The 72,089-nt window shown below is 38.9% G+C and overlaps 4 protein-coding genes and 2 pseudogenes across 5 annotated transcripts in view; 4 read left to right on the top strand and 2 right to left on the bottom strand.

The window, feature by feature from the left end:
• The window catches only part of LOC143625008 (uncharacterized), a 3,459-nt gene extending 1,076 nt beyond the window's left edge, over positions 1-2,383 (bottom strand). The window contains exon 1 of the mRNA XM_077095482.1: positions 1-2,383. This exon is cut by the window's left edge and continues 552 nt beyond it. Coding sequence (XP_076951597.1) covers positions 1-2,383 — 2,383 coding nt within the window.
• Positions 2,384-11,837: 9,454 nt separating this feature from the next.
• LOC143625007 (UDP-glycosyltransferase 71E1 pseudogene) lies at positions 11,838-18,746 on the top strand (annotated as a pseudogene).
• A 3,062-nt stretch (positions 18,747-21,808) lies between these two features.
• On the top strand, positions 21,809-23,421 carry LOC143625076 (UDP-glycosyltransferase 71E1 pseudogene; annotated as a pseudogene).
• A 1,333-nt stretch (positions 23,422-24,754) lies between these two features.
• On the bottom strand, positions 24,755-29,413 carry LOC143625162 (putative pectate lyase 8). Its single transcript, XM_077095594.1, has 7 exons — positions 29,307-29,413; positions 28,968-29,027; positions 28,428-28,499; positions 26,055-26,697; positions 25,474-25,577; positions 25,248-25,386; positions 24,755-25,188 (listed from the first exon to the last, which is right to left on the bottom strand). Exons 1-7 carry the CDS (start codon positions 29,411-29,413, stop codon positions 24,967-24,969), a joined length of 1,347 nt encoding a protein of 448 aa, XP_076951709.1. The 3' UTR covers positions 24,755-24,966.
• A 20,221-nt stretch (positions 29,414-49,634) lies between these two features.
• Positions 49,635-54,054, top strand: LOC143625075 (purple acid phosphatase 23-like). 2 transcript variants are annotated; one of them, XM_077095531.1, is made up of 7 exons: positions 49,635-49,913; positions 49,987-50,178; positions 51,106-51,442; positions 52,133-52,350; positions 53,040-53,230; positions 53,315-53,596; positions 53,718-54,054. In XM_077095531.1, exons 1-7 carry the CDS (start codon positions 49,655-49,657, stop codon positions 53,853-53,855), a joined length of 1,617 nt encoding a protein of 538 aa, XP_076951646.1. In that variant the 5' UTR covers positions 49,635-49,654; the 3' UTR covers positions 53,856-54,054. The 2 variants fall into 2 exon arrangements, with proteins under 2 accessions (XP_076951646.1, XP_076951645.1); XM_077095530.1 differs by having other exon boundaries at positions 53,040-53,596.
• Positions 54,055-56,294: 2,240 nt separating this feature from the next.
• LOC143625074 (putative voltage-gated potassium channel subunit beta) lies at positions 56,295-59,037 on the top strand. The gene is made up of 4 exons (XM_077095529.1): positions 56,295-56,819; positions 58,202-58,342; positions 58,440-58,604; positions 58,839-59,037. The coding sequence occupies exons 1-4, from the start codon at positions 56,442-56,444 to the stop codon at positions 58,950-58,952; spliced, it is 798 nt and encodes a 265-aa protein (XP_076951644.1). The 5' UTR covers positions 56,295-56,441; the 3' UTR covers positions 58,953-59,037.
• The last annotated feature ends 13,052 nt before the right edge of the window (positions 59,038-72,089 follow it).

Raw genomic sequence — 72,089 nt, 5'->3', positions numbered from 1 at the left:
AGACTCGGTCAACCGAGATATTAAGCTTTTGAAAGGGAGTAAACTCCCATGGCCATGATTCACCGAGCTCGGATTCATCATCACCCTTAACTCTCCTTCTTGTCCTCAAAACCAAAGCCACGCCCATGATCATCATACCGATGGTAAATGTAACGAGCAAAGAAAGTGCCAGTTTTAGCATTTTAGAATCTCTAGACTTGTACCCGTCTTTCCCATTTCTGGATCCCGCTACATTGCTCAAGAAACAAGAATCTTTACCTAAAGAACATAATCCTTGATTCCCGGCTAGATCCGCTTCGGATAACTGCCTAAAAAGCTTGTTATCTGGTAGATATCCCGTAAAGTTGTTATAGGAAATGTTCAATGACACAAGGTTGTCAAGGTGCGAAAGCATGCTTAGGTTTCCATCCAAGTTGTTGTATGATATGTCAAGAATCGAAAGCTTGCTAAGCGCGCCTATTTGAACCGGGATAGGCCCGGTTAGCTTGTTGCAGCTCAAGTTCAATGCAATCTCCAGCGTCTGGATATTCCCTATCTCAGGCGGGATTTCACCCGACAGTTTGTTACTGCTCAAGTCTAGGAACTGGAGACCTGAGCAGAGCTGGAGCGACTCAGGGATTAGTCCAGAAAACTCATTCTGGCTAAGAATGAGTTTGTTTAATGACACTAGCCGCCCCAAACTAGATGGAATAGGACCATAAAGGCGGTTTCTTGAAACGTCGAGAACTTGGAGGCCTGATAACGATGATAAAGACTCGGGTAAAGGACCTTCTAACGTGTTGTTGCTAAAATCTATCATTTCTAACTCGGTACAACTAGCAAGCTCATTAGGAACCACCCCGGAAATCCGATTACTTGATAAATCAAGAAAGTTTATGCTCTTCAAACCCGCGATTTCTTTAGGGATTTCACCCGTGATTCGGTTATCACCTAACCTTAACCTCACTAAAGAGGTCGAATTTCCAATTTCATGCGGTATGGGACCCGAGATATCATTGGAAATCAGAAGCAACTTGGTTAAGTTTTTTAGCTGAAACAACCCTGGAGGAATACTACCAGTGAGTGCATTATGTGATAAATCTACTGCTGCAAGATTACTACAACTTCCTAAACTTAAAGGAATACTTCCTTCAAGATTATTATCCCAACCGAAAAACACTTCAAGATTTGTTAATCTTCCAATGTCACCAGGAATCAACCCTGAAATCTGATTAGTATCAACCTGCAACTGTTGAAGACTAATGCAATCTCCAATAACACTAGGGATTGAACCAGACACATTATTGTTACTAATCATGAATTCTTGTAAATTCACAAGATTCCCAATTGAAATCGGAATATTCCCGGATAAAGAGTTTAAAGAAACATCAAAGATCTTTACTTTACTACAGTTTCCAATTTTTTCTGGGATTGACCCAATGAAACTATTCTCCCAAAGTAACAATTTTTCAAGCTTCTTGAGGTTTCCAAGGTGTGGAATGATAGGCCCAGAAAGACTGTTTTCATATAAGAACAAGTTTACAAGATTTGAACAGTTACCAAGCTCCGGCGGCAGCTCGCCGGAGAGCATGGTGGTGTAGATGGATAGTGTTTGGAGGTTAATTAGGTTACCAATTGATGGAGGAAGAGAACCGGATATTTGTGTGTCAGCAAGGCCAAGGGTAATGAGATTACTGCAGTTTCCGATCTCCGGTGGGATTTTTCCGGCGAGGTCTTTGTTACCGCCGGCGCGGATGACTTCAAGAGTTTGTAACAGACCCAGTTCAGGTGGGAGGTTGCCGGAGAGTTGGTTGTCGAATAAGTGAAGATTGGTTAAGCTCCGGCAGCTTCCGAGCTCCGGCGGGATTTTTCCGGTGAGTTTGTTGGAGTTTAATATTAAATCTTGGAGGTTTTCAAGGCTTCCAATGGATGATGGGATGGGACCTGTTAAACTGTTTGAGCTTAAGTCAATGGTGGTGAGATTCCGGCAGCTGCCAAGGTCGCCGGAGATAGTTCCGGTGATGTTGGAGTCGGAGATTATTAAGGTTTTGAGGTGGGAAAATGAAGAAAGATTTGTGGGTAATGGGAGATGTAATGGGATTGATTGAATATTGATTTCGGAAACAAAAGCTTGTGAGTCACATTTAATGTAGTCCCATTTGCATGGATTCTTGATTTCGCCGGAAAGTTGCCAGCTTGAGAAAAATGAACCACCGGCGGCGGCGGCGCCGTCACCGCCGCCGTGAACCCAGTTGGAAAGTATGGTGGCTTCATGGTTGCCGGCGGCGGAAGGCAAAAGCAAGAAAAGGGTTGAAAGAGAAATGAGAAAGAAGCAATGAAGAAGATTAATATGGTAATGGTAATGGTTATGGGCTTTGGAGTAATAAGAAGATTGCATTGACATTTGCCTCAATTTGCAAACTTTTCTTGGGTTTGTATCATTTGGGGTTTGCTGTAAGTTTTCTTGATCTTTGTTTCTGTGTCTTTCTCTCTCTAAAACCTTGTTGCAAGGTTGTGATGATCAAGAAAGAGCACTGGTTTCATGGTGAATTGCATTGTTTAAAACAAACTACTTTGTAAAAAGATTAAAGAAATACATACCTAGAGATTTGCAAATTTAGCAGAGCACCACTACCCCTACCACCACCTTGTAAATTGTGAATTTGTTTATAGATTAATTGATGCTTTGATTAAGCTTGTGCTTGACTCTATGAGTGTTGGAGTAGTTAGGCATCAATCTCAAGTCACTCTGTTTTCCTCCATCACCATATTTATATTCTTTCATCTCTTTGTTTCATGGTTTTTTGTACAAGCTTTAAAACCCAAGGTACAAGTAAATGAAGCATTGGTGTAAAAAGATTAATAAAAGAAGACACCATTCATGGTTGTTGGAAGCTTTATTCTAACTTTAATGAGATCATTATTTTTGGTACCATAATGCTAGGTGCAATTCTCAAAGTTTTACACTTCAAACAATTATGATAGTGAATGTAATTATTAGAGTGGGTGGGGGTGGTGTTCGCGGGTCGTGTAGCTTTATTTTGTTACTTCTCCATACCGCATCTGGTTTGTTGCTTCTCTATTGTGGATTGCAACTCTCACTGATGTTTTGATCTTGTGGTACCGAATGCCACAGGCAATATTCATGTGCTACCATATTAATCTCGCCATTTAATCTTTCTTCCATACCGTTTGGCCTTAGCCCTTTCATTTCTTTATATTTTCTGGGAGAATATAACACTTACACACTTTTAACCCTGCTGATAAATATAACTATTGTTCACCACATAATAACCCGAACCTTAAAACTTATGGACACCTTATCACACACCATGCTAGCAACTAGCAACTAGCAAAGGTTTGGGCTAATTTATTTGTTGAAATTCAAAAGTTTTATGGGTTATGGTCTAGACTCTAGGCTGTTAAACAAAAAATAATGTCCCAAGTCCAATTAGGAAATGAGAAAAGACTTTGGGTTGAGCTGGCCCAGGTTATCCTGATTTGTAATGATAAAATCGGTGATAATAATGATAAACGGAGTATAGCCCAACTATATGGGTCCAAAACTCCAAATGAAGAGAATATTTTAAAGAAACTAAAAATAGATAAGCATATTCTTGGGCCCAAAAAGTTGCATGGGCTGAAATACAAATTTTATGATCTGGACAATCGGTACTTGGATGTTTGGGCTCTTTGGTGGGCTAATATTAGATAAATCATTTGCATATTTTTGAAAAGGATTTGGATTGAACGGGAGCTTAGTAACTTCTTGGTGAATTGTACTAAGATTGCGTTTATGCTGGTGGTGGAACTGGGATTGGAAGTTGAGATTAAGATAGATTATTTGATGGATACGACAACGAATCGTTTGCGCGAGTCGATGCTAGTGACGGCAGAGGAGATTGAAGGTGGAACTAGGGAGCTGATGGGTGATGGTGAGATGAGGAAGAAGGTGAAGGAGATGAAAGAAAAGAGTATTTTTGAGTGTAGATCTTCTTACAAATCGGTTGGAAGCTTCATTGATCATGTAATGTGTGTCACCTTTTAAGACCATTGTGTGCTTTGTTTCTTTATTTGGCCTTTTATACACACACTGTATTACATTTAAACTCATGCCTCAAACAGTCATTGAGGTATTTGTCAAACAGCTACGGTGACTTTAATTTTCAGTTTTGACCCCCTTACTTTCAAAGCGGTCATCGGGTGTATTTATCTAATGACCATTGGCCATTTTGACTCATAATTTTCAAAGTTTAGCCCCTTTACTTTCAAAATAGCCGTTTGGCCATTTTCCCGTCATTGAATTTCAAGAGATCGAGCTTGTGTGGGAGCGCCTCGATCCATCCAAGATAGTTCGTGGACGATCATTTAAGTAAAGCAGGTTATAATGGTTAGGCGGTTTTGTGTGATGGTATTAACCGATAACGTGTTGTCATTTGTGTTCAGCATGATGTGTAGAAGGATTGTAGACGCCCGTGCATGGAAAGAAAACTGGGGGGGGGGGGTTGGCATTTCGCAATGGTGAATAGATAGTGGACTGTGATAATAAAAATGGAAGAAATTGATTGTAATAAAAAGGCTGTTTATACCGGGGATTCTGTTACAATATGAATATGATTTTCGTACATCCTTAGGAGGGGAAAAAGACAGAAAGTTTATCTTAATTATACACAAAGAATGGTGTATGACTTCTAAAAGAATGAATATGCAACCACAAACCTTACAATATATAAAAGAATGTAAGACAAATAACACCCATCATATTAACGAGTAAACGATACCTTGACCAATGAGGCCATCCACTATGTAGCATCGAAGTCTTTCCATCGTGCCACGTCATGGTCACGGGACTTGGAAGCCCGCCCCGCTATGATTTAAAGCCCATTGAACATCCCAGTATGTATATGTGTGTGTGTATATATATATATATATATATATATGTGGTAAGGTTAAAATGAAAACCCATTTGAGTTGTGAAAACCCGCGAAAACCCTATGTGACATCGTTTTTTTTTGTTACATGTAATATATGTTGTAACATTTAATACAAAATATCGAAACATAAAAAAAAAATGTTTTGCTATTTTTTAACATTTTTTTACTAATTTTATATATGTTTTCAGAAGAGAGAAAAAAATTATATTTATATTTACATTTTTTATTTACTTTAATTGTGGACCATAAGATTTAAACATTATTTAAAAACATGTGGTTGAGAATGGGTTTCTAGAGTTTTCACAACTCAAGTGGGTTTTCTATAAATAAAAACCCACTTGAGTTGTGAAAACCCGCGAAAACCCTATGTAACATCGTTTTCTTTTTGTTACATGTAATATATGTTGTAACATTTAATACAAAACATCGAAACATTAAAAAAAATTGTTTTGCTATTTTTTAACATTTTTTTACTAATTTTTTTATATGTTTTTAGGATAGATAAACAGTTATATTTATGTTAACATTTTTTATTAACTTTAATTGTGTACCAAAAGATTTAATCTTTAATTAAAAACATATGGTTGAGAATGAGTTTCTAGAGTTCTCATAACTCAATTGGTAAAATTAAAATGAATAAAAAATGTAAATATAAATATAAAATTTTCTCTCTTCTGAAAACATATATAAAAATTAATAAAAAAATGTTAAAAAATAGCAAAACAATTTTTTTTTTTAGTTTTCGATGTTTTGTATTAAATATTACAACATATAACGTGTGTAACAAAAAAAAACAAAACAAAAAAAAAACGATGTTACATAGGGTTTTCACGGGTTTTCACAACTTAAGTGGATTTTCATTTTATACTTCTCCTATATACTCCCTCCGTCCCATTAGAAGTGTCATGGTTTGAAAAACACAAAGTTTAAGGTGGATTGAATGATTACCTTTTTTGCATACCAAATAACAATAATGCCTTTGAAAATTGGGTCCATCAATATTGTTTATTAATACTAGTTTTGTGTGATCAAGGATAAATTTGGAAATTGACTAATAAAGTTTGAAAGTAGACATTTGTAATGGGACAAATAAAAAAGGAAATATTGACACTTCTAATAAGACGGTGAGAGTATATATATATACATATACATATATATATGTGTGAGAGATGGAGAAAGAGGGGGCCCACCCCACCTTCCTCCGCGCCGGCTGTCCAGAAGTCGCCCCCTCCTCCGCGCCGCCTGGCGACGTTCCCTCTCCTTCAGCGCCCTTTTCTCTCTCCTTCGACGCCCATAGATATCACTTAATTTTCCATATACAAAAAGACAAATAATGGCCACCGTATTACAAGGTGAACCATTCATTGACCATGCATGTAACAGACCATATTCAATGAACTGGGCTGTGAACGATTTCAGGCATGCAACTTAAGATAACATACATTCATACTGTTTTGGAATTTGGATCAAGTGATCCTCGTATAGTAAAAACCAATTTCCCAACTGCCAAATTTAATTAATCTAATTAACATCATATATATTCTCACTCTATAAATATATACATACATGCATATAACAAACTAAATTCACCAAAAATTAACACAAACACAAATGTTGACCTCAGAGCTTGTTTTCATCCCCGCTCTCGGTCCTGGCCACCTGCCTCATTTTTGACATGTTTTGCATGGAGTTCAGTGATTTCGCCAATGAGTTTGGAGCTCCAGCTTACACTTATTTCACATGCGCGTCAGCCTTACTTCGGCTCATGCTTTACCTTCATGCTTTACTTCGGCTTATTTCGCCAATCAGTTGGAAGCTTCATTGATCATGTAATGAGTGTAAAAGTTTAAGACCATTGTATGCTTTGTTTCTTTGTTTTTATTGTTTTGAGTTTTGTGTTTAGTGCTACGTTGATAAATTTTTATGTTCACCATGTGGAATCTAGCACCCATGTCTATAGGGCATGCCATACACGCATCGTATTACGTCTAAACTCATACCTCAAACGGTTGTCAAGGTATTTATCAAACGGTCGTTTTGACCGGTAATATTCAAATTTTGACTGTCTTACTTTTAGAACGGTCGTCGGGGATATTTATATGATTTCCATTTTGACTCATAATTTTCGAAGTTCAGTTCCCTCACTTTTAAAATAACATTAAGGCATTTGCCCAATAGCGTTTTACAAGCAAAACAACACATAAACAAACTGAAGAAACGTGGATCTACTCACTGGTAGCAGATCTACTTTCCTCGGGTGTGATTATACTATTTCACCGATGGTTTCTCCTGAATCTGAATTCTTCCACCTACAAAATGAGCAGCGCCGTTAACTTACCCCTCAGAAAGGGACAGAGGGGTCCTCTTTGGGGTAACCCTCCGGCGTGAGAATAAGTATTTGTAGGAGAAGATGATAATATGAGAGTAAGAGGAAATCAGGAGAGTATTGCTAAATGGCAAAGTACTCTGTATGTGATTGTATAAGTTACTCTGTAAAATGTGAATGTGTCTGTATCTGAAAGTAGATGTCCTTCTCAATGATTGTGGATGCTGTATTTATAGTGCTAGGGTTTCCACTGATTGAGCTCAGCCTTGTTGGCCTTCTCCAGTCGATTCGCGCCACGTGTCCTTGGGGACACCTGGTGCTTTTTCATTGGTTGTAATCACGTGGTAGCACATGAGTCATGTCTGGCAGCTGTCAATATCAGCATATCCGTATTCCTTAAAAAGATACCTTCCAGAAGGTTGTCTGACGTGCCCAATCAATGTTGCCCTAATCCTGATTTGGATAAGGACACGGTTGATTATATGCATGTGTGATATGCGCTCGCCCTGAGGGCGCGCAAAGTATTCTCTTTATTCTCAAGCGCAGATATTTCATGCGCAGATATGATACGCACAAGCATGTAATACGCGTCACGCGCGGATGCGCCACACGCAGCTGCGCCATGCGCAACTGTGATACGCGTGGGCATGTATGATGCGCGAGCATGGGATATGCGCCGCGCGCGGATGCGCCACGCACGATGTGATATGCTTAAGCATATATGGTGCGTGAGCATGAGATACGCGCGAGCATGTATGATGCGTGAGCACATGTGAGGCGTGAGCGTATGTGATGCTTGAGCATATGTGATACGCGCTGAGCGCATAAGTTTTGGCTTTGTGCCTTCATGATATCTTCATAATATCTTTGATTTCCAGTGTCTTGTATATATCTTTGTAGGTTGACCCGCCCCGGTCGATGTTGAGGCGGGTACATACCTCTTCACAGACAACATAAATAACTAAAACCCAACCACAAATGGAAATAACCCCACGAATCTTGAGCACATATCACTCAATCAACAGTCTTCCATTTTGATATGTTTTGCGTCCACCTGAAAGAGAATAATTTGGTATCATCTATCGTAATTCCAGTTGTCTTTTTGAAAATCTTGAACGCCCGATTGCTTTACGGCTTACTTTGAAATGCATTTTATTTTTCTCACATAGCTTTTAAAATACCAAAGCTTATAAAACTTTGACTATGTTGTTGCTACATGCTTATATTTTTATACATGTCTCAATATAGATTCTACACAAACCGAGTTGTGAATAGTTATGTACAAGTGATATAATCAAAGCTTCCTCGTGTTTTTTTTTTGTTTTATATAAGATTACGTCATTCACAATTTTCATTATTTTAATAATATAATATAATAATCTATAAAATTTCTAATATACCATCGTGACGTGCTTATTTTTAAGGTACATTTCGATAAAAGTTTTACCTTTGTGTTCTTTAACATGACGATCCGAACCTATTCCAACTAAATAACGTATAGAGTTTTCATTTTTATTGACCCAAATGCTATCAAAAGCTTAAAACCTTATAATTGTTGGGCCCAAAATAATTTTTTTATTAATAATCCAAGCATCCAACCATAATTTACTGAGTTATTTGGCATAAATTAAAAATTAAAAAGACTAAAAATAAATGAAATAAAAAAGAAACATAGTAGCGAAAAGCGGTGGAAGACTCGTTCAGTCAATTACCTAGTAATTGACCACCTAGTCCACCACCATCAACCACTATTAGCCACCGTTGAGTCTACGCCCCCTTGACCACCAAGTATGTTTTATTTATTTATTTTTTTAATTTCTTGATGCACTCAATTTAGCCTAATTTATTACTTTAAAAATTTATCCTGTATTGGGAATTTTGTTAATTGTTTAGCCCTAAATTAAATGTAGTGTTAGCTACTATCCCTCCTAAACAAGCAACTATGTTTTGTTAACAACTAAATTTTTTATTTTTGAGTCCCAATTTCCTATTTCTTGGATTTGATTTTTATCAATTATGCCTTCTAATTAACCAATATCTAGCGCTAAACAAACGTAAAAAGAGAAAACTAGGTGAAGTAATGAGAGTCTGAAGCTGGTACTACATCTAAGTTATACATAACGCTTGTTCAAGAGCATGTAGAAGTAGAATAATAAGAGGAAGCGGATCATACAGTTTGTCATTTTAATACAAACTGTGAATGGATGATCAAACAGTTGGTTGTCAAGAATGCTAGCAGTGCTTCACGAATCATCAGTTAGCTATTACACTATGTTGTTTTAATACAATATTTTTGCTATGTTTATTGTAATAACGTTGATCGTCATTTAGAAAATTAGTTCATATAGTTCGTTACTAATTAGGTCTTTTTCCTTTCGGCTCTGCCGAAACATTTAGATCCTCATGACCTGGCTTGCAAATTGTATACCATATTGACGAGTGATCAACGATTCCGTGATCATGCATATGACAGGTTGTCCATTAATACAAACTGTCACGTTTTCTTTTTTGCATATAGCCATACAGATCGAAGACAAATAATTCCCACCATATTTACCGAAGTGAACCATTCATTGACCATGCATGTGACAGACTGTATTCAATGAACTGAACTGTGAATGATTTTTGGAAATGCAACCTAACATATATACTGGTTTGGAATTTGGATGAATTAGTGATCACATGAATTTCCTAAGTAAAACCAATATCCCGATTTAATTGAACAGTTGACTTAATCAACTTCATATATATTGGGAAAATGACCAGTCTATTTTCCCAAGCCAATTCCTTGACCAGCTTCCTCGAACTAAAAATACTCAAAATGGTCCATTTCTAAACGGTTGGATACACCAGGCAGATCCATCTGACGCCCTTCCGTTTCTAAATCAACCGCACCTAGACACGTATACACTTAAACGGTCGGGCCCAACCGTTTAGTTATGGCACTGAGCGTTTATTAAACACTCGGTCCGACGGTTTAATAAAGGTTCGGCCAACGAATCTATTCCGTCGGGCCTTCATATCTACTCTGGCGACCAGCAGATCTATTCCAATGGCATTCATATTTATCCTGTCGGGTTTCATATCTATTTGTTTGGGGCATTCATATCTTTATGTTTTTAGTTAATAATAAAAAAACAAAGAATCCAAAATAATCGAAACATAGTTTTATTTTTAGTGAAAATTTTAAGGGCTAAGGGTAACAACCAGTTGCTGAGATTGTTGTTATATATATACCCAAAAATGTTAGACATTTTGTTCTTATATAATAGCGAACCGATACAGACTCAATCTTCATCGCTAACCCACGGAAAATCCCATTGGTTTAATATGTTTTACACATACCACATTTGTATTGCATACACAATGAGGTAAATTATGCCACCACATTTCTGAGTGAACTGCATTCGTTAACCAGCATGTTACAGGCCGTATTCAATGAACTAGACTATGAAAGATTTTAAGCATTTTACCTAATTCTAATTTAACAAACCACCCCATTAAAATATAATCAAGCAGTTGGCTTAATTAATGTCATATTCTCACTCTATAAATACGTACATGCATATATTATGGGTATGTTTGGCAAAAAGCTTTTAGGGGCTTTAAGCTTTTAAGAAAAAAAACTCCTACTTAACAAAAAGCCTTGTTTGGTTCAATGAGCTTGAAGCTTTTATATTAAGAGAAAAAACTCTTTTTTTAAACGCTACTACTACTAGCTTTTGTAAATTCAAGTACCAAAATTGTAAATTCAATTGTAAAAGCTTGTAGAAGCTTTTACAATTGAATTTACAATTTTGGTACTTGAAGTTTCTTCAACTTTTGTTAATTTATATAATAGTTATATATTTTATCCTTATTCAAAACTAACTACCCCTATGACTCTTTAAAAGTCCATAACTTTTTCACACGTTAATATTTTTTTAAACACATTACACCATAAAAAAAAGCATTTTATTCTTTTTAATTTGAGTATGCTATTGATATACTTCTTTACCGGTTATGATTGGCAACAAGTCGAGTCAGACGAGCTCGGGTCATGTGTAAGACCAAATTAGGGTCGGAACGAGTCGATAAAAAAAGGTTAATTTAGTTCGGTTCGTGTCGGTACGGTTTTGGGTCGAAAGAGGCCAGGTCAGAACATGTTTCAGATTAAAACGGTGTCGGGTCAGAAAGGGTTTCAAATCAAAAGAGGTTGGTTTAAAAAACTATCTATTTGAAATTACTGTATCTTTTAGCTTTATTTCTTGATTTTCGTCACGATTACATGCTTGCTGCCTTTGCACGAAGTACACGTCTGTATTCGGGTTATGCGTGCACTAATATCAAGTGAATCACGTACCGAAACTGATTATGCGGTTGATCTCAGGTTGGCGCGCACCCCGCCACACCGCACTAGCACCCAATTAGTTTTATTAAAAGCTCCAGCTACTCTGCCAAATACCTAAATATATCTAAAAAGCTCCAGCTACTCTGTCAAACACCTAAATATATCTAAAAAACTACAGCTACCAGCTTCCAGCTTCCAGCTAGTTTTGCCAAACATACCCTATATATAGCAAACCAAATTCTTCACCAAAAAATTAACACAATCACAAATGTCGACCTCAGAGCTTGTTTTCATCCCCTCTCCAGGTGCTGGCCACCTGCCTCAAACCGTGGAGCTCGCAAAGCTTCCCCTCCACCGCGATCACTGCCTTTCAGCAACAATCATCATAATGCACCTCCCCGAAAATCTCGGAACAACATTCAACAGCGTAACTGATCAATCACATACTCCCCGTCTCCGCTTTACCCAAATCCCGTGCGATGACTCCACTACGGCTTTCATCACAACCAAAACCAGATTAATCGACCTCCTCAAATCCCATAGACCGCGTTTCAGAGAGATTGTCCGAAGCATCACCGAGTCTGGATCAATTGCTGCTTTCATTATGGACATGTTTTGCATGGAGTTCATTGGTTTCGCCAACGAGTTTGGAGCTCCAACTTACACTTATTTCACGTGTCCTGTAGCGTTATTTGGGCTCATGCTTTACCTTCAGGCCAAACGAGACGATGAGGGTTTTGATGTAATGGAGTTGGAAAACTCGGGTGAACCCGAGCTCTCCCTTCCGGGTTTCGTCAACCCTGTGCCGGTTAAGGTGTTTCCCAAAGTGTTGTTTCGCAAAGACGGGGGGTTTTCCAAATCGTATCTCGATCTCACGAGGAGGTTTCATGAGTCGAAGGGGATAATAATAAATACTTTTCATGAATTACAAAGCTATGAACTTGAGTCCCTTTTAAATAGCCATGGCTTCCCACCTGTGTTTCCAGTAGGTCCAATAATTAACCTAGAGAAGAAGAAAAACGAAGCGAAAACCGATGAGATTATGCGGTGGTTAAACGACCAGCCGGATAGCTCGGTGGTGTTCTTATGCTTCGGAAGCAATGGAACGTTTAACAATAAGCAAGTGAAGGAGATGGCGGCCGCCCTTGAACGGAGTGGACACCGGTTTCTGTGGGCACTCCGGGAACCAGTACCGAAAGGAAAGTCGGGGTACCCGCATGAGTATGATAACTTGGAAGAGGTCCTGCCGGATGGGTTCCTTGAAAGCACATCCGGTGTGGGAAAGGTGATTGGGTGGGCCCCACAGATGGCTGTGTTGGCCCACCCTTAGTTGGTGGGTTTGTGTCTCATTGTGGGTGGAACTCCACTTTGGAGAGTGCAGGGTTCCAGTGGCTGCGTGGCTCAGGTACTCAGAACAACAACTGAATGCGTTTATGCTTGTTGTGGAACTTGGATTTGTTAGAAAATATAAAAATAATTACAATTAAGGATATTCAAGGATATGCCAGTTAACATCATTTCTTTATTTGAAGATTACAACACCAAAGCATCACCAAATTGCCAGCCACTTGTGACCGTTAGCTCCATCAATTAAGAGATTTCATTTTACTTTTTTATTGTATTTTCCATGATTAAGAATATGGTCCATATGTATTTATTTTCTTCTTTGGTCTATGTAACAAATACACAATTAGTAGAAACTCAAATATTCTCTAATGTCCATTCAAAACATGGTATCAGAGTAGGTTATATGATTTTTAGATCTGCCTGCTCAGAACCGATTATCATCTACCAATTTTCAATCTCATTAAACCTAAATTTCTTTCAGACAACCTGCACCAAACCTATTTTTTTCCAGCCATTCAACCATTCAGCCCGCGTTCAAACCTCATGTCTGGGAACAATAATAACAACGACCTCGCATTACAACTTACCAACCTACTCAAAAATGGTCTAAACAGCCAAAATCAACCTCAAAAACAAAACCTTTCCGATAGCTTGAAAATTAGTCTCAAGCTAAACAGCCAAAACTATGCGTTGTGGGCTCGAATGATTTGGGTCACCATCGGGGGGAAATCAAAATCTATTTTGAGTCACTTATCAGGAAACCCGGCACCACCAGAACCTACCGATGAAATGTATGAACAATGGGAACAAGACGATTTAGTCGTGTTCTCTTGGTTAATACAGAATATCGAACCCGATCTTGCAAGCAACCTAACCGAATTTCCCACGGCAAAAACTTTGTGGCATGCCTTGGTGATCACTTACAGTAGCAGAAAGGATAAATTACAAACGTTTGATTTACACGTAAAGGCAAACAGGATCAAACAGAACGGAATGTCATTAGAAAACTTCTAGATTATTATGCAAGGTGTGTGGGGAGAAATCGAAAGACGAGATCCAAACCCCATGACTTGCACAACCGACATCGGAACATACAACAAAATCCAGCCAGAACAAAAACTCTTTCAATTCCTCAACGCCCTTGACCGACAATACGATGCCATTAAGCGGGAAATCCTCCAATCGGACCCGTTACCCTCGACAGAGGGTGCCTACTCGGCCGTTCGAAAAGAGATGGCGCACCAAGGTATACTAGGAAACCTCACAGATAGTTCATCATTTCAGAACGGGGTGGCGGCGGGACTAGCTGCCAACAGGTCAAACGAATCGGAAGGACAAGGGCTAGGGTTTGTGTCAAAGGGCAAATCGGGCAACAGGAGTATAAATACTTCATCATCCCGGATCGATAAGACAAAACTAAAGTGCAGCCATTGTGGGATGTTAAAACATACCAGAGATCAGTGTTTTAAACTCGTGAGCTTTCCCGAGTGGTGGAATGATGTGCACAAGAAAGAGAACAAAGAAGGGGAAAAAGCAGCGAGTGCCGTCGGCAGCGCAGGTACAAGCGCAGCCGGAAAAGGGTTCAGCGGTATGGCATTTGCTGATGAAGAAGCTTCAAAGCCTATACAGAATGATGATGGAGAAAGAGGTAACGGGTTTGAGGGAATACACTCAAACCCTTGTGTTTGTCATGAATCTTTTATTGATCCTATAGTTAACAAATTGCTTAAAATGCCCCTTAAGGAAGAAGGCAATTTAATAAAAAATCCAAAAGAATCTGATTTGTTAAAGAGCTCCGTTGGTGGACCTATTAATACTAATAAACAACCCCAAGAATATGATTTTTCTAAAACCCATGAACAATTCATTAATAATAGTAAAATCTCTAAAGAACATAATATATTTGATACAGGCCAAAAATGTACAAAGCATATCTCAGAAATCCCTCGAAATTATGTTGTTTTTGAAAATAACAAAAACATGGGAGAAGTTAACATGGTCAAAACCAATGAAAATTTAAATAAATCTTGGATTTTTGATTGCGGTGCTACTGACAACATGACCTTTGAATTATCAGATATAATTTCAAACTCTAAGCCTAAAATTAACTATATAAAAACCGCGAATGGGGGAGTGGTTCCCGTAAAGGGAGGAGGGACCATTGAAATTTCACCTACTTTAAAACTCTCAAATTATCTTTATGTCCCTTCCCTGTCACATAAACTTTTGTCTATTAGTCATGTAACCAAAGAATTAAATTGCTCTGTTTTAATGCACCCGACTTTCTGTATATTACACGATATCAGGACGGGAGCGATTATAGGGCGTGACACTGAACGCCAGGGGTTGTACTATGTGGAAGAAGTGACTCAACACGGTACTGTGATGCTAGGCCATGGAACTATCAATAGAGAAGCTTGTCTATGGCATAGGAGATTAGGACACCCGTCTATCAGTTATTTACATATTTTATTTCCAAAGTTATTTCCTTTAAATGAAAGTTTTAGTTGTGAAACTTGTGTCTTGGCCAAAAGCCATAGACATACTTTTAAACCTAATAATACGAGAGTTAACTCACATTTTTCCCTTATTCATTCGGATGTATGGGGACCGGCAAAAGTTCTTGGAGGTCAAAATTTTCGTTTTATTTGTTGACGATTGTACTCGTATGACATGGATTTATTTTCTAAAACATAAACATGAAGTTTTTGATAAATTTACTATGTTTTATGCTATGATACAAACACAATTTAAAACCAATATCCAAATCCTTCGACCTGATAATGGCGGGGAGTTTGTAAACGATTCAATGAAACAGTTTTGTCAAACAAAAGGAATAATTCATCAAACATCGTGTGCACACACTCCCGAACAAAACGGCACCGTCGAACGAAAAAACCGCATTCTTTTAGAAATAACCCGTGCCTTAGTGATTGAATCCCAATTTCCAACATCTTTTTGGCTGGATGCCCTCGCTACTGCCACGTATCTTCTTAATCGGCTACCAACAAAAGCCTTCGACCTAAAAACCCCTCTTCAAGCCCTTTCAGAATTCACCAACCTTCCGCCCGCCCTTACATTACAACCACGGATATTTGGATGCTCTGTATTTGTTCACATACCCAAAAGCAATCGAACCAAGCTTGATCCATGTGCAGAGAAGTGTGTATTTGTTGGTTATGGCGTCAATCAAAAAGGATACCGGTGCTATAGTCCAAAAACCCGACATATGCACACTACCATGACCTGTGACTTCCTTGAAACCGAGTTCTTTTATGCCACCCAACACAATGGTCAGGGGGAGATCGAACATGACACACTGAGTGGGCTTAAATGGGTCCCAAAGTGGGCTTCATCGTCAGAAGAAGTCAATCACAGTACCCAAGATGAGTCACACACTTCACAACAATCTGGTAGACCAAGAGTCAGTGTCTCAGACCCAAATTCTCCCGATCTGCCATCCGAGGTAAGTGATTCTTAAACTACAAAAAATAAAGGATCTCATGAAAATCAAACTAGTGACATATCTGATAATCATGAGTTAGAAGTTGAACAAACAGTACAGGTAGAACAAGAAGAACCAGTACAAAAAGAGACAAGAGAAGAAGAAACGACCGAGAAATATGTTCTTCCACCAAGGGTCAATAGAGGCATCCCAGCAAAAAGATATTCTCCAGAAAAACAATCTAAATCCTCTAGGTATCCCATAGCAAACATAGCCAACGGAAACCTTTCCAAAGAAGCCAAGTCTTTTGCTTCTTTTTTATACGCCGAACAAAATCCATCTTCTATGGAACATGCCCTAGAATCTAGGAATTGGAAGAATGCAATGGATATCGAAATGAAGACACTAATGAAAAACAATACATGGGAAAAATGTAACCTTCCTTCAGGAAAGAAACCAGTAGGGTGTCGTTGGGTCTTTACAGTCAAACATAAACCCGACGGAACAATTGAAAGACATAAAGCACGACTTGTAGCTAAAGGCTACACCCAGACATACGGGGTGGACTATTCTGAAACATTCTCCCTAGTAGCCAAATTTGACACAATTAGAGTTCTTTTCTCTATCGTAGCTAATGAAGGTTGGCCTCTTCATCAATTTGATGTTAAGAATGCCTTCCTACATGGAGAGTTAGAAGAAGAAGTTTATATGGAAGCTCCACTCGGGTTCACAAATGATTTCAAAGCAAACGAAGTATGTCGGCCAAAAAAATCACTCTACGGGCTCAAACAATCCCCTCGAGCATGGTTTGGCAGATTCACTATAGCAATGAAGAAATACCGATACCAACAAAGCAACTCCGATCATACATTATTCCTTAAACGGAAAGGTAAACTTGTGACTTGTTTAATTATATACGTTGATGATATGATCATTACAAGAAACGATGAAGACGAAATGAGAGAGTTGAAGGCCAACCTATTCATAGAATTTGAAATGAAGGATTCGGGAAGACTTAAGTACTTTCTTGGAATTGAAGTACTAAGGTCTAGGCAAGGAATCTTTATATGCCAGAAAAAATATATTCTTGACCTTCTAGTCGAGACAGGAATGATCGACTGCAAGCCTGCCGATACACCAATGAAAGTGAACCACAAACTTCGTATGGAAAAAGATGCCAAGTTAGCAAACAAAGAAAGATACCAACGCCTGGTAGGTAAACTAATATATCTCTCACATACTCGTCCCGATATAGCATATGCAGTGGGAGTGGTTAGCAAGTTTATGCACCAATCTCAAGTTTCTCACATGGAGGCAGTAATAGGGATTATCAGATACCTAAAAGGAACAGTGGGTCATGGAGTTCTCTTTAAACATAATAAAAATCTAAAGATCCAGCTATATACTGATGCAGACTGGGCGGGAGATCAAGACGACCGAAGATCTACATCAGGATATTTCACTCTGGTTGGCAGAAACTTGGTGACTTGGAGAAGCAAAAAACAAAAGATAGTGGCTTTATCCAGCGCTGAAGCGGAATTTAGAGGAATTGCACGAGGCCTGGCAGAAGTTCTATGGATCCACAGACTTTTAACTGAGATTGGGTTCCCTCCAATCGGAGCAAGTAGAATTATGTGTGATAACAAAGCCGCAATTCAAATTTCAGAAAATCCTGTCCAACATGATCGTACGAAGCACATAGAGGTTGATCATTAAAGAGAAACTTGGAGTTGGAATTATAAAGTTACCATTCGTTCGATCAGAAGACCAATTAGCAGATATCTTAACAAAGGCCGTCAACGGGAGAAAATTCAACAACTGTCTTAGCAAATTGAGTATTGGAAATCCCATTACTCAATTTGAGGGGGAGTGTTAGAAAATATAAAAATAATTACAATCAAGGATATTCAAGGATATGCCAATTAACATCATTTCTTTATTTGGAGATTACAACACCAAAGCACCACCAAATTGCCAGCCACTTGTGACCGTTAGCTCCATTAATTAAGGGATTTCATTTTACTTTTTTATTGTATTTTCCATGATTAAGAATATGGTCCATATGTATTTATTTTCTTCTTTGGTCTCTGTAACAAATACACAATTAGTAGAAACTCAAATATTCTCTAATGTCCATTCAAAACAGGATTGGCGGTGGAGATTAAGATGGATTATTTGATGGATACGACACCTGATCGTGTGCGTGAGCCGGTGCTAGTGACGGCGGAGGAGATTGAAGGCGGGATTAGGAAGTTGAGTGATGGTGAGATGAGGAAGAAGGTGAAAAAGATGAAAGAAAAGAGTAGAGCTGCAGTTGTTGAGGGTGGATCTTCTTACAAAGCAGTTGGAAACTTAATTGATCATGTCATGAGTGTAACCGGTTAAGACCGTTGTATGTTTTATTTCTTTGTTTTTATTGTTTGAGTTTAATGTGTTGTTTGGTAATTTTTACCGTGACGAACTTAACTGATTTGAGTGAATAGCATTACTACCTTTGTCGGTATTCATTTTTATTGTTTACGATTAGTGTAAAACGCATGCCAGTATCCCATTGGGCATATGATCACGTTTGCTTGCCATACCAAGTGTCGGTATGTATCATACTTGTATTGTAATGTATTGATGTCGACTCAACGTCTGCTGCAACTCACGAGAAATCCCACTTGAATGATATATTTACATATATCACATTGTATTGTTTGGTAATAGACAAATGAGTTAAGTGTTATTTTCATACATGATGTATGACCAACTTCGCAACTCAATACAATTTTTTTAAAATATTTACAACTGAATGCTTGACGTTTTCAAGAATCATGTCATTTTCGTATTTTTCTCTATATCCGTCTACTTTGGCTATTAAGTCAGGGTTAAAGTACTCAATTTATATATTTTTTTGACAGAATTACAAATTTTGTCCTTTAAAAAAAGCCAAAAACCGGTTCGTGTCCTTTTCTAAGTTTCCTTGCAGGCGGTGTACTTTAAACTTTTTTTTTCTACACGTTATGTCCTTTACGCTAACTGGGTTAGAAAAACTCAGTTAAATGCCCTCACGTGAGGCGCATGTGAGGGCATTTTTGTCTTTTCACATGTACTTGCAACTCCTTCTTCTTCTTCATTTTGCAGATCTTAAGCTTCTGTTTCACCTGTACCATATCCATCTTTTCACCTGTACCATACTAAACCCACCACTAAACCTTATCATATCCATCTTCTTCATCTTCATTAGCCTCATCCTTCTAACCCTAGCCACCGGGAATGATGTAGAGGTACTGTTTCACTAAACCTGTACCTGCAACTCCTTCATTTTGCAGATCTTGAAAATTCATTACAGTAACTTTCCCAAACCTCCATTACACCTTTAAAATAATATTACTTAATCCACATTTAATAAACCCCATAACCAAAATCACTCATCACTATTCATCGCTCCGACGTTCATAGCCACGGCTTCATCGCCTCCGACGATATCCACTGCCGTAAAGCATCGCTCCGACGATCTCCGCTGCAATAAACCATGCCGTAAACCATCTCTCTGACGATCTCCGCTGCCGTATAACCAGTCCATTCACCATCTTCCTTTCTCTTTTGCATTCCTCCATCTTCGATTTGACCGAAAGACAGTGAATGGGTTTCGATAGGGTTCCGATTTGGCCAAAATAAGAAGAATGGACTTCGATTAGGCTTTTTATTTGGCCGGAATACCGTGAATGGACTTCTATTAGGGTTTCGATTGGTCGTGACTGCCTTCCTCTGATAAAATTAAAGTGACGAGAGTAATGGGGGTATGATTTGCGATAACTGAATGGGGTTGAGATAATCCATTTCAAGGTGAGCTGGGATTTTGAAATTGGGGTTGAGATAATCAGTAACAAATATGGTGGGTGGTGGTGATTGAGAAGAAAGAATGGTTTTCCGGCAGTGGTTCGTGGTGGAAGATGGCAGCAGCGGCTGTAGTGGCAGATGCCCCATGACCTTTGATGTGTTGTTGGTATAAGGCAGGTGATGTTACCGGAGTACAACTTTTCGGTGGGGTTAAACTCGGTTCCAATCTTGATGTTGTCGGATATGGTATTCTGGCTTGGATTTTCCGGTGACAGGTGGTTATGATGGGATTGTTGGTTTGAAGTGATGTTGATGTTTGGTGGCCGGAAATGGATGCCGGAGCTCCGACGTGCTTTCCGGCGGGATGTTTCTGCCCTTGTGATGAAGAAGTTGCAGGGTAGGCAAAAAGACAAAAATGCCCTCACATGCGCCTCACGTGAGGGCATTTAACTGGGTTTTTCTAACCCAGTTAGCGTAAAGGACATAACGTGTAGAAAAAAAAAGTTTAAAGTACACCGCCTGCAAGGAAACTTAGAAAAGGACACGAACCGGTTTTTGGCTTTTTTTAAATGACAAAATTTGTAATTCTGTCTATTTTTTTTTTATTTCTCATTTCTTTTAACCCATTTATATCAGTTGATCATGTTAATTAAACCATAACACAAAATTCATTCCTCAAACTCAAAATTCATTTCTAACCTATTAAAACAATCAACAAGCTTGTAGTTCTTTGATCTAACAATTGCAAATAGTGAAGGAAATATTAAGTTTTAATGGAGCCAAACCCAGCCGAACGTCCACCCAGAATCTGATCTTATGACAGTTACCCGCCACACCTCGAATATAATCCCGTAGGTCTAAATTATAATCAGAGATGTTCGTTTTAGCCATAGCAGCCCATGTGCCGGGGATCCTGCTCTTTTTTGCAATCAACGCACATGCCCTCGATCGGTGTCCAACGTTACCATTATACTCGGTCCTTAGACGCCGCCACCACTTAGAGATTAAGCTAAGTTTCTCTAATCTTGCAAGCTTTCATCGTTTCATGTAAATGAAGAAAAAATATAACGGCAGACTACTTAACACGGATTCGATTAGTGTTAACCAACCCCCAATTGATAACATTTTAGCATTCCATACTCCATAGAGACAACATGTCTTCAAAGGATTTGACGATAGACGCCCAACTTGCAAATAAATTCATATTTACACCATTGGGCAATCCTAGATATTTAAACGAGAAAGTTCGCTTTTGGCATGAAGCACCCGATAAATGTTCCAGTTCATTGCCAACATCATGAACATCGTATAAATTACTTTTGTCTAAACTCTTCCAGTTTTGATATGACCATCTTTAAATGTTTCGATATTGCATAATGCATATAACTAACTAGTCCTTTATACAAATATATATCACTTTTTTCATTTTTATGCATATATATACATGAAGACAAATTGTGGCCATCATATTACCGAATGAACCATTCATTGTCCATGCATGTGACAGACCATATTCAATGAACTAGACTGTGAACCATTTTGGAATTTGATTCATATAATTTCACAAGTAAATACCAATTTCCACAACTGCCCAATTCGGACTTCATAACTAATGTCATATTCCAACTCTATTAGTACATGCATATATAAAAAACTAAATTCTTCACAAACACAAACACAAATGTTGACATCAGAGCTTGTTTTCATCCCATCTCCGGGTGCTGGCCACCTGCCTCAATCCGTGGAGCTTGCGCGGCTTCTCCTCCGCCACGATCACCGCCTTTCAGCAACAATCATCATAATGCACCTCCCCGAAAGTCTCGGAACAACATACAATAGCGAAACTGATCAATCATACACTCCCCGTCTCCGCTTCGCCCATATCCCGTGTGATGACTCCACTAAGGCTCTCATCACACCCACATCCAAATTACTTGACCTCCTTGACCACAACAGACCTCATTTTAGAGACATTGTCCGAAACATCACCGAGTCTAACTCGGTAGGATCACTTGCTGCCTTCATTTTTGACATGTTTTGCATGGAGTTCAGTGATTTCGCCAACGAGTTTGGGGCTCCAGCCTACACTTATTTCACATGCCCGTCAGCCTTACTTCGGCTCATGCTTTGCCTTCAAGCCAAACGAGACGATGAGGGTTTTGATGTAATGGAGCTGGAGAACTCGCCTGAATCCGAGCTGTCCCTTCCGGGTTTCGTCAACCCTGTACCGGTTAAGGTGTTTCCCGAAGTGGTGTTTCGTAAAGATGGGCCGTATTCCAAGACATATCTTGATCTTGCGAGAAGGTTTCGCGAGTCGAAGGGGATAATAATAAATACTTTTCATGAATTAGAAAGCTATGGCCTTGAGTCCCTTTTAAGCAGTCATGACTTCCCACCTGTGTTTCCAATAGGCCCAATAATTAACCTAGAGAAGAAGAAACACGAAGCAAAAACCGATGAGATTATGCAATGGTTAAACGAGCAGCCGGATAGCTCGGTGGTGTTCTTATGCTTTGGAAGCATGGGATCCTTTAACAACAAGCAAGTGAAGGAGATGGCGGTCGCCCTTGAACAGAGTGGACACCGGTTTATGTGGGCGCTCCGGGAAGCAGCACCGAAAGGAAAGTTGGGGTATCCGGGGGAGTATGATAATTTGGAAGAGGTCCTACCGGGTGGGTTCCTTGAACGCACATCTCGTGTGGGAAAGGTGATTGGGTGGGCCCCACAGATGGCTGTGTTGGCCCACCCATCCATCGGTGGGTTTGTGTCTCATTGTGGGTGGAACTCGACTTTAGAGAGTATATGGTGCGGGGTTCCGATGGCTGCATGGCCTACGTACTCGGAACAGCAGCTGAATGCGTTTATGCTGGTGGTGGAACTGGGATTGGCGGTGGAGATTAAGATGGATTATTTGATGGATACGACACCGGATCGTGTGCGTGAGCCGGTGCTAGTGACGGCGGAGGAGATTGAAGGTGGGATTAGGAAGTTGATGAGTGATGGTGAGATGAGGAAGAAGGTGAAGGAGATGAAAGAAAAGAGTAGAGCTGCAGTTGCTGAGGGTGGATCTTCTTACAAATCGGTTGGAAGCTTCATTGATCATGTAATGACTATGAGTGCAACCGTTTAAGACCATTGTATGCTTTGTTTCTTTGTTTTTATTGTTTTGAGTTTCGTGTTTAATGCTTTGTTGGTAAGTTTTTCTATTCATCACGTGGAAATACCCATGTCTACGGGGCATGTTATACACACACCGTATTGCATCTAAATTCATACCTCAAATGGTCGCCGGGTATTTGTCAAAAAGTCGTATTCTGTGAAATTCAAATCATGATTCTCATTCAAGTTGTAAATGTGATTACAAACTAGAATTTATAGGCAGCTAAACATATACGAAACCATACGAACATATACGCTATGCTAGATACATATACGCTACGCTAGATATCAACATATTCCCCTTTAATTTCAAAATGGTCGTGACTCACAATTTCAAGGTTTAGATCCCTTACTTTCAAAATAACCGTCACGGCACACATTTGCCTGATGGCCGATTAGTTTTGAGGCCCCAGTAATAACAGCGTTGCGACAGGCCGTTAAACGAGCAAACAACAGACATTTCAAAATCTGTAAAACAAATGAAATAATCAACTTAAACTATTGAAATAAATCTACAAGCAATGCATTTACATGAAATAATCAACTTAAATTATTACCCTTAAGATGTTTTCATCTTGTTGTAGCAGAATTACATGTGCAACGATTACAATATGGTGTGAAAGATTGACATAAAATGGTGATAAGACATTCATTTGAATTCATAGGCATACATATGTATGAGTAAGTAGGTGGTGAGAAACATAATGCTAGCTAGCTACACAGGGCCATTTCTACAAACAGTTGGTGTGCAAGAAAGCATTACCATCATAAAGAATGCGTTTTGTTTATAATAAGCCCAACGGGTCAAGTCAAAGGTTGAAAGTCACTCAGTTTCATTTAAAGATTTATTTTATCATCGTGAAAATATTGTCTTTTTAACGATAATTACGGGTGTGAGCGAGCCAAGTCGCTCGTGAACTAATCGAGATCGCTACTAAATTTAACATACTAAATTCAAATTACATAAATGAGACGGCTTAGACTCGTGTACTTGAATTACACAGGTGAAGCTCAGGCTCGAGCTCGTTTATTAAAAACACTTATTTTTTATGTTTAATTTTGGGTTCAAGCTCATTTAAGCTTTGCTTGAAAATCTAAGTTTTAACTAACCAATCCCGAATAGATGTGGGTAGGTTGACTCATTTGCATAATTACAAACTTGGAAAAAGTCAAATACAGTATGAAGGAAAATGGTCATTGTACACATTGGATCCAAAAAGCTTTGATAAAAGAAGACTCTTCAATTTTCCGAAACCTTTTTTTTGGCCTTTTTGTGGTAATCATCATCACAACAATATTAAAATATTTATAATAATTCCCACGCCATAATAATAAAATAAATCTTTTCATGACCCAAGTAGCTTCGACATTACAACTCAATAAACCGAAATTACACTTCAAAAACAAGAAAAAAAAAATAACATCTTTCTTTTGACCAAAAACCAATATACCTAGTTAGATCTAAAACACAAAGTCGTAAGTCGCTAACAACACTTCGATCTTGGCCGAGGTTGCACGACACACAACAACGTGATGATAAAAGGAGTGTGAAAAAAAACGCACGCCAAGAAAAAACGAGACTGGATACTTTGATAGTGGAATTCAAACGGTGAGAGACTCGCTAGCATTGGTGACCCCTACGACAGTTAAGAGCGCCCGCATTGGCGGTAATGGTGGCAACCATGCTAGATGACTTAGCCCCTAAACTTGAAGCTTTAGCATAGCTTGCAGATGCACCACCCCCTGATGGAGTAAAATAAGCCCCATTAAGAAGCAGGTCACCTTCTGATCTCCAATTCCACCCATGCCATTTGCTTGCATCAGTATCCACCCTCTTTGTAACCTGTAATTACCATTATGTTAAATAAATTTACAGTTTTATTTTAGTTAAATAAATGGTACCTCTTTAGCAAAAGGATTGGCAGGGGCAAGATATCTATTGCCTTGGCTGTTGATGGTGGGGCCTGCACTTCCACCAATGGCATACATCTCCCAGTGAGTGTAGTCATTGTTCACCACGTGGAAATACCCATGTCTGCATCTGCAAATTTTTAATTTATTTTTCAGAGTCAGATATATGTACACTAACAGAGAATCAAACACATTAATCAGTGATAATAATGAATACCTTGGCATTCTCTGAATTAAACCTTTACCAAAATGGTTATATGCAATAGTCACTTGCATCATCTTGTCTCTTACATAAGAGTCACTATGACCCAACAACATCACCTGTTTTACAAAACTAATTATTACAATTATATAAATTATTTTATGACTTTAAATCATGAGGTGGCAATTATAACCAACTTAATTATTTGTTAAACAACATATAAGCTCATTACAACCCGTGTTCACGGTTCGAGTAAACATGTTTTACAAATAGTTTTAGTTGAACCGCTAACTATGGTTTTAACTTTTAAGGAACCATAAAAGGTTTTAAAATGTTTTTTTTTTAATTCTGAGTTTGTTTTAAATACTTTAGAATAATAAAGATGGTTCGGTTTACACTGCGGGTTCAAAGTTTCAAACTGTCAATCAAACCGTTAAAACAATAAAATAAAACTGTATAAATATAAAACCCTTCAAAATCGGCCAAGTTGCTTTGATTTAAACGGTTCGATGCATTATAAACGTTTTATAAGCACCCCTAGTTAGCCCAAACAATTTGTCACTTCTAGCTAGTTAGTGATGTAAAGATTTACAAACCTCATTGTGGTGTGCAAAGTGGTTATTAGATATGGTGATGGCAGTGGAGCCCATGACCGCATCAACGAGCCCATCAGCACAGTTAGAAAGAGAGTTATGATCGATCCAAATATGACTCGATCCGAAAATGGAGATCGCATCACCATCCGCCATTGTCCTCCAACCATAATGAGATGGAGAGCTTCTAACCAACGCGTTACCAGTAGGTTTACAATCATGAATATGCAAACCATGAATAATAACATTAGTAATGTATTGAAGTGTTAAACAAGCTCCATTAGCTATGTGAACATTGACTCCACGTGCATCAATGGTTTTAAAGCTGTTCATAATAAGTTCTTGCTTTAGTTGAATAACCATGTCACGTTTGAACACAATCCAGAGTGGTGCGGTTTGTATGACAGCGTGGCGTAGGGTCCCGGGCCTTGGGTTGACTGGGTCATCATCTCGGGGGTCGGTGACTACATAGAAACGACCTTCGCGGCCTCCAATTGCGTTATGTCCGAACCCAATGCCGCAGTCTGCAAGACGCCTGCGGTTACGGTGCCAGTTGGGGTCGCACCGCCAGCAGTCGTCAATTGGGTTACCGGTCCCACATGAGAAATATCCTAGTTTTCTCCTCTCAGTACTGTTTCTCATACTCCTGAACATAATTATCAGGAATGCTTATTATTTGAATGGAATGTGAGAAAGTAGAAGTTCAAACTGAATTGAATTCGGGTTATTAATCGAGTGCCTATTCGACCCCATTTTTGGATTTGGTCTTTGAATAGAATCCTAATATGGGAATCTTGAAAATAACTTATTCAAATAACCCAAATTCGAATAAGCATTAGTTGTTTTCTAAATCTTTGTAACTTTATTGCTTATTTGGACTATTCGAATAAACCCGAATTCGATTAAGCTTATTTGAATCAGTCAGTTTTCAAAAGTGCAAATTTAAACTAACATAGCAAGTAACCCCAAAATAAACACCACTAATTCACGTATTAGTTGGGTCAGAATGATACAAGAAAACAAGTATTTTTATGGTAGGTTAATAATTATAAATGAAATGAACCATATTTTGGTATTTTATCCCCAATCTACATGGAATCTAACGAGGATTTTGTAAAGATCGTTCAACATCAAATTGCCAATGTTATCATCATATGAAAATGAAATCAATATTAATCATGTTTTATTACGCAACAAGGGTCAATTTACGTCATTGGGTTTGAAGTATGGACAAATTGAAAGCACATCAGTCAAATCAAATAAAGATTATTATGTGTCTTTGGAGGCACATGCGTGTCACATGGCAAAGATAAGCTTAAAAAAAATTAAAAAAAAATACAGATTTTGATGACTTAAAATAAAACTATTTCGCATACGCAACGAATATATGGGAACATAGGTATCATGGAAATGATAAAAGTCAAATGAGTTCCTTTACATACAAAAAGGTTAAAAAGTACTGAAATTAACATGCAATGCCAATAGCCAATAAGGGTTTCTGTTAAAACCGGTTGCAAAGATGTCAAAAAGCAATCAGAAAACCATGTGCAAAGTTATGTAGACTGATTTCGTTTAGGTCTAGTAGGTTCACATGGGTTGATTTCAGGTTTCCTCTGCTATGGCAAATTTGACACATGATTCGGGCTAATAAATCGAGACAGTTTTATGCAAGTTGATCCGATCATACACTTATCATAATCAGTTCGTTTAAAGCTTAAGCTTTACCTAAACTCGACAAACTTGTGAGACTAAACGAGTTTGTTATTTATAAATTTTTTTACTAAGTCTCTTAGTGAGTCGAGTTCAAGCTTAGCAAGGCTCGACTAGTCATAAGTTAAGTTTTTTAATGTGCATTTATAAAATAAGCCTAGCAAAAAAAATCTGATTGCTAAATATCCATCACCTTTTATTCTTATAAATTTTCATGCCAGTCTTTTCTTTTCACCTCTAGTACGTAAATAATTATGGTAATTTGTGTGTTTTTTTGAAAAATACAAAATTGGTTTGTTGTACATCAACATCACAAATATTGGCTATTATAACTTTGTAAAATACATATGTTAGAAATGATTTGAGGAATTGTCTTACAAGTTTAACCATATGTGTTTGCTATGGAATGTCACTTATTATTAAAAAAAATAAAAAAATATCTTGTTATATGTGACACCGAAAATATGAAACCATGGCTCGAATCATTTGCTTAGGTTTGCCATCCCCATGTCACAAAAATCCATTTAAAATAAACTTTAAATTATTTAGTTGTACTGTGTCATTTTCTTTTAATTAATATTTTAACCATGAATAATAGTATAATACTTTATCCACAATTTCCCATCATAACTAAATTTGTACATGCTTCCAAATAGAGATACTTACATTTCAACAAGGGAGACAATTTCTTCAGGATCTTGAACTGCCCTCTCATTCAAAGCTTCAGCCTCCTTTGATCTGTGTCCACAAAATAACTCAAATTAGCCTTTTAAATTTTAAAACAATAAACACTTGTATAGTTGTATTTTAATCATCTTCTTCGTCTCCAAAAAAGCAAACACGCACCGCCATTAAAGTACCACTCGACAGCGTGTGGTGGGAACAAGCGTACTGGGATCAGTCACAAAAAAAATACAACACACACACACTCTCTCTCTCTCTCTCTCTCACATATACACAGTGTGAGATGTGTGTGTTTTCAGTGTGTGAGAGAGAAACATAATGGTGCCATTTTTTACGGTTATAACGGTCAGAAAGTGAAGAGAATGAACAACAACAAACAAACTGTAAACGGTTTTAGAATCTGAAGAAGATGAAATGCAATTAGGATCTCAACTAATTTCTGATTCGTTAATATACACAATAAGCATACTGAAAATATTTAAGTTAAAACTTAAAAGTGTGTAAACTATAATTAGTTTATACCTTGCCGCCATTGATGAGTTGAATGAGCTCTGGTTCTGCAACTCCTCTGTTTCCACAATCCTGAAATTATATTCATATAAACACAAATGTAAGCTTCAGATTCAGCTAAAACAGAACCTAAACCTAATTAATTAACACATCAACTCAAAACAATCACTCTGTAATTTTGACCTAAGTCAGCTCTAAAGCACAAAGCATTCCTTTAAATTCCACTTTTATTAACAGAATTCAACAATGCAGATGATGAAAAACGGTTATATAAGCTCCGAATACACATAGTTGAGCTGAAATTACACAATTCCGTTAACGAACATTTAAATAATGAAGATATGTCCATACCTAGGGTTTGAGGCGTTGTTTTTGTGCACGGCGGAGGCTACGGTGGCAATTAACACCATCAGAACGAGAAATGAACATACAGCGAGCAGCTTCTTGTGTACCTCCATTGTTACCTCCGGCACTGTGTGTGAATGGTGTTTGTGCGTGTTTCCGATGAGGATACAGAGCACGGAGGAACAGTGTGTGTGGGCCGATGGATATGGGAAGTCAGACTGCAGCTTCTGCTTAACCACCTGATTTATATATAGGCTTAAAGCAGAGGTGGTTAAAAGTTAACGGCCGTTAAAATAATTTTGTCCGTCGTTATTCGTTAGGTGATGTTTGATTTGGTTACATGTAACCTGACGCCCACGTGGAATTCTTTTTCCGTCCGTTACATGTAAGAATTAAGAAACCTTTTTTTTTCTTTTTTTTTTTTAACAATCACCCAAAATTTACAAGTAAGCCTCTTTAAATTTCCTTTATTCTTAACCCATAGAAACCCCAACGCCTTTAATTCCTCAACCAAGCTAGAAATTAAGATACTACTATTAAGGTTTTTATCCTTTTATTTATATTTTATGATTTATGATATAAAAGAATATATGTAAATTATGACAATTTTTTTCCTTCTATTTATATATTTAGTTATCCTTCATAGTGGCAAGTTTTATTTTCTAATATGAAAAACATAGAACTTAAATTTGTTGAGTCTAGACAAAAGTTAAGGATGAATGGATGATATACCATAAAGATCAAGTCGGAAGTTACTTTCAATCTAATAACTATTTATAAATGAAAAGGTTATTATACATTTATACAACATTGTTAATCTCATACAAAAGAACTTACACATATCTTTAAAACATTAAGGTCCTCTTCGTTTCAATGATTTGAAAGAAATTATAAGGAATGGGATTTTAAATCTTATGAATTGATATGTTTGTTTCATTAAATGAAAGAATGAGAATAGAAACTAAATCCCATCAAATCCCACATTTCATGGGATTTTAAAATTTCACAGATTTGAAAGGATTTTTATGGAAAATAAAGGATTTTCTTATTAACAATAAAAACCCCTAAAAAAAATTCAAAAAAATTAATAAAAAAATCCCAACTCAAAATATAAATAAAAAACGAAAAATGTAAAAAAAACTAAAACGTTTCCGCCTTTGCCCTCGTTCTTAACAAAAAAAAAACTCCAAAAAATGAGCCGAAACCGAAAGTCGGCGAAAACGAAACACAAACCAAAACTGAACCGAATTGATGGAAACCGAAAAAATCGATCAAAACAAAACAAAAAAACTGAAACCGAACAGAAATGAAACTGAAAAAACCGACCACAACGAAACAAATGGCCGAAAGCGAATCCGTAACCGACCAAAAGCAAACAAAAGAAATTGAAACTCAACCCGTCCAGTGCTCCGAAACCGACCAAAAAGAAACAAAGGAAACCGAAACCCAACCCGTCTAGTGCGAAAACTCGTGTCAGCTCGAAACCAATTCCAATTCTAATACATATTAACCAACCAAACACATGATAGGGATTCTCAAACATTCAATTCAATTCAATTCTAATTCCAATTCCAATTCTAAATCCTTTAAAAAAAGTCCGTAAAACTAACGCGCCCTAAGGGATTATGAGGTCTTAAGTTCAAGTCTCATAGATGATCGAAATTTGCCGTTCAAGAAAATATGCACACAAATTTTCTGTAAAATTTTATGTAACTTTACTAAAAAAAATTCATCCTTTAATAGTTTTATTCTCTTACGTATTATTATAATTTTTTATGCTCCTACGAATAGAAAAGGGCAACAAAAGAATATTATGTTGATCGAAACTAAAATAAGTGACATAATTGAATTGCATTAACCGGCCTAAACTAATAACCAACAATTGAGTGTTTTATATTAAAGCGAACCAGACTCCAATGCCAAACAAAAGAAACTAATTTGAAATTTTTTGGAGGATTTATACCCAAAATTTATTTTAGGCAAAAAATTTCATGCTCAAATTTATTAATAGATGATTAATAAACTTTATAACTCTTGTTGATCAATTTTTATACTCAAACATTTAAAGCCCACATGTAAAACACTTATCAATACCAAATCAAACTTATAAGAAAAACCGAAAAGCTGAAAATAATCAGTTTTCTAAAAATGAAAAGTCAAAATATCAGTTTTTATTAGCTATTTTAATTCTCATGTCTACTAATATTGTCTATTTTATTTTACGAGGTTGAGGTTGTGTCACACCCCGTTGAGCGATTTGCGGAAGCATAAAACGAAAATGTAGCAGACACCTCTGGTATCAACCACATTGTTTATAAAGAACAATACAAGCTAGTTTACAATATTTTACAACGATCTAACTTTGTTTACAACTAGGTGATACAAACTTAATCCAGCGCGTTAAGCGGCTTTACTTCTTACTAGCACACTTGCATCAATTCACCCAGCATTGATCGCAAGTCAAACACGTAGCACATTGACTTTCTAGTCCAAGTTTGGTATACCTGAAAAACATGTTAAAACGGGTCAACTACAAATAGTTGGTGAGTTTCACGAGTTTCAAAAATTCAGTTGTGCGTACAACAATCACAATTTGTAAATACGCAAGTATGTATGTATGTACGTTCACAGGTACGTTTGTTTGTATGTTTATGATGTAATTATGCTAAGCTACAGTGAAGCCTTGACTGTCTGTGCTGCGTGCATCCATTTCTCACGCTCAATCAACCACTGTGGCTCCCTTTCCGCCCACAACATGCCCTGGTAGCTATGTCTAACACTACATAGCCTGTTTGTATAAGTATGGTCATGTGCAAATGGCGCTATGTGACACAGCAACCAGGCCGATTCCGTTTGGGTTTGTCAAACCAATAGTACTATTCACAAGCCACCGGCTCGAAGTTAATCATTGTGTTCGTGGGGACTTTCGTGTGTTATCACTTAGATAATTCCCATCATCAAACAATACAGGGTATATATAGATATGTATCAACATGCTTTTCACCCCAAAAGTTCGTAAAAGCAGTTTAAAAGTGGGGTCATGAAAACTCACTGTTTTGTAGGCACTCAGTGTGAGGTCAGCTCGGGGTTCGTTTCCCTTGCTATCACTTAGTCCCTATACTCAATATTATAATAATATTAATATTTTAATATTATTATAATCTTTATACTAAGCTAGGCTGTATAGCTAGTATGGGTGTAGCTGTAACGCCCAGAAAGTGTCAATAGGCTTAGGTTGTGATGTTGTGTGACAACTGCCCGAATCCGACCCGACCCAGGTACCCGTTTTTCTGATCCGTTTCTTTTTATGATTTAAAGTTTATTATTAATCTTTTAAATTTAACTTTTTAATTAAATTAAATATATTTATTTTTTTATAATAATTTCCTTTCCGCCTCTTTCTCTTGTCGCCGTCCCGCCTCTTTCTCTTGTCGCCGTCCCGCCCTCCTGCTTAACCCTTAAGCCTTGAACCCTCTCTTCTCTTTGCTTGTCCTTTGGTTCTTCCCGCCTAAGGATGTCGGCGCAGCTCCACGCGCCAGACTCCTTACAAGGAAGCCTGCGTGAAGACAACTTGTTCCTGCGATGCGCGAAGAGAACTGTTCTCGCAGCGCGCTAAGAATTGTAGTTCTTCTCGCAGCGCGCTAAGAATGTATGTTCTTCCCGCGACGCGCTAAGAATGTATGTTCTTCCCGCGACGCGCTAAGAATTGTAGTTCTTCTCGCAGCGCGCTAGGAATTGTAGTTCTTCTCGCAGCGCGCTAGGAATTGTAGTTCTTCTCGCAGCGCGCTAAGAATTGTAATTCTTCCCGCGACGCGCTAAGGATTTATGTTCTTCTCGCAGCGCGCTAAGGACTTGTGATTCCTCCCGCAGCGCGCTAAGTGTTGTTGTGCCAGCCTTCGCGCTCGCGCACTCAGCCTTCTCGCGCTAGACCTTTAAGTCTTTTTCTCCAGTTTTATCCAGCCTGTTTGCTTTTGTGATGTCTTATCTTCTGTGCTGTTGACCTAACCTATCTTATGTCTGAAAAGTTACTTTCGGCGCAGCATGCGCACCAACCCCATTGGTTGACAGAAAAAGTGACTGACATTATCTTTTGAGATCTGCTTTTCCATGCTTTGACCAGTAACTTTATCTGACATCTCCCATGCTTTGAACAGTATCTTGTCAGCCTTTTCCTCTTTTCCTGCTGCCACCATATCTTTTGATATCTTTGCTTTTGGAATCTTTTACTGTTGATATCTTTTGTTTTAATTTGATTTGATCTTTTCTAGGGTTTATGTTCCCTAGGGTTTGCCTATAAATATAGTATTTTCTTAACACTTCACACACTACACTTATTATCTTCCTCCCTTTGCTCTCTGCCGTTGTTCTCCTGCCGCCTCCCTCTCTGCCTCCGTCTTCCTCCCTGTTCTGCCCTGCTTTTCCGGTAATATATATTATATATAATAATTTACTTATTATTTATGCTAACATATAATCAAGACACTAAAACCAATCGTTAAACCAATAATCTTTAATTATAGGTTAACTTTGCTTGTTTAAGAGTTTGGTTCTTGCATATCTTTCATCGCATCTTTATCAAGTGAGTAATCTCGTACCTAATCCCTTTTTATTTTTAAATGCTTTGGGATGTTCATGTGTTCATACAAAACTTAGAGTCTTAAACTTGTTTATGAACTTTAGTCGCGCAGTATCCCATGTGTTGAGGACGTAGACTTGGCTGTTTATTTGTATGTGTGGATCATTAACCGTCTTGTCGGTCTATTCCGCAGTTCGCATGGTACCATTAGATGAACACGGGAGAACTATCGTTTATGATTTTCTCTTTTGTTTACACTTGCACAGTTTGTCTTGTTTGTGAGCTCAATTGTGAGCACTGGCAGTCTATGAATCTTAGAGTTGGTCCCGATCAGATTACACCCTTGTTGAAAACCAGACATACACATGTTGCGCGCAGATTTGTTGTTATCTATGTATTGTATTAAACTTGATTTCTCACCAACACGCAAGTGTTTGACGTTTATTTAACACATGTTCAGGTTTGCAGTAGCTGTTTTGGAGCTTGAGGACACGTAGGATATTTTCTTTTGCTTTGGACCTAGATTAAAATGTAACAAGACAAGTTTATGTTATTTGAATATTTTGAGTTATATTATATTGATTTATGTTTACTTTATGTTATCTTGTGTTCCCGCTGCGCGTGCGCGATAAATGTGTATTAATAAATATTGACACCAATAGTGTCGCGAGTAATGAAACAATATGTGGCGCCCCGATGTATAATCCGCCTTTGGTCGGGGTGTTACAGATTGGTATCAGAGCTCGTTGACTTTAGGATAGGTGGTTAGACGTAACGACCTAGAAAACCTAAGAGTCCATTCTCGCGCATGAGAGAAATCTCATGTTCGCGCGCTTATTGTTAATTACTCGTTATTTATAAATATGCTTGCGCCAGCGCAGCGTATGGTTTTATGTTTTATTTCGCGATCTTTCGATTTTTATTCGTCTGTTGGAATTGAAAATCCGAAAAGTCATGGTGATACATGAATAGTTGACTTTCAATTCCCATTTACTTTATGTTTTTAAATTGAAGATTGAAAAGTCATGGTGATACATGAATTGTCAATCTCCAATGCTTATTTCTTGTATGTTTTATATTAAAGATTGAAAAGTCATGGTGATACATGAATCGTCAATCTCCAATACTTATTTACTCGTATGTTTTAAATTGAGAATTCAGAAAGTCATGGTGATACATGAATTGTCGATTCTCGATTCGAATTTGTTACCTTTATCAAGTTTGCATTTAAATTCATGTTTTACTTCAGCATTTGATAGCATTTAACTTCGCGAAACAAGCTTTACAATGTTATACTTTGCGCTAAAACGATTTTCCCATACCAAGATATTAACAAAAACTAAAACTTTTATAGAATGCCTCCACTATCAGCTCGCTATCGCCAGAGAGAAGCATCGCGCAGGCGTATGCAGCAACATTCCCAGGAAATGGCCGCCGCAATAGCCCAAGCCTTAAACCAAAACAATGCCAACCCCTCCCGTTACAACATTAAGTCCTTTAATGCGGGTAACCCTCCCAAGTTCACAGGTCTCGAAGGAGCCACCGTGATGCTCCAATGGCTCGAGAAGATTGAAAACACCTTTCTCCATACCCAATGCCCTCCAGACAGACGAACCTTATATGCCTCAAGTGTCCTGGAATCTAGGGCGCTTACATGGTGGAATGGAGTAGCTCATGCGCGTGGCGCAGAAGCTGCTTCTAGCATGCTCTGGGAGGAATTTAAGGATCTCCTGATGCGAGAATTCTGCCCTCCCAACGAAGTAAAGCGCCTGGAGGAAGAATTTTGGAACCTGAAACAGTACAGCGGTGAAGCGCGAGAGTACGCGACGCGCTTCCACGAGCTAAGTTTACTGGTCCCTCACCTTGTTACCCCTACCCGCCGAGCCATCGAGAAGTTCCTTTGGGGTCTCCCCATGGAAATTCAAGACTCTGTATGGGCCAGAAACCCAGCAACCCTCTCTGACGCCATCGAGTTGGCCGCTGTGCTCAGCGACAACCATGTCAGAGCAGGAACCCTGTTCCTGCGGGGATTTGAGAAAACCAAGCCCACCAAGACTGTCCCTGAACCATCAGAACCCAAACCAGAACCCTCACACCATAACAACCTCAAGCGCAGGCGCAATCATAAAGCCTACGCGCTTACCAACCCTCCCATTGTCCAGCAACCCATTTATCAACCTCCAGTATACGCGCCTAACCCACTGTCAACCTACCCAGCACCTCCTGTAGTCCACAACTATGCCTTAACCAATCCAGCACTCCCTGCCCCGCCAACTAAGAAACCTTACACAGGAAACCATCCCTTCTGCCCAACCTGTAGACTTCATCACCCACCTCAATTCCCGTGTCGACAATGTAACCGATGTGGCCGCGCTGGTCACACTGCTGAAACCTGTAGAGTCCTTCCCGTCAACCCAATTGTGCAAACACCACCAACCTACCTGCATAACCCACAACCAACTTACCAAAATCCACGACCCAGATCGTGCTTTAACTGCGGTGATCCCAGTCATTTCCGGAACGCGTGCCCGAGGCTACAAGTACAAATCACACAAGCGAATCCGGTGAACCAAATTTCGAACCAAGTGGCGAGAGGACGAGCTTTTAATATAACCGCGCAACAAGCGCAAGCGAATAATGACGTAGTAAATGGTACATTTTTACTTAACGGACACTATGCATCTGTACTTTTTGATACTGGCGCCGATAGAAGTTTTATCTCTCGCGCATTTGAGCAGAAGCTTGCGCGACCGCGCAGAAACTTAAACGAAAACTTTTCAGTTGAATTGGCTAATGGTGAAACTATTTTAATAAACTCAGTGATTAAAGATTGCACGCTTAACCTTAACGAAAACGATTTTCTGATCGACCTCATTCCCATGCCTCTTGGAAGTTTTGATGTTATCATTGGTATGGACTGGCTCTCGAAAAATCGCGCCGAAGTTATTTGCGCCAAGAAGTTGATTCGCATTCCTCGAGAAAATGGTGATCTTCATATCTATGGCGAGAAACCCTCCCGCGGTCTTAAGCTTATGTCTTGCGCTGAAGCCCGAAGACTTTTGCAGAAGAAATGTGTGGCATTCTTAGCCCATGTGGTCAAACCTGTGGAAGAAAAGAAGAAACTTCGCGAAATCCCTGTTGTGCGTGACTTCCCTGAAGTTTTTCCTGATGATCTTCCTGGTATCCCTCCCGCTCGTGAAGTCGAGTTTCGTATTGATCTCGTCCCTGGTGCTTCCCCCGTAGCCAAATCTCCTTATCGTCTTGCACCCGCTGAAATGCAAGAATTAGCAAGCCAACTTCAAGAGTTGACCGCTAAAGGATTCATTCGCCCTAGCTCTTCGCCCTGGGGTGCTCCGGTGTTGTTCGTTAAAAAGAAAGATGGATCGTTTCGCATGTGTATTGATTACCGAGAGCTGAACAAGCTCACCATTAAGAACCGGTATCCCTTACCGCGTATTGACGACCTCTTTGATCAACTCCAAGGTGCCTCTTGTTTCTCCAAGATCGATCTCCGTTCTGGCTATCACCAGTTGCGTGTTCGTGAAGAGGATGTTCCCAAGACTGCTTTTCGTACTCGTTATGGCCATTTTGAATTCTTGGTCATGTCCTTCGGTTTAACCAACGCACCCGCCGTTTTCATGGATCTAATGAATCGGGTGTGTAGGCCTTTCTTGGATAAATTCGTGATTGTGTTTATCGATGACGTTCCGATATATTCCAAAACCAAGGCCGAGCATGAACAACATCTTCGATTGGTGTTGCAAAAGCTTCAAACCGAGCAGCTCTTTGCCAAGCTCTCCAAGTGTGAATTCTGGTCTGATGAAGTACAATTTCTTGGCCATGTTGTGAACAAGATGGGTATTCATGTCGACCCATCCAAAATTGAAGCAATCAAGAACTGGATTACACCGACCACTCCTACCGAAATCCGTTCCTTTTTGGGCTTAGCTGGTTACTACCGGCGATTTATTTCGAACTTCTCAAAGATCGCTTTGCCTTTAACAGCTTTGACGCACAAAGGCAAACCGTATTTTTGGGGCTCGAAGCAAGAAGAAGCCTTCCTAACGCTCAAGCGTTTGTTGTGTGAAGCTCCTGTTCTAGCGTTACCTGAGGGTAATGATGATTTTGTCGTGTATTGTGATGCCTCTAACCAAGGTCTCGGTTGTGTCCTTATGCAACGTGGCAAGGTTATCGCTTACGCATCAAGGCAACTTAAAATTCACGAAAAGAATTATACGACTCACGATCTCGAACTTGGTGCAGTTGTATTTGCCTTGAAAATCTGGAGACACTACCTCTATGGTACCAAGTGTATCCTCTACACTGACCATAAAAGCCTTCAGCACATTTTTGATCAAAAGGAACTTAACATGAGACAACGCCGATGGAACGAACTCATCAGCGATTACGATTGTGAGATCCGATATCATCCTGGTAAGGCTAATGTGGTAGCTGATGCGCTCAGCCGTAAACCCTGCCAGCTTAACTGTATCTTGCTGCGCACCCAGCTTCACTTCGCGCCGATCCAAAGCAATTTTGAATCACGCATTCGCGACTCGCAGCGCGCATCCATCAGCAATGGCAACCTTCGCGCCGAGTTAGCGTGTGGCGCGGAAGCGCATTTTGTCCCTAATCTGAGTGGAATTCTCTGCTATCTTAATCGCATCTGGATCCCTAGTGATGAGAATCTTCGCACTGTCCTACTGAGTGAAGCGCACAAATCTCGGTATTCCGTTCATCTTGGCGCTGATAAGATGTACAAGGATTTGCGCATTACTTATTGGTGGCCCGATATGAAAAAGGATATTGCTATGTTCGTAGCTAAATGCCTGACTTGTTCTAAGGTAAAAGCTGAACATCAACGCCCATCTGGTTTGCTCGAACAACCAGAAATTCCTACGTGGAAATGGGAGAGTATAGCAATGGACTTTATCACCAAGTTACCTTTGACAGCAAGCAAACATGATAGCATTTGGGTAATAGTGGATCGATTGACTAAGTCTGCTCACTTTCTGCCTATTCGTGAAACCTACCGTGTTGAGCATCTCGCGCAGCTTTACGTCAAGGAAATTGTCTGCCGCCATGGTACTCCTTTGAGCATCATATCCGATCGCGATGGCCGTTTTATATCTCGCTTTTGGAAATCTCTCCAATCTGCGCTAGGAACTCGTTTGGACATGAGTACAGCATATCATCCTCAGACTGACGGACAGTCTGAGCGCACCATTCAAACCCTTGAGGATATGCTCCGATCTTGTGTTCTTGATTTTGGAGGTAATTGGGATTCACACCTACCTCTGGTCGAGTTCTCATATAATAACAGCTATCATTCTAGTATCGGTATGGCCCCATTTGAAGCACTTTACGGTCGAAAGTGCCGTTCACCGATTTGTTGGAACGAAGTGGGTGAAGTTCAAATCACAGGACCCGAACTAGTTCAAGAGACAACCGATAAAATCGCCAAGATCCGTGATCATCTGCTGACTGCCAGAAGCCGACAGAAGAGTTATGCAGATCGCAGGCGAAAGCCTCTCGAATTTCTAGTTGGTGATCTTGTTCTCCTCAAAGTGTCGCCCTGGAAGGGTGTTGTCCGCTTTGGGAAGAAAGGTAAACTTGCGCCTCGTTATGTTGGTCCATTCAAGATTCTCGCGCGTATAGGAAAAGTTGCCTACAAACTTGACCTGCCGCCCGCGCTCAGCAATGTGCATCCAACGTTCCATGTATCCAATCTCAAGAAATGTTTAGCTGACGAGAACCTCCACATCACTCTTGATGAAGTTCAAGTTGATGAATCTATGCATTTTGTTGAGAAGCCTGTTGAGATTATGGATCGCGAGGTGAAGAAAACCAAGCGCAGTCGCATCCCTATTGTTAAAGTTCGTTGGCAGTCCAAGCGCGGAGCCGAGTTCACTTGGGAAAGGGAAGATCAGATGAAGATCAAGTACCCGTACCTTTTCTCTGCGCATCCTACTTCGAGTTAAATTTCGGGACGAAATTTCTTAAAGAAGGGGAGACTGTGACAACTGCCCGAATCCGACCCGACCCAGGTACCCGTTTTTCTGATCCGTTTCTTTTTATGATTTAAAGTTTATTATTAATCTTTTAAATTTAACTTTTTAATTAAATTAAATATATTTATTTTTTTATAATAATTTCCTTTCCGCCTCTTTCTCTTGTCGCCGTCCCGCCTCTTTCTCTTGTCGCCGTCCCGCCCTCCTGCTTAACCCTTAAGCCTTGAACCCTCTCTTCTCTTTGCTTGTCCTTTGGTTCTTCCCGCCTAAGGATGTCGGCGCAGCTCCACGCGCCAGACTCCTTACAAGGAAGCCTGCGTGAAGACAACTTGTTCCTGCGATGCGCGAAGAGAACTGTTCTCGCAGCGCGCTAAGAATTGTAGTTCTTCTCGCAGCGCGCTAAGAATGTATGTTCTTCCCGCGACGCGCTAAGAATGTATGTTCTTCCCGCGACGCGCTAGGAATTGTAGTTCTTCTCGCAGCGCGCTAGGAATTGTAGTTCTTCTCGCAGCGCGCTAAGAATTGTAATTCTTCCCGCGACGCGCTAAGGATTTATGTTCTTCTCGCAGCGCGCTAAGGACTTGTGATTCCTCCCGCAGCGCGCTAAGTGTTGTTGTGCCAGCCTTCGCGCTCGCGCACTCAGCCTTCTCGCGCTAGACCTTTAAGTCTTTTTCTCCAGTTTTATCCAGCCTGTTTGCTTTTGTGATGTCTTATCTTCTGTGCTGTTGACCTAACCTATCTTATGTCTGAAAAGTTACTTTCGGCGCAGCATGCGCACCAACCCCATTGGTTGACAGAAAAAGTGACTGACATTATCTTTTGAGATCTGCTTTTCCATGCTTTGACCAGTAACTTTATCTGACATCTCCCATGCTTTGAACAGTATCTTGTCAGCCTTTTCCTCTTTTCCTGCTGCCACCATATCTTTTGATATCTTTGCTTTTGGAATCTTTTACTGTTGATATCTTTTGTTTTGATTTGATTTGATCTTTTCTAGGGTTTATGTTCCCTAGGGTTTGCCTATAAATATAGTATTTTCTTAACACTTCACACACTACACTTATTATCTTCCTCCCTTTGCTCTCTGCCGTTGTTCTCCTGCCGCCTCCCTCTCTGCCTCCGTCTTCCTCCCTGTTCTGCCCTGCTTTTCCGGTAATATATATTATATATAATAATTTACTTATTATTTATGCTAACATATAATCAAGACACTAAAACCAATCGTTAAACCAATAATCTTTAATTATAGGTTAACTTTGCTTGTTTAAGAGTTTGGTTCTTGCATATCTTTCATCGCATCTTTATCAAGTGAGTAATCTCGTACCTAATCCCTTTTTATTTTTAAATGCTTTGGGATGTTCATGTGTTCATACAAAACTTAGAGTCTTAAACTTGTTTATGAACTTTAGTCGCGCAGTATCCCATGTGTTGAGGACGTAGACTTGGCTGTTTATTTGTATGTGTGGATCATTAACCGTCTTGTCGGTCTATTCCGCAGTTCGCATGGTACCATTAGATGAACACGGGAGAACTATCGTTTATGATTTTCTCTTTTGTTTACACTTGCACAGTTTGTCTTGTTTGTGAGCTCAATTGTGAGCACTGGCAGTCTATGAATCTTAGAGTTGGTCCCGATCAGATTACACCCTTGTTGAAAACCAGACATACACATGTTGCGCGCAGATTTGTTGTTATCTATGTATTGTATTAAACTTGATTTCTCACCAACACGCAAGTGTTTGACGTTTATTTAACACATGTTCAGGTTTGCAGTAGCTGTTTTGGAGCTTGAGGACACGTAGGATATTTTCTTTTGCTTTGGACCTAGATTAAAATGTAACAAGACAAGTTTATGTTATTTGAATATTTTGAGTTATATTATATTGATTTATGTTTACTTTATGTTATCTTGTGTTCCCGCTGCGCGTGCGCGATAAATGTGTATTAATAAATATTGACACCAATAGTGTCGCGAGTAATGAAACAATATGTGGCGCCCCGATGTATAATCCGCCTTTGGTCGGGGTGTTACATGTTGTTCGATGTCTAATACTTAAAACTGAACTTGGCTCAGTTTCCCCATTTTCCCAGCTGGGCCAAGTTGTTCGTTTATGCGTTCAGAAAATAGTTATGGGGAAGTAAGTTTGGGTAAATGTGTTGGTCGATAATATGATTAAGTTATAAAGAAAGATCACACATTGGGGTTCCGGATTCCCTACGGGGCCCGTTTCCGTTTATTCAGTTTTATTTGAGGAGAAACGCGCACAATCTATCCAAATTGTCAAGGTTTCTCATAAAAATGTTCGTTTTTACTTAATTAATCCAAAAATATGATTTTTGATCACTCTTGGTGTTTTGATATTCCTGTAGGTTCGTTACTCGCGAACTTGCCGGTTTTTATTAAAATTGAATTTGTTTAATCTTCAAATTAGCATAATTAATTAACCATGAATCATTAAATTATGAAAATTTAGCCACTTATCAAATAAAATATGTATATTTTTATAAAAATATTTCTGGAATTATTTACTGATTTATTAATTTATAAAAATTCATTTTACCTGCTATATTTAGCTTGAAAATCATCCGTTTATCCCAAACGATTTCCGAAAATTCCAAAAAAATTCTTGGATACTCAAACTATATCCTAAAACCATATGTATCAATTCCAGAATGTAACAACCTTTTTCAATATTCTTTTCGGGCCAAATTCGACTATAAAACTCATATACACGTATATGCACAAAACACACTTAGAATTTACCAAATGATTCCAAATTTCATATGTGATAAAAATATACCAAATCTGAGTTCCCTACAAAATTTCATAATTTTTCAAGTATTTTAACTATTTTTCCCAATTAAACATCCCAATTCGGTAATAAATTCGCCAAATATTCTAGGATGGTCGAAAAATTAGAAAATTTGGACAGGGACTCAATGATATGGTCCCTAATGTCTCTGAAAAATTTCAAGACCTAAAAATGTGCACATCACATCCTTAACCTAAACAGCCCGTAAACAAGTGATTCGGCATTACCTTAGCGGTTTTGGTTCGTTTTCGCATTTCTAATCAAGTTTTCAAGCTCTTGTGTTTCTATGAAGGCTAGATACAAGTCCTATATCACAAACCAAGAAATTTTCATCAACCAAACAGCCCCTTAACTTAGGGTTTCGGTTAGGGTACAAAACCGAACTTTTGAACCGTAAAAACGTCATTTAAACCCTCAAATCCGTGTTTATGGCCAAAAAAAACTATCCAAACAGGTTCTTAACCATGTGTATGATCAAACCATGTTTTTGAACAATTTTTAGAGTTTTTTCATGGTTAGAAGTGATTTTTGGTAATCAAACTATGTTTATATGAAATTAAACATACTTAAACATGTATAAAATTGATCAAATAGCTATGATACCTTAGGGTTTTGTTGGGGGATGAAATAACAGCAGGTTTGAAGCTTTGAAGTTCCGGAAATTTTGATAAAAATATCTAAGTATAGTTTATATATTAAAAGACTTAATAATAATAATAATATAAAGTATTTTTAGTCCACTTTGGTGGGCTTGGGCTTGTTGGGCCCCCTTTTGGGCCCATTTGGCCCACTTTTCTCGATTTTCTTGTCCGAACGTGAAATGCCGATTCCAAATTTATTTCGGGTTCGGTGTTTGGTGCGAAAAACATATCGGGTGCGTCGAACAGTGCGAAAACGAGTGTTTTTCGGCTATTTTTGTGTAAATTTATAAAAACATACTATACGTTTATAAAAATTGAAAATATTTTCACGGATTGCTTAAAACATTTCCACCAAGTGTTTGGTAAGTCTTTTTCGGCTCAACGGATGATACAATGCTTGGTTGGTAAGTATCTTTCACGCTTAAATCTATAGCGGGTAATTAAACGAGCATGTTTTAGTTTAACTTGTTTGCTATCGAACTAAGGCCATAATACTAGCATGCTAGCTTATATTAAACGTATATCACTTATAGATGCCCCCCCCCCCTCGAGATATCTGGGTCATAACCAGACCCGTTCGGTTAAGCGTTCGTTCGTTACGTAATAAGCGTTTATTCGCTTATTCGGTTTGTGAATACTGAAGTGTATCCGGTTTTGTCACGAATGTCACAGATTGACTTTCTAAAGCATCATTCATCCAGAAAATACATTTCCGTTCATATTTAAATAAGTTTCCTTTTATCCACTCACAATGAGTCTGAAGGGCGTGAGGGATATATGAGATGTTAGCACAAACACTACGATTGTTCTAAGATTTGACCAAGTATTGTGTATGATTATCCACTTTAAGTTACTATTCCACTAACAATAGTTCTTCATAGTAGAAGTTAAACCTAATTATAATTATGGTTGTAATTTGGTGAAAAGGTACAAGTTTCCTAAGCTTTTGCTTTTGACTAACCACCCATGAGTTTCCATGATTTTGTTTCATTGATTGGTAGTAACTTTTTCCATGTTACCTTTAAATAGAAGCAACAAAGAGATGGTCGGAGACATTAGTGGGGCCATGCTTGATATGTTGTACTTTATGCTTAGCATGTGGTTCATCATGCTAGGGATGCTGTACCTTGTACTCAATTGCAACTTCAGCATATGAAAGTGAAAAGAATGGATCTTGTAGGGCTGTGTTTGGCAACAAACAAGTTTGGCGGGTCATCTTTTGTTTTTACTAAAACTGAAAAAATAATGTGCAACATAAAAAGTTGCATTGCTAGGAAAAATATGCAATTTTTTAAGTTTGGAGGAGGATATATGCAATTGTTTTTTAACAAATAGATATGATTAAATATAATTTTATATAAGTAATAGCATGTTAATATATAAACAATAATCTTTTACATATTTGCAAGCCTTTAAAGTTCAAGTTCAATTCATTTATTGAGTTGCATTTAATATTCGAGCTCATGCCGTTTAAGTTTAGTTCAGTTTGATTTTAAATAAATTAATCTAAAGCAACTCATGAGTTGATAAACTCGTAACACCCCTACCCAAAAACATATAAAAGTTAGGGAAGAAAAACTATTTTATAACAAATATGACGGATATTGTTTTGTTTTTATCTTTATTTTTATTAATTTTTTAGTGGTAAAATATCGAACAAATAATTTAACATATGTTTGTTCAAATTGGTTGACTATTATTTTTTTTCCCTTTTATTCTTTTACTAATGAAAACTTTGGCACTTTTGAGCTCTTCCCTTTTGTCTACACCTTTGAGAAATTTTGACTTCAGTTTGTTTTTATAGTAACAAAAATATTTATAAGGTTATTTATAATTATTTAAGTATATAAAATTTCAAGTGCTTTGAAAAATATAAGTAACAATTTAAATCATTTAAAAGAAAATTGTTGCCTTGTAACATACATCAACTCAGGGGCTGTTTGGGATTCCTTATTTTCACCTCCTTATAACTATAAGAAGAAGTCATAAGTTACAAAAGTGTAACTTATCAACATTTCCTCTCACATATTAAGGAAACCCAAACACTTTTTTTAACTTATCATAAGTTATAAGTTACAAGGAGGTAAAAATAAAGAATCCCAAACAGCCCCTCAATCTCCTTAATTATGCAATCACGCATGTGAAATACATCAAAGACGAACGCACACATACAAATCACACAACTGGTTACAACATATGCAATTGTATTAAATTTTTTTATAACATATACAAATGCAAGAAAGATTTGTTTTACAACATATTCAAACATAATTCTGGGGTTTGTAATATTACATTGTTACTAGAACCTGGTTAGAGCGGTCGGTCGAGCCAGAAACCAGGTATAGATCTCCCTCGGTTGAGCTGTGAACCAGGCTCGGTGGTCGGACATAATTTCAATTTTTTCTCTTAAAAATTTCATTTTATAATACGTTTACTACTTTAAACTCCATATTTTCATTTGTATAATATTCATGTTTTATTAAAATTGCAAATTCATACCAACAAATTGATAATTTATGTAAAATTGCTATACATATAATTTCAAAATGTAAATTTAAGATAATCCACATTTTAATACTGGTCCAACCAATGGACAGTTAAGGCTTAAGATGGGATGAATGGTTCGGTTACAGAAACACTGAATTGCGTCTAATACCAGCTTGTTTAAAAGTATATTGTATAATTGATCGAAAGGCGAAAACATACAAAGATACTCCTCTGTTGTATAAAATACAACATGTATATTTTTACAAGAATAGTCTAAACATACATATGCCCCTATACATGTACAGTGACAAGGACTCAAATTGTTCGTTTCTAAAACCACAGGGACTCAACCAGTTCAAAAAAACTTTTAGGAACTCATTGTGCCTCCGCCTTAAAACCACAGGGACGCAAACAGTAATTTTCTCTAAATATAATTAAATTTGAAACGTATTTTGTGGAATGGATGCACATGAGTTGGCTTCAAAAAGCAGCATAACATTTTCCCCTAAATCACCGGCGAGTAATTACGTATTCACTAATCATTCATTTATCTAGAATCAATGTCATATACTGGCTGTGGAGCCATTGGCGTAATCCACGCCGTTAATTCATTAGAATATGGATAACATATATTTACAAATTGTTTAGTATCATTCCGCATGGGTTGTATGGTGCCTACTAGATCATAAATTCCGTAGGCAAAAATAATTATATTTTTCTATCTAGAATCCATATGGGACAAAGAAAACAGCCTTCAATTCGACTCAAGGGACAACCCAATTAATGTCACATATTTGATTCACAACGTTATGCATATATACAAATCAAACAAAGGTTGCAATAACTATGACAAATGTTATTTAATGTTTTTTTTCTTCATCTACGAGATTTTAATCTCTCGCCGCTTAGCATAATTAAAGTCTTATTCGGTATCTTGATATCAATAGACCAAAAAGCTTTTGTTAAGACAACTCATAGGCTAAAAAGCAGTGATATTAATGATTTAAGATCGATTTTTTTAGATTAAATTATACGATTTTCAGGTAGTGGTAGGTGTTGAATGTGTGATGATAATGGAATATAGTAAAGGGATGATGTTTGAGACAAAGGTTTATTATTTGATGGTGGCGGTGGGTGGTTGACGACGGTAGAGGGTGTGGGTGATAGTAGCGAGTGGCTGACGGTGGATTTCGAATGTAATTAATTGGCTGCTATCGAGATAAAGAATATTAACATTATGTATACTTATAGAAAAATAATTAAAAAAAATGTTATAATGTTTTTATAATACGAGAAGAAAAATAAAAGGTATACAATTTTAACAATGAAACAAGAGACCAAACACATAAAAAGTAAATAATCGTTCAAACTCATAATTTTAATGAAACCATATGGTATGTTCACGTAATTTACTCTTGAATTAAAAATACAATAGTTTATTTGGATTCAACTATTTTTCTTTCAGTTGGTATAGAATTTAGAAAGGGTTTAATATACCCTTACCAACGTGTTTTAATCTCTATGTGATCAAATGGTGAAACTGTCGTTTCACTAAAAGTCATTGAGAACGATAAAATATGATACATTTTGATTGAGTTTTAAGATTAAGACCAAAAGAACATGTACCATTGATTTTAATACCAAAATGGTCGAAATAAAATGCATGTCTGTCGCTATCCCTAGTTTAAGAATTGACGATTAGCAGTGTTTTCAATTTTCACATTAGTTTATCTGTTCTCCTGCTCCCACGAACTAGCATACTCTCTCTTCCTACACAATTGTGACACCTTTCTCAATCCCCTCCTCTCATAGTCACGGGTTTCCTCTCATCATTCTTGTTCATGGATCATGTAAATTTTCTCTTATTGTCCTCGCTCTTTTACGTTTATCTTATGTAGCTCAAAAATCCATAGTTTGTGCTTGAACAAGGGAAACACGGGCCACTTTTGGGGCTGGATTTTGGGCCTACTTGTGTGTGCATTGGACAAAGTTACATGAGCCATCAGCCATATGAGTTTATGTTTATCTATTCTAGAGCTAAACTAATAAAAATTATTTAATTCTCAGATAAAACAAAAAACAAAATGCATTATGTTTCCAAAAATATAATATTTTATGGAGATACGTTAAAAGTTCCAAATTCAGCAATCATTTACTGGCATTTGAATAACGAACGAGATACGATAAAAATGTATATTTATACTTCTAAATCTTGTACAACGAAAAGAAAGGGTCACTCAATGCTCTAACGACCGTATATGGACCGAACTATCTCATGAAGTTCTGAATCCATATTGATTACTAAAAAGCCTTTATTAAATAATCATTTAAAGTATAATAGCCCTTAACTTTACATGTTTTGAGCCAGTAAATGATTAAAATTTATTTATTCGAACGATTGAATGGTAGAAATGACGCATGAGACTAAATAACGTATGAGAATCCATGACCATCCAGGTTTATTTTTACAAATAAATATAAATTTACAAGTAAAGTAAGTAGATTTGTGAAAGTCAAACAGGTAAAAAGAAAATCAATTTTTGATTGTAATTTATAATGTGTTTTTTCTGAAAACACCTTAGAAAATTGTTCGAAGTTATGATTGAAAATTTGTATGTGTCCTAATTTGTCGAGTGTTCCCTCCTTGGTAACAAGTTACTTATGTTATCTGACTTATCTCAAGGTTTTGATTTTGAGCCTTACATGCTAGATTAGTTATTGGTTTAATGCTTGACTTTGTTGTAACAAATGATAAATTTGGAGTAGTGTTATCAATTTCTGTTATATGCTTAGTTGTAGTAGATGGCATCTTAGCATTGATAAGCACGCTGTGTAGAAATTATACGACATAAAGATCACATTCAACATTTTTTTGCAAAAATGTTGTTAGAACCCCTGCAGTGAGACGCTTTAGCTCCAAAGTGCTCGGGAACATTGCCCCCAGAGGCGCTTTGAGCTCTTTTAAGGTGGGGAGCGCTTCTACAAAGCGTCGGGTGAGGGAAAGAAGCTTTTTTTATTGGTGGGAATAATAATAATAATTGGTAGGAGCTCAATTCACTACATTTTTTTTGTCAAAAAACTCCTATGATGACGTGATATCACATGACGAAAAACGCCCTATAGAAACTCCATTCCTTACACACGTTCTTACGTGTTGTGAGTTGTATTCTTGTAAATCACTCACTCATTATTCATTAATAATCATCGATACACTGCATTCTCGGGTTTAAAATAAAAGGAAAAGAAATGATAAGATTGGATAAGGGAAGATAGGAAAAGAAATTATATACTTAAAATATATTATTGAGTTAAAATAAAATAAAAGAAAAGAAAGTGTTAATTACATTCTTGAGTTAGATAAGAAGGAAAAGATAAGAAAAAAACTTGTAACTTTATAATTATATCCTTATTCTTGAGTTAGATAAGAAAGTCAAGATGAGTAAATTAGTAATATATAAATTTTTCATTCTCAATCCGGCCATATTTGGCTGGAAAGTTTTGAAGGAAAAAAGGTTTAAATTTTATTTTAATTTAAAAAGAAAACTCAAGCATGAAACAAAAAAAATTTTCTTATCTTTTTTTTTCAAAACCTTTAAATAAAAAACTCAAGAATACACTTAAAGTATACATTACATTATGTGAAAAATAACTCATAACACAAGAATATAAATTCGGATTAAAATATTAAGAACAAATGATCGTGAGAGCGACTTTAACACGAATTAAATAATCAAAATTAAAATTAGTTGGATCACTGAATATCCGCTATGATATTCCATTTCTGAAACTTTAATAATTCAAACTAAAACACATAAACCTTTTCACCATGGATATCACTCTTCTCAACCCCCTAGTTTTAATCACATTGATAACAACAATATCAACGGCTTCATGTCACATACCCACCACCTTAGACGGCCCATTTAACCCGGTAACCCGCAAATTCGACCCGTCTCTTCGTCGGGGCAGTGATGATCTACCCATGAACCATCCAAGACTAAAGAAAAATGCTACTTCAAATTTCCCAGAACAGATTGCTTTAGCAATTGCATCCCAAAACTCCATGTGGGTTTCATGGATCACTGGTATAATTTAATTTAATTTAATTTAATTCATTTTATCATTTTTAGATAATGCAATTTTGGTGGTGTTTTGAAGGGGATGCACAGATTGGGAAGAATGTGATACCACTTGATCCGTCTAGTGTTGGTAGTGAGGTGTGGTATGGGAAACAAAGCGGAGGTTATTCGAATAAACGAAACGGGGTTTCGGTTGTTTATAATCAGTTGTATCCGTTTGAGGGGCTGCTTAATTATAGTTCTGGAATTATTCATCATGTTAAAATTGATGGTATGAGCTTAATAATTTATTACCAAATCTGTTTCTTGTCGTTAATCTCTAGCTTAATACTTTAGTAATGCTTAATTTAGTGTTATTAAATATTAGTTAATGTTGCCATGTTGGTAGTTGTTTGTTTTATCTAAGTAGGGGCTGAATTTTCATTGTGAAAAGACTAGAGGTGTTAATTCTTGACGCGGACACGAAAAATAGTAGGTTTTGGGTTTTTATATCTTATCTGTTTAATTAAACAGGTCGTGCTTGAGTTGATTTGTTTAAAATATTTAATTAAATAGCCATCGACCATTCAACCGATTTACTTAAGCAGATCCAGGTTTAATTAAACGTGTCATGTTCGGGTTAACTTGTTTAATCAAACAACCATAAACCCATTTAATTATACAGCAAGGTCGGCTCAATGATTTTGGAAGCGTTTACTTTGTCCATTATAATATGTAATAGTGTTTTTTTTTTGGATTTGGAGGGCTTAATTAAGTGTGGGCCTAAAGACTTTGTTGGGTTTCACTGGCCCATGGGCCGGCCCTGTAAAACAGGTTGACCCGTTTACGATCCGTTTAGCCAATTTATTACAACCTGCTGACATGCTTCTGACCCGTCTACATGTTGGCATGCTTCTGATACGTTTACATGTCACAATACAACCGGTCTAAACTTCTATGACACCAGCATGTGCTTATGACATCGTAAATTTTTTTAGTGAAGAATATTTAACCATATAGTTTTAATAAATAGTTTTTTTAATCGTATTAACACATTAATTTACTCATTTCGTACAACAAAAACTGATTATGACTAATTACAGTCAAAGTTGCTTCTTAAGTTATAACTCTTTTGAATAAAATAGTCAAATCAAGAATTATAACCTCTTTTATCAATGCATCTATACACTCCCTAACATTTTTTATTCATGTAATGAAGGTCTTGAACCTGGTGCAACATATTACTACAAATGTGGAGACAGTTCTATTTCAGCTATGAGCAAAGAACATGTCTTTAAGATGTTGCCAGGGCCTGGCCCGAATTCATACACTAACAGAATTGCAGTTGTAGGGGATCTGGGCCTCACAGCAAATACAACAACCACAATTGACCATCTAACTGAAAACGGGCCCGATTTGGTTATAATGGTTGGTGATTTAAGTTATGCCAATCAGTACCTGACAACTGGCGGTAAAGGGGCACCGTGCTTCTCATGTGCGTTCCCCGATGCCCCGATTCGTGAAACGTATCAACCTCGTTGGGATGGATGGGGAAGGTAAATTTCTTATATTGACCAGTTCGACCAAACCTGGAATCGGTTTTGATGGATTTGGAACTGGCCCGGCCCGGCCCATAGGGTTGAAATCAGGTTGTAACCCTATACTTTGAAACTGGTTTGAACCAGTTCTGACCCGGTTTGCTCTAGGTTTTGACTTTTTTTTTACCACACTCGGATCTGGTGTTGACTGGCTTGGAACCGACCTGGCCCAGACCGCAGGGTTTAAATCGGGTTGTAGCCGTATACTTTGAAATCGATTTGAATCCGATCTTTTCCCCATCAAAAACCAGTTCCGACCTGACCCATTTGGCCAGACCCGGTGTTGACTTTTCTTGACCAAACCCGGAACCGGGTCGGCCCCAGAACCTAACTTGAGAACCACTTGGTTAGGGTTAGAACAGGACACTTTTTAGTGCATGTTGAATGGGCTAACCCTGTGATTTGTTCATCTATAATTTAGAGTTTTTATAAAGAACTAATGTACTCATAATATTTTGAGAAACGGTATCATTACAATAATAATTTTAGTCATTGAATAAAACAAATTAGTAGACTTTCAACTTGGTTGACCTTTTAGTTGACTTTTTGATCTGACCATTTGACCCTTTAGAGATAAAAGATAACCCGACTAACATTTGTTTGAATTACAAAAATAATATTATGACATTTTTTTTAAATATAGTCCAGGTTCATGGAGCCCTTAATCTCTAGAGTACCTATGATGGTCATTGAAGGTAACCACGAGATCGAGCCACAAGCATCCGGAGTCACTTTTGAATCATATCTAAAACGGTTTGCGGTCCCCTCTAAAGAGTCGGGCTCTAACACCAATTTCTACTACTCGTTTGATGCGGGGGGCGTGCATTTCATTATGTTAGGAGCATATGTTGATTACAACAGAACTGGTAAATGATTAACACTCGTAGGAGTGAGTATGGGTCGGTTTCGGGGCTCAAACCGAACCAAAAACTGAAAATTCGGTTTTGGGTTTATTAAAGCGTTCATTTTTCAGTTTTGACAATGGGTTCGGTTTTCGTTTTGATTATTTGGCCTTGAAATATTTGGGCCAAAAAATCCCAAATAATGAATTTGGGCCAGAAACTTTGGTCCTAATTTTTTTAAGTTACTGATTAACTGATAATTACACATTTGGGCCTAAACTTTTTGTGCTACGCCATCTACTATGCTTTGGTTTGTTTTTATTTTTTATTTTTTTTACAGGTTCTGTTTGGTTTTGGTTTGCTTTCGTTTTTTGGTTTTCAGTTTTTGTAATGGGTTAGGTTTTGGTTTTGCCATTTGGGCTTGAACTTTTGGGCCGAATAATAAACCTAAATAATGAATATGGGCCTATTTTTTTTTGGTTAAGTAATTACTGATAAACTGATAATTACACATTTGGGCCTAAAATTTTGGACTACACCATTTCCATTTATTACAGGTTCTGTGGGGTTTATTTTCTGATGAGTACATGAAAAGCCGAAACCGAACCAAAAATCAGTTTTTGAGAAAGCATAAAACGAGACCGATGGTTTTGGGTTGGGTTTGGTTATTTCGGTTACAGGTCAGTTATTTTGATAATATATATAATTTTCAGGTGCACAATATTCTTGGCTTCAAAAGGACTTGAGTCGATTAAACCGCAGTGTGACACCTTGGTTAGTAGCCGCGTGGCATTCCCCTTGGTATAATAGCTACTCGTCACATTATCAGGAGTTTGAGTGTATGAGGCTAGAAATGGAACAACTTTTGTATCAATATCGGGTTGACATCGTATTCTCTGGTCATGTAAGCCCATATGTAATCTTTAAGAATCTTATCTACTCAATGAGTAATCCCACTTTTAAGAAAATAATCTTTGTTGCCTTTCAGGTGCACGCATACGAGCGGATGAATAGAGTGTATAATTACAGTTTGGACCCTTGTGGGCCCGTGTACATAACGATTGGAGACGGTGGTAACATTGAGAAGATTGATGTGGATCATGCAGATGAACCAGGAAAGTGTCCTTCACCTCGGGATAATGTACCCGAATTTGGAGGGGTGTGTCATACAAATTTTACCTCGGGTCCTGCAAAGGGTAAGTTTTGCTGGGATAAACAGCCCGAATGGAGCGCATTTAGAGAAAGCAGCTTTGGGCATGGTATTCTTGAGGTTAGAAATGGAATGGGCCAACTGGGTCAAATGATAAAATTAACTAAAAGTGAAACGGGTCAGAATAACTGGTTTTTATAGTAAACTGGTTCTGCTTCTGATTATCAGACTGTGTTTTTAGGTTGTGAACTCTACATATGCACTATGGACATGGCACAGAAACCAAGATATGTACAAGGAAAACAGCACGGGTGATCAGATCTACATCGTTCGACAACCTGAGTTGTGTTTGGTTACTCCACAGGTAATAATACATTAACCTTCTTCTTGTTTTAAACCTTTGATTGCACGCGAATGATGTTGTGATTTTATGTAGCAACATAGTCACACGACTGCAGCTGGATTTGAATCGTATTGTTTGGCTACTTGTTTATTGATGTTTGTCACTGCCTTTATATGGCTTCATATTTTGTAGCAATTGTCCCAACATTTGTCGCTGTGAGGTGTGTTTTGAACCCCCCATTTGTGTGATTGTGCCAACTTGCCAAAAAGAAAAATTTTATGGTTTTTTCATGAGTCTCAAGAGGTTGTTTGATTGTAATTAAGAAGTCACAAATTCGAGTTGCAGAAATAGTATCTTAGCAAAATGGGATGGAAAGTAAAAAAGATCATTTACTTAATTTTACATTTTTATATAGCCGTCAAAATCTGTTATTGCCAAACTCATGGAACTCCACTGATGCCTTATTAACCAATGAGGCCAAGTAAAACGCACTTGGGCAAGGGTCGTATTAACCAATGAGGCCAGGTAAAACGCATTTGGGCAGGCAGGGGTTAAAAGTAGAGACAAGTGGAAGTTGAACTATTTATTTATATTGTGCAAACAAGTATCTTATATATAACTAGTTGAAATAAAAACAAGGGAAATTGTTAAAAGAAAATGCGACTAAAGGTATAAGATTTTATTGATTATACGACTATGTCGTATATCCACTTTCTTAAATGTGCGTTAAGTTAAAGAATTTATATGAAGTTAAAGAATCAAGCAACTAAGTATCAAGGTTGATAGACCGTTTCAATAGTGGAAGGTCAGAGAAAACTAAGTATTGAGTGAAACTACGTTTTATTCAGTATTTTTGTATACAAGACCATGACTTCTTGTCACACTTTGTCATGGACCAAGCAAAAGAAGGCCATTCGAGAAAAAGCTTTTAGAAAAATACATCAACAAAAACTTGTAAATACGGTTAACAGACACAATTTATATAAATCATGCTTATATCCGGTTAAAATGAACAATATAACTAATTGATGATAGCCTAAACACCTAACAAAACTGTTTTACCTGAGTAACCAGCTATGAACATACTAGCGTTTCGAGGTTTTAGTCTATGCCTACAACTGCACATACTTGCGTCGTTGCTCTTTACATAAATAACTGACTTTTAACTTGGTTTTTAATATTCAAAGCCTAGTTCAGTATAAAATGTTACCTAACGCCCCAAATTTTTACTATCAATTTACACGCATAAGGCTAGATTGTGGATTTTCACAAAATAGTTCGATTATAATCAAATTACACGCATAAGGCATGATTCTTACCTCAAAACAAACCAATGCTGCTGAAGTGATCCCAACAACTCCCATAGATAAATAAAAGATTAGCTGATATGCGACATTTTTTTAGAGGAAATGTCTACCTCGAAGCAATTTTTGGGGAAAACGGCTAAGGATCGGTTAACATATTTGCGTCCACGTATGTGCTTCTTCTAAAAAATGCCACGTATAAGCTAAAATTTGGTCCGTCCAAGGGTTGGGCTATCAGAGTAATCCCTGTGGTCTAGACGTTTCACCTATGTTTTGAAACCCTTGTTTTTCATGAAACCCTTGCAAACTCGACGTTTATGGCTGTTTACGAGCCTAGCCGAACCGAGCGAAGGCTTGCTCATTGCTTGGCTCGTTTACAATCGAACCGAACCGAACGGCTGAAATTCGAACCGAGCGCAAATCGAAACGAGCCAAAATCGAATCGAGCGTTTTTTATCGAACATCGAACGATTTTCGAGAATTATTTATTTCTTTTTCACTATGAAAATTTCAATAAGAAACAAGCTTGAAGGCTGTAAATAATATATTTTGTAAACAAATTAGTAGTTTTTAAACAAACATCTAATAGGGTATTAGAAAGAAGTTTGAAGTGAGATATAATGAACATGTAAACAAACTTCTAGTTTTATGAAAACTTAAATCGAAAAAAAGTAACTATAAAATTGACGGAAAAGGAAACCTTTAGAAGAGTTTAAAAAATTGTATAGTTATATTTTATGTGTGTTGTCGGTATATGCATATACTTATTCCTATATAATTATATATAAAATAAATTAAAAAAAAAATCGAGCCGAACCGAACCAAGCAGACATTTGTTTGTTACTTGGCTCATTTACAAACCAAATCGAGCAGAGCGGCTCATTTACAATCAAGCGAACATTTTCTAAACGAGCAACGAACGAGTTCGAGCGGCGAGCCATTTAAACGACTCTACCGATATTACGAATTGAAAATAAAATATATAGAAATTATATTCACATGTATTGGACCAACAAAAACATGTGAAAATTGGAACAATATTCTCTTATACCATCTGCACTTGTCACTCTGTCAGTCACATGCTTATGTTAACCGACCACCTCTAGATCTACTCGCCTTCTCCAACAGTCAACCCCACAAACACACAGATCACCAATGGAATACAAAAACCTCCCAGCTCTCCTACGGCGCATGGATCAGCTTCGGCAACCAACTCGACGTCAAAGAAGCCAAATCCTTACTCCAATGCTGCCGCGACAACGGCGTCAACTTCTTCGACAACGCCGAAGTCTACGCCAACGGCCGCGCCGAAGAAATCATGGGCCAAGCCATCCGAGAACTCGGTTGGAAGCGTTCCGATATCGCTGTGTCCACCAAGATATTTTGGGGTGGGCCTGGGCCTAACGACAAGGGTTTGTCGAGGAAGCATATTGTGGAGGGGACAAAGGCGTCTTTGAAGCGGTTGGATATGGAGTATGTTGATGTGATTTATTGTCACAGGCCGGATCTGTGTACGCCTATTGAGGAGACTGTTAGGGCCATGAATTATGTGATTGATAAAGGCTGGGCGTATCATTGGGGGACCAGTGAGTGGTCTGCTCAGCAGATTACTGAGGCGTGGGGGGTTGCGAACCGGTTGGACTTGGTTGGGCCGATCGTCGAGCAGCCGGAGTATAATATGTTTTCTAGGCACAAGGTATGTGTCATTTCGAGCACTAATTGTTGAATCTTAAGGGGTGTTTGGGATTCCTTATTTTACCTCCTTATAACTTTTTATTAAGTTAATAAGTTACAAGTGTATAGCAATCCCAAACACCTTATTACTTTTTAAAAAGTTAATAAGTTATTAGTTGGTGAAAATAAGCAATAAGCACCCCCTTAGTATGCTTTGTGATTGTTGACTTTGTTTTTGTTAAGCATTTGTTAGAGTCTATTTGGGAGGTTTTAGGTTTGAGGTTATTTGGAGTAATTGTGGAATTGCTTGATACCTAAAAGGCTAAAATTGTCCATTCTACATGATAGTTGGTTTTTAGCTAAGAGAGATGCAAAATAAATGGCACAGATTATTCTCACATGCCAATTTTTGTGTGCCTTTTAAAGTAATTTGTAGAAATGTTGGTTGTTTAAGAGGGGTCGAATAAATCGGTTGAAATTCAAACCACTATTTTTAAATTGGAAATCAGGCATGAGTTTAGACTTTAGATGCTAGAGTATGTATAGGTGTTGATTGGGACGTGTTTGATGGTTGGTGGCTTGAATCTAAAAATCGTTTAAGATACATGAAGCTGAACACGCCACAATTATTCACGTGTTGAAATGAAACACGACTGTTTAACCCCCTTTTTTGTGCATAACAATACTATAAATTTGGAAATTTACCACATAGGTTTTTGGTTTAACTTGCCCTTTTTTTCATATTAATACTATAAAATTGGATATTTACTACAAATGGGGAAAGTTAGCATACAAATTAAATTAGCGTGGTAACTGTAAAAATCAAGTAGTGTAATTATATTTGCAAGTAGTTTGATTATGTGATTACATCGTAGTGTAATTACACACTATAATTGCACTATGTTGTATATATAATTACACTATTTAGTTCTCACAGTTAGTATGTTAATTTAATTTGTATACAAATATATATAAAACAATTATGGTATACTAATTTCTCTTTTATATCTTTTAAGTTTTGGCATAAAATACCCGATTACTTTAATTATGACATAAAGCACATTTTTTCTGAAAATCATGATATTAAACAGATCAATCTGCAAACCCACTAAATTGACCCTAGCACGACTCATTTAGATAGACGTATTTGCTTGTTCAACCGGAAACTGATTCGAACCCATTTAGACTAAACCCAAGCCCACATATTTCGTGTTTAGTTTGTGTCGTGTCATGTCATAATTTTACAAATTACACCCGAAGTATATATAAGAGCAATTGCCTATTACATGCGAAAAGGGGACTTGAAATTACGAATTAATTAAGTAGAAAATACGTTTTTTCGAATTTGAATAATCATGTTTGATGTTTTGGAGAATGATTTCGGGGCGTCTGCTTGTCATGCAGGTTGAAAGTGAGTATCTTCCTCTTTACAACAACTATGGCATCGGGCTTACAACTTGGGGTCCTCTTGCATCTGGAGTTCTGACTGGAAAATACAATGCAGGGGTTCCACCTGAGAGCAGATTTGCTTTGGAAAACTATAAGGTAAACTTAATGTTTATTACTTGTTTTTTAACTTGATATTCAGTATGTTAACATTATGCTGACTTTTAAATCAATTTGTGATGTTAAACTGTTGCAGAATCTGGCGAGTCGATCATTGGTGGACGATGTGCTGAAGAAATTGAAGAGGCTAAAACCGATTGCTGATGAACTAGACGTGCCATTATCCCAGCTTGCAATTGCTTGGTGTGCTGCAAATCCTAATGTATCATCGGTTATTACTGGTGCTACAAAGGAATATCAGGTCGCATCTTGATTCTTTTTATATAAAATAGATTATATAAATAAAATAGATTATTCATTGAAAATATATTTTGTCATCATATCTAACAAGCTATATTCTTTTTATTCAACACGCTTTTGAAAAAGAAAAACTTGTTTTGGCTCTTTTACCAACCCACCCGACTTCAACGCTTAAAATGCTGTCATCATCTTTACTCTGCATAATAACATCTTTTTGGGTTGCTATGAAATGCAGATTCAAGAAAACATGAAGGCCATAAATGTGATACCGAAGCTTACACCGGATGTGATGGAGAAGATTGAGGCCGTTGTTCAGAGCAAACCCAAGAAGCCCGATTCATATAGGTGAAGGAACACATACACAAATACACACAAAAACGTTTAGTTTTCAGTTTCAGTTGTTGGCTCGATATTTGTACAATAAGAGTTGTGTCTGAACCTTGTATGCACCAGTTTACTTTGATATGTGGGGATGTGACATATTTATATGTTTAAGGGTGCCCATTATTAGGCTGTTGAAGAAACACTAACCGGACCCCGGGCAGATTACTGGTAACCTGGGGGTTAGATAGCTGTTTCCCACGAGGGGCTAGACCCTAAGATGGTTCTTCTGATAACCTGCAAAACAGACACCGTGAGCTCGTCACTGAGAAGGGGGGGGGTTCCTCCTTGTGACCACCCTCCGGCGTGAGAATCAGACTAGATTGCTCTTTAAATATAAAAGTATATTAAGAGATTGCTAGAGCAGATATCAGGTATAGTATGATAATGTAAGATGATGTGAGATGTTCATACCATTGGGGTATTTATAGCCGAAGGTAGGTTTCCAAGGGGTTTAGCCGGCCCAACACGCTACCAACTGTAACCTACGCACGTGCCCTGCTTGTGAGTGGTGGATAGGTAGCGGCTGACACAGAGCAGGCGTGCCGTGCACTCTTCCTCTTCTGCCAACTACAGGCTAGGCACGTGGTATGGCAGGAGTTGGTGAGCAGGCGGCGGCTATTGGTCACAGTGCTGTGGCGTGCTGTCTGCCATGCTGCTGTCAGTGAGCTGTCGCATTCTTGGTCAGATCTTTTGTCTATACCTCGTCAGGTATCACACAAAAGATCCTCCATCATACGGACTGGCTCATTTAGGCGGGAGTTTTCCCCCTCCCGCCTCTGCTCATTCCTTCAGGTGACAACTGAATATTTGTAAGTGTTAAGCCTTATGCGTGTAGCCATGCTGCGCGGGTGGCCGGTCCCTAATGGCTTGTATCCGAGGCTGCGGGGACAGGCGGAGTCCTTCACCATTGGGAGGCATTTCCTGCGGGACCAGCTTGCATACTGCGCGTAAGGACGTCACGTCTCTGAGCATGGTTGGTCCTGCGGATCCAGTTGGTCCCTGCGCAGACGCCCCTGTTTAAGGTGAGTCTTGCGGGTCCAACTGGGCTCTGCTGGGACCTACCTCTTCAAGTCCCCCCAGTCCAATGTTCTTCTCATGCGTGTTTAATAAAGTGAGGTGAACTTTTGGACTTAAGCAGAGGGTTTTAAAAAAGGGTTTTTGTAAGGTTTTCCATGGGGATTCTTCCCGCGGAAGTCCTTGTCACTTGCAGAAATTCCCGAGTTTCCTGCTTGGTCTTTGGGTATGATGCGGGTAGGTCCGTAACTTCCTCGCAAGTCGGGAGCGTTGAGTCCTACTTGTTTAGATTCTCCATGAGGTTTTGGTAGTTTTGAACATAGTGATCAATTATGTTAAAACCACTAATTCCATCCTGAAGTTTCAGACAACGTAGTTCTCGACGTTCCCGCTATGCGGGGGCGTTATTTCCGCTTCCGCAAGCATTGCCCAGAAGATCCTTCCTGGTTTCAATTCCCAGCGGAGCGCTAGGTATGTGAAGGGTTTTGCCTTAACACTGTACCAGCGCTCGTCTTACGGTTACTTTACTTCCAAGGTATTCCTGGCGTCAATTCCTTGAGGGTGCTAGGTATGTGAAGGGTTTTGCCTTTACACTGTACCCGCACCCGTCTTATAGTTACTTGGTTGCCGAGGAATACTTGGCTTCAATTCCCTGCGGGTGCTAGGTATGTGAAGGGTTTTGCCTTAACACTGTACCCGCATCCGTCTTACGGTTACTTGTTCGCCAAGGTTTTACTTGGCTTCAATTCCCTGCGGGTGCTAGGTATGTGAAGGGTTTTGCCTTTACACGGTACCCGCATCCGTCTTACGGTTACTTGGTTGCCAAGGTTTTACTTGGCTTCAATTCCCTGCGGGTGCTAGGTATGTGAAGGGTTTGCCTTTACACTGTACCCGCATCCGTCTTACGGTTACTTGGTTGCCAAGGTAAGGGGTATTTTCCCGCTTACTTTTTAATAATTTCAAATTTTGAATTTTGAAATTCGAAAGGTTGGTGGAAAGATAGGAACAGTCCAAACCTCTGAAACGTCGTGCGACGGTTTCTTCTGACTGTGTCAGGACGTGCCAGAAGTTATGGCGACATGACATTATGTGGTCATTCCAGTCGCTTTTTCAGGCGCGTGGGCACGGGATTTCGGGCGCGTAGCCGCGAAAATACTGGCACGTCTCCCTGAGCTGTTGCCAGCTTGCTTTTGCCACGCGTCACATTGTTATTGCTCCTTCGATTTCTCTCTCTTCCATATCGCATTAATTGCGATTACTATATAAAGGGGGAGAGGGCTCCTTTCCAATTCACACTTTCACTTCTCTCCATAGCAATCCTTCACTCAAACCAGCTTTCTTTCGAAGTCTTTTTCTTCCCTTCTACAATGTCTGCTTTCGATGCTGAGGCTGCTGTTGACGACCGGAGTACTGCTGGTGAGTGCCAGTGTGCTCTGCCCGGTGATCAGTACCGGTATATTGTCAGGAAGTTCATGCTCGATCATCTCGAGCCTGAGTTTCCTGAATCTCACCAGACCGTGTATGATGCCCCCAGAGGCAAAATCGGGGTCTATGCTGCATTCTTTATCTATGGGAATCTTCGATTCCCATTGACGAAGTTTGTTTATCGTGTCCTCGAGAGGCATGGTGTTCATTTGACTGAGCTGCATCCGATGGCGATTGCCAAAATTCGCCACTTCGAGTGGGTGTGCCGTGTTTTGGGCATCGAGCCCCATGTGGACCGCCTGATGACCTTCTACACTTGGAGGTGCATCCAGGGGTGGTACACCCTGACAACCCGGATCAGGGGTTTGAAGATATGCGCGACCGAGCGCAGTCTTCGCGCGTGGAAGACTGAATTCTTCTACATATCTGCCCGCGCCATCCCCCTTGCCATGAAATTTAAAAATGGCCAAGCTATTCCGAGCCTTCACGCCGTCAACTACCAAGAGGCGGAATGGTTCTCGAAGATATCCTTGGTCCAGTCTCCGGTTTACCGGTTTCCGGAGTCCGGGATGGTGATGTTGGGGATGAGCCGGGTATGGAAGGAGGCTGACGCGCAGAAAATCCCAATCGTCCTTGAATACGGTTCGAACTTTATTCCTTACGGTATGCCCTTTTTCTTTTTGTTTGATTCATAATTTCTTCTAACTTGTTTCTTTTCTTTCAGAGGGGAACAACTTGGAGTCCCTCCTTTACCCGCGGGAAGCTGGCGATCCCGCGCGGATGGGTACTCGTGCTCTAGACGAGGGCGAGTTGCCCATCCTTGAGCAAACGGCGGATCGGTTTGTGGAGGTCTATCCGCTGGGCCACGAGATCCTGAGCCATCAGCGGCCAGGTAAGGCGCTATTCCATCCTCAACCTCTCAATGTTGTACCTGCCGCCGGGATTTTTGATATCCCGTCTTCTTCTGAGGAATCCGCAGATTGCCCTCCGTTGGTGCGGAAGAAGGCTGCTGGTGGGAAAGGGAAGCAGAAGATGGCCTCCACAGCCGATCCGGTGGTCCTATCTGACTCTGGGTCAGATAGTGAAGAAGTGGCGGGGAAACCCGGTGGTGAGGAGACCACTGCTCCGGAGGCTATAGCTGTTACCTCCGGGGAGGCAGCGACGACGACGGTTACCGGTATCAAGAGGCCGGCTCCATCGGGTTCGCCCCCGCTCGTCCGTACGTTCAAGCTCAAGAAAATCCGTAAGTACCATCATAATTCTTGTCTAGATTTATTGCTTCAAATAGATTTTTCTAACACTTTGTTTGTGCAGGTGTGGATGTTGACGCATTCCAGGGTGAAGCTGGAGCAAGTATTCCTCCGCCAATGACGGTAGGCTCGGTCAGCCTTCCCGAGGCGTCGACCCAGGCGTTTGCGCCTGCTTCCGCTGGTTCCAGCCTTCCTGAGGCTGTTCCAGCTGAGAAGACGTCTCCGCCGGCCGTGAGTGCAATTTTTACAGCATCCTTCACGGAGCCGGCGGTTACTGCTGCTGCGGATGATGAGGCGGTGCCAACAATGGCAACCACGGCGGCTGCCACCATGCCTCCGCCACCGGCACCGACGGCCGGACCATCAGGTACGCGCCGGGCTTCCCGCCGACCTATGCCCCCTTCCCGTCTGCCTGACCTGTTGGATGGATTTCCTTTAGGTTCAGGTGATGGGTTTGGCGGCTATCGGCCTGTTATTGACCCTACAGGTACGTAGGGTTCTTTTTCCCTTATATATTTTTATCATCTTTTCCTAACTGCCTTTGTTTCTTTTGCAGTGTCGGATTCCAATTAAGTGTATGTTCCAAGATGGAACATACGCCGAGGAACAACCCTTCGCACCCCTGTGGAGTGCGTGGACTGGGCTCGCCACACTGCTCCACATGGTGCGTTGGGGGAAGCCATGGCTAGCTACCAGGAAGGTAGGCTAACCAATGAGCTTCGGGTTCTCCAGGCCCGGATGCAGCCCCGCGTCGAGCTGCTTTGTCGTGAAAACGACAAGTTAAAAGCAGCTCACGCGAAGCAAATATCTGAAACGCGGGCTCTGCGGGAGGAGAACCGGGTGTTGGCCGCGGCTGCCGCCAACAAAGAGAAGGCCTTCAAGGCCCTCGAGGTTGACGTTCAAGCGCGACTCGAGGCCCGCTCCAAGGCTGCCCAAGCTGTGAACGAACAGCTTCGGCTGGCCAAGGAGACTGCGAGGAACGCAACTGAGAGGGCCACCAAGGCTGAAGCCGTTGCTGAGCCTCTACGCGTGGAGAATGAAGAGCTCAAAGCCAAATTGGAGGCTCTCCAACGCGCTCATGATGCCTTGGCCATGGAAGATGCCAAGAAACTCCAAGAAATCTTGGACCAGAGGGGGGTGCTTGACCACACCGAGCGGAAGCTTAAGGGCGTTGAAGAGGCTGCCGCAAAGGAAGTTCTACTTGCCAATCTTAACAAGAGCGAAGCCGAACGCGCCTGCAAAGATACTCAAGCTACCCTCCAATGGCTTCTTCGAGAAGCGTTGCCTCAGGTATCTTTTATCTTTTTCTTTACGCTTGTAAATTAGAAAATGTTCTAACACTTGTGTTTTTATTTTTGTAGGTTGTGCGTCGGGTCCTCTCAGAGGCCTCTTACGATGACGCTATGAGCGCAGCCCTCAACGCTTCTCATGAGGATGGGGAGAAGACTGGCTTCCTGCTTGGTCTAGGGTTTGCTGAGAGAGGCTTTCCGCCCTCCAACTTCCCTTTATTCAATGTTAATACTGAAGCTGCTTATGACCAAGCAGTGAACCAGTACGCCGCCTTCCCGCATCCAGTGGTGGAGAAGGTGAATGAAGTAGCTGCTGCTGATGACGGGTTAGCTGTCCTCAAAGCTTCTCTTGAACCACCCCGTTCCTCAGACGGAGCGGGTCCAAGTGGAAGCGGCCCTGAAGCTTGATCTTGAAGACCCCTTCCCATTGCTAGGATAGCGTTGTATAGATTTTGTTTTCCTTTAGGCGGGTAGTTACCCGGCCACTGTTGTAATATTTCATTGAAATATAAGATTGTTATTCCCTTCTTTGGATTCTTTGCTTTATAAACTTATATGACTTGCATACTTAGTTTAAATTAGCAATTTTCCAAGTGTTTAGAATAAGTTAACCTGTTGAACGTGGTTGATAGTAGGCGTGAAGTTTTGCTTCCTCTTTCGTGATTGTGCGGGTAAACCCGTCACTTGCACTTAGTAAGATGGCAAAACTTTTCCCATATCTGACCTGCGTGTAGGTTTTCTTTTTGAGGATAAGTTAACCTTTGAACGTGGTTGATAATAGGTGTGAAGTTTTGCTTCCTCTTTCGTGATTGTGCGGGTAAACCCGTCACTTGCACTTAGTAGGATGGCAAAACTTTACCCATATCTGACCTGCGTGTAGGTTTTCTTTTTGAGGATAAGTTAACCTTTGAACGTGGTTGATAATAGGTGTGAAGTTTTGCTTCCTCTTTCGTGATTGTGCGGGTAGAATTGTCACTTACACTTAGTAGGATGGCAAAACTTTACCCATATCTGACCTGCGTGTAGGTTTTCCTCACCCTTTTGAAGAATTTTGAACCGTTCGACGCGCGGTTGTCAATAGGTTAGTATTCAGTTTCCTTTCGTGATTCATGCGGATAGACCAGCACTTTCATTTGATGGGATAACTGAACTCTTCCCCTTCAACTGACCTGCGTGAAGGTTTGTCGTGCTTTTTGGGTTCGTGCGGGTAGGACCGTTTTCCCATGCAATGACTTCACGTAATATGAATGCCATCACTGTTGTATTTTAACCGTTCGACGCGCGGTTGTTGATAGGTTAGTGCAGTTTCTTTTCATGATTTATGCGGATAGACCGGTACTTTCATTTGGTAACTGACTTTTCCCCTTCAACTGACCTGCGTGAAGGTTTATCATGCTTTTTGGGTTCGTGCGGGTAGGACCGCCTTCCCATGCAATGACGTTTTTTTGTAATTATGCGGTGAAAACCGTCATATTAGTGTGTACAAACGTATAAATGTAAATCATCAGCTTCGATGTTTTAAAGAGAATCATTTCCATTAGAAGTGGCTCTTGGCCTTTTCTGTACAAATTGGAATTGATTACATGCAAACTGTGTAATTGAACTCCCTTCCATGTTGGGATGGGAGTGCCATCGAGCCGATACGCACCTGGTTCGGGATCTCGTTCTTTACGCAGCATGTAGTCTCCATATTGAAGCTGATTTTTTATTCGTGTTTACCCCAGCCGGGGTTCCACACGCACCTGCCTGCCTGCTCAGCCTTTATTTCGCCACGAGGTGCGCGAGCGTCCCATCTCTGACGAATGCTTCGACCATGTCTTTTACGTCTATGCATTCTTCAGTGTTGTGGCCTTTTGTCCTGTGATAGTCACAGTACTTGCTCCGATCAGCATCGTGACGATGTCGGATTACTGGAGGCTTTGGCCACGGGAGCTCCTCAGTGGCAAATATGTCAGTGACGCTTTTGGTGAGTGGCGTCCATCTGGAGTTCCGGTGCGGCTTTACATTATCCCTTTCACCCAATCGATGTTGTAAGCCGGATGAGGTGTCAAAGTTTACCCTTGACTGCCAAATGCCTTGCTTCCGTTTTTTGTTCAATCGGGCGGTGAGGACGTTGTCCTCTCTCGTCCTCTGGGTGTAAAGGTTTGTACTCTGCGGAAGATCTCTACCCAGTTGCTTCTCCGTTTCCGCATAGCGCTTGGCTGCTGTCATGATGCCATCCCATGTGGATGGCATTCCATCTTTACCCGTTAGGGTGCGGATAAGCTCTGGGTCCTGCGCGCCCTGGATGAAGGCTGCGCGAACAAGATCCTCGCTGATATTGCCCAAACTTAGCTTCTTTGAGTTGAAGCGAGTGATGAAGTTTGGCAGAGATTCATCTTCCTCCCGTATGCATTTGAGGATTGTCCATTGCTCCTCGGTATACTTTCGCTGCTGGCTGAAGTGTTGGCTAAACTTCTGCTGGAAGTCTGCCCAGTCGTAAATGTTGTTAACCGGTAGACGATCAAACCAAGCTCTAGCAGCCCCCACCAGCGTCATTTGGAACATGTAACACCACGTGGGTTCCGTCCAGTTGCTGACGGTTGCCCCCGCTATGAACCTGTTCAAATGGTCGTCTGGGTCAGATATACCATCATATGTGCCTATGTTGGGCATTTGTTTGGCACTTTTTGGGGCAATTGCTTCCGCAATGTCCCTTGCAAATTTGGACGTTCCCGCATTTGCAACGTTTGGTCTGAATGTTTTGGAGAAGTCTCGTGGACTTCCACCTGTATTTTTTGGTTTGAAGGCTTGTCCAAACTGCCTTTTCGGTTGGGGTTCCGTTTCCTTACGCTTCCCTTTCGCCCTGTGGCGAGGGTTCACGTCGGAGTCGGATTCCTCCGAGTCAAAGCACTCGATTTCGTCGGCCTGTTGCACGGAACGCAAGCGTTCGTCCAACTCAGCCTGGAATTTCTTTTGCCGTGCCTCCGCCCATGCCTTAACTTCATCAAGAGTTTGGCGGGGGAGTCTTCGTTTCTCAAACTGGGTATCAGTGGACCCCAGTAGACGATCTTTTACTGCACTTGCCCCAGCTTGAGTAACTGGGGTAGTGTTCGTAAAATTTACTTCACTTGCCCCGACTTGGGTAGCCGGGGTAGTGTTTGTAAAAACTGTGTTGCCGGTGTTCCCCCCAGTAGCTGGAGTTGTGGTTACCGGAATTTCTCTAACCATCTTTGAAGTTTGAAAAAACTGGAGAAAAATGTAGTTCTAGCTTTTCCCACGGATGGCGCCAATGAAGAAACACTAACCGGACCCCGGGCAGATTACTGGTAACCTGGGGGTTAGATAGCTGTTTCCCACGAGGGGTTAGACCCTAAGATGGTTCTTCTGATAACCTGCAAAACAGACACCGTGAGCTCGTCACTGAGAAGGGGGGGTTCCTCCTTGTGACCACCCTCCGGCGTGAGAATCAGACTAGATTGCTCTTTAAATATAAAAGTATATTAAGAGATTGCTAGAGCAGATATCAGGTATAGTATGATAATGTAAGATGATGTGAGATGTTCATACCATTGGGGTATTTATAGCCGAAGGTAGGTTTCCAAGGGGTTTAGCCGGCCCAACACGCTACCAACTGTAACCTACGCACGTGCCCTGCTTGTGAGTGGTGGATAGGTAGCGGCTGACACAGAGCAGGCGTGCCGTGCACTCTTCCTCTTCTGCCAACTACAGGCTAGGCACGTGGTATGGCAGGAGTTGGTGAGCAGGCGGCGGCTATTGGTCACAGTGCTGTGGCGTGCTGTCTGCCATGCTGCTGTCAGTGAGCTGTCGCATTCTTGGTCAGATCTTTTGTCTATACCTCGTCAGGTATCACACAAAAGATCCTCCATCATACGGACTGGCTCATTTAGGCGGGAGTTTTCCCCCTCCCGCCTCTGCTCATTCCTTCAGGTGACAACTGAATATTTGTAAGTGTTAAGCCTTATGCGTGTAGCCATGCTGCGCGGGTGGCCGGTCCCTAATGGCTTGTATCCGAGGCTGCGGGGACAGGCGGAGTCCTTCACCATTGGGAGGCATTTCCTGCGGGACCAGCTTGCATACTGCGCGTAAGGACGTCACGTCTCTGAGCATGGTTGGTCCTGCGGATCCAGTTGGTCCCTGCGCAGACGCCCCTGTTTAAGGTGAGTCTTGCGGGTCCAACTGGGCTCTGCTGGGACCTACCTCTTCAGCTGTGTTTTAGTTTAAAAGGGTCGAATCAGGGATTAAAAGGTGTTTGCAGTCTATTTTATAACTTATAAGCATGCATTTATCATAATAACATTGCTTTGATGTTATCAGTTGGATTTTGCCATTGCCAATGCCAATATAGATATGTCATCTAATTTGATCATGTTGTATTTTGTAACGGACACTGAAATAACATGTTTTTTAAAGTTCACGCATAAATCTTTTCTTACCGAAGTAATGAACAACCATCTTGTGAAAATCCATTGGATTTTAACAGCGATAAGTACATGTACAAGTATCAACAAACGCGCATCGGCCTTCCGCCCGTTCCCCTCTTTTAGCTTTGCAATCACTTTTGCAACGATCCCAAACACACGGATAAGAGTCCCAGCTTTCTTCACACGCTTTGCCAATTATTGACATGCTCGCTTATTTTGGTACATAAACATTGATCAATAAACAACATTACTTATATGTGATAAATTCAAGAGTAAAAAAGTAAAAAATAAATAAACAATCTATAAGTATCAACTAGTATATCGCTTACCAGCAATGATGAATATAAGCAAAATTGCAACGCAAACCTTTATAGATGCCATTACTTATAATTTCTTGATATATATTGATTCAAAAGATTGTGAATGAATAAGTTTCTATCAAATGGTTAGCATTGCATATTTATACTTGAAAAGATTTTATGAGCACACTCCATAACGTTTTGCAATTAAACGGCAATAAATACAAATATTGATTATATTAAATGCATCATACGTTAATGTTTAACAAATAAAGAAAAAAAATTAAAAGATTTCATAAAATTAAAACACTTAGTCAAACTAAAATTAAATGGGCAATAATATAATGGTGAATTGGATATATCTTTTCTTTTTTTCATGGATTTTAAAACAAAGGTAATCTTTTTCTTCAACATGTTAAGGGAATGAGGTTTGATCAAGGTAAATTTCTGAAGTGCTGCGTTGCATGGCCGGCATGTGGGCGTCTGGTTGGGTTTGTTTTCTTCGGAGACAAAAAAAAAATTTAAAAATTTCTATTGTTATATATAGAATACCTAAATGCTTATAATTTTACTATTTTTATAATATTCAAACAACTTTTAGACATACTTTTCTTAGATTAGCTAACCAGTTATAGGCCAATTGAAAATTAAAAAAAGACCCATTACTTTGAACACTCAATAAAAGGTAAATAAATAAATAAACGAATAGGTGGGATAATAACAAACTTGACTTTGATTACCAACAGTCACGGTAGCATCTGCAAAAACAAATTTTCGAAGTTATAGTTATTGAAATCTTATTTACGATTCACAATTCTCCAAGAAAAACTTATCAAGTTGACGATGATAGCTATCGAGAGCAAAATATTAGAGAACATAATCTGCAAATAATTGATTCGTCAATGTGCTATCAAGAATGTTAGGAGAACTTCACAAATCCTTGGTTAACTATTAGTCTATTCAGTATGTCATAAACTCATTCTAATGCCATGATTTTGCTAACTGTTATGTTCATGGTGGAGCCAAGATTTTGTCCTATGGGGTTGGGATTTTTTAGTGCTCGATTTTTTCTGGTGTATCAGGTCGGGCCAGGTCGATCATTCGGTTAGATAAATATAATGCAATATCATTATTATAACAAAGGTGCATCATCAACATTTAATAAAATAAAAAGTCATATTAAATAAAAAAAGATAAACATATTATAATTGTGTCATACGAGTTTTCATGTTTTTAAAACGATTAATAACATATTCAATCGGGACTTAAAAAAACTTATTTTCAATATAACAAATGAAAGAATCATTCAAATAATCGTCGCCCATCCGATTACTTAAATCATCACCCATAAGATTGTGCATCATTCATGTTTAGTTTTCATTTAAGTGTTATGTTTAAAAATATTAATTCAATTGGGCTTATTGACCCATTTTATGAATAAATTTGAGCATTTTTATATATTATATATATAAGAATTATTATTTGTCCACTTATGATGTTTGTTAGTAATTTTTATAGTTTTTTAAAGCTTTTTATATTTTATAAAAAAGAGAATCATTTCTAAAAAAGAATTAAACTAAATTTTCATAATCCATGTGTTCAAACTTTAATTTTGATGCCACTGGGTTCGCTCGTTGAAAAAGAATGAGTTCACTTGTTAATTCGATACTATAGATTATATAAAAGATTAAAAAAGATCAGGTCCGGCCGAACCCGGTGGTCAACATGTGGCTCCGCTAGGGGTGTTCAAGAAATAAGACATCCGAAAAAAACCGAAATCCGAATAATCCGATCCTAATTCTTATTCGGATCGGATCGATCCGAATAACTAATTCGGATTCGGATCGGATTCGGATATTGATTTCAAAAAAATCCGGATAGTTCGGATTATTCGGATATCCTAATAATTTGAATATATAACATTTTATTAGTGTATATAGCCAAGTCCAGTAACATTTACAATAACTTTATAACCATAACTTCATAATTCGTTCAATCAACCTAACACACCATAGACAAAAATATCATAACACTCCGTCGTTATACTCGCTAACACTACTTAACTTCCTCATTCTTTTATTATTTTATTTTTATCTTCCAGTTTTGTATGTTTATTTAACAAAATTAAGTTTGTATATTTGTTATACGGATAGTTTCGGATTATCCGAATCCGATCCGAATTTATCCCTAATTCGGATCGGATCGGATTTCGGATAGGGTTCCAAAAATTTCAAATCCGAACAATCCGAACCGAATAAACCGAATAACCCGTTATCTGATCCGCTGAACACCCCTAGGCTCCGCCACTAGTTATGATTGTCATAACTCTAATCAACGTATAAAAATACGTTTACATTATTTAGTATTTTAAGACTTAACGAACATTTCTTTTTCGGCTCGACCGAGACAGAATTATCAGGAATGACCTTGCTGCATTATTTCACATAAATGCTATAGTGTTATTTCACATGTTAAATGACACATGTTCACATTTTATTTATTAATTACGAAGAAGAGTGTAAAATCATTATGTTTGATTGTTTATGATTGCTACGTTTAATCCTATCTTAAGGTCAAAAATTTTTATCAGGTTTAAGTTTTATGGTAAATGCATGTTTGGGATTGAGTTTGAAACAAATTATGGACTTATTGCTTTTTCATAAAGCCATTTTAAAAAGTCAGGTTGTGTGTCTTTTAGATTTTTTAATCTTTTTAAAAAGTTAAAAGAGTAAAGTGTCAAAATCGTCTCTTAAGTTTGATTAATCATACGATTTTTGTCTAAATTTTCTTGCCAATTACGTTTAAATCATTAACTTCATTAGTTTTCATCATTTAATCAGGGGTATAACCGACTTTTCACTAAAGTATGAGAAAACATTTTTGTCTTTTTGCCATAATACAAATAAACACAAATTAACGATTCAACCCCAATCCCTACCCATCTCTTTGTTTTATTTTTTAAGTTTTACTGTAAAGACATGTTTGAGATTGAGTTTGAAAGTAGAGTTGACTTTATAAGTTGAGTTTATATATTCTATCTAGCTAGTTTTTTATTTTTTGCAAGAAAAATACGTATGATGTCTCGTTTGTTAATTATGAAACTCGAAGATGATGTAGGTAAAGCTTGCATGATGTTCATCAGTTTATAGAAACTTAATTTCTTTTTATATTTCTTTAAATACTAATTAAAACAAAATCAAATATAACAATTACTATATATATGATGATCGATTCAAATATTGTGAACTTACTAAATCAAATATCGGTTACTAGCTAATAGTCTGAACACAAATTGCTTTTGAATGACTAATAATCTGTAAAATTTGAGTAAATGGGTTCATCGTAACCATGAAAACATGGATGATTAGTATATTAGACAGTTTGACCATTGTAACTATTTT

The sequence above is a fragment of the Bidens hawaiensis genome, unplaced genomic scaffold (assembly GCF_021521415.1).
Source record: "Bidens hawaiensis isolate Kalapana, Puna unplaced genomic scaffold, B.hawaiensis_p1.1 tig00004020_1, whole genome shotgun sequence".
NCBI classification, from domain to species: domain Eukaryota; kingdom Viridiplantae; phylum Streptophyta; class Magnoliopsida; order Asterales; family Asteraceae; genus Bidens; species Bidens hawaiensis.
This window is presented reverse-complemented; position numbering and strand designations above follow the sequence as displayed.

What these genes read in the sequence shown, in the direction of transcription:
- LOC143625162 (XM_077095594.1), bottom strand. Translation starts at nt 29,413, where the DNA reads ATGGAGGTACACAAGAAGCTGCTCGCTGTATGTTCATTTCTCGTTCTG. An exon ending in AACAACGCCTCAAACCCTAG is followed by an intron (nt 29,028 to 29,306) that starts GTATGGACATAT and finishes ATATAATTTCAG; the next exon opens with GATTGTGGAAACAGAGGAGT. An exon ending in AACTCATCAATGGCGGCAAG is followed by an intron (nt 28,500 to 28,967) that starts GTATAAACTAAT and finishes TTGTGGACACAG; the next exon opens with ATCAAAGGAGGCTGAAGCTT.
- LOC143625074 (XM_077095529.1), top strand. Translation starts at nt 56,442, where the DNA reads ATGGGCCAAGCCATCCGAGAACTCGGTTGGAAGCGTTCCGATATCGCT. An exon ending in ATATGTTTTCTAGGCACAAG is followed by an intron (nt 56,820 to 58,201) that starts GTATGTGTCATT and finishes CTTGTCATGCAG; the next exon opens with GTTGAAAGTGAGTATCTTCC. An exon ending in GTGCTACAAAGGAATATCAG is followed by an intron (nt 58,605 to 58,838) that starts GTCGCATCTTGA and finishes TATGAAATGCAG; the next exon opens with ATTCAAGAAAACATGAAGGC.
- LOC143625075 (XM_077095530.1), top strand. Translation starts at nt 49,655, where the DNA reads ATGGATATCACTCTTCTCAACCCCCTAGTTTTAATCACATTGATAACA. An exon ending in GTGGGTTTCATGGATCACTG is followed by an intron (nt 49,914 to 49,986) that starts GTATAATTTAAT and finishes GGTGTTTTGAAG; the next exon opens with GGGATGCACAGATTGGGAAG. An exon ending in CGTTGGGATGGATGGGGAAG is followed by an intron (nt 51,443 to 52,132) that starts GTAAATTTCTTA and finishes AATATAGTCCAG; the next exon opens with GTTCATGGAGCCCTTAATCT.